Genomic DNA, 56,034 nt, shown 5'->3' on the forward strand with positions numbered 1-56,034 from the left:
TGAAGGCCTTGGGCACTGGGCTTTAGATATTTCAAAGTGAGTTTTCATTCACTTGCGGCTCAGATCACACTACAGTCCCCATTTCACAAACAAGGAAACTGCCCAGAGAAGGGCCCTAGGTCACACAGCAAAACACAGCTAAGTCCACTGGTCCCCTAACCTGTTCCAGAAAGGTGGTTTCTCATTTTGCATGACACATTCTGAGCTTGACAGCATGACCATCCTTAATAGCCCACAAGCAAGGCTGGCTTAGGAGTGGTAGCCCCCTCATGTTATCTGGCCATTCTTTCTCTGAGCCCTCTTCCCCACCCTGCTGTGTGTTTCTTCTTCCACAGATCTCTGTCACAGAGCCCTCCCTCCATCTACTCCTCAGCTGAAACAGACTTTCACAGAGCAGGGCCAGAACCTCTCGGGACCCAGCATCATTCTCTGTGGAGTTATTCCATGACTCCACTCCAACCTTGAATGGTTGATCCTGGGCTGGGTACTGAGCCAAACTGTACAAGTGGGCCCCTTCCTGGATCACTGGACTTGGAGCAAAACAGTAGTCCCTCCAGGGCTGAAGACTGGACACATAAAACTTGGGAACCGTCAGCTGCCCTGTCTTTTACCATGTGTGGAAAAAGCTGGATTGCAGTGAGAGCGAATGGAGCCAATTCCCAGAAACTGGTATTGTGATGGAGAGATTTTAGTTTAGCCCAGGGGGGTCTAACGCATGGAGAAGACATAAAGTTGACCTTTGGGGTGGTCTTCAGAGGGAGAGGAACACCTTCCATGGGCAGAGCTCCTACGCTCTGGGCCCTTCCTGGGGTCAGCACAAGGTACCAGGGATCCAAGAGTAAATCCCACTCCGCTCTGCTTACACTGGCCTCAGTGGCTTTGGTTACTTGCTCACAAAGAGCCCTTGCCAAGCAAACATCCCGGGTACTGCTCCAAACTAGACTCCTGTCCTCCCGGAGGCCCGGGCATCCACCCTCAGCCCCCTGCCCTGCTCCCAGCGCAGCTGTTTGCCTGGCACAGCCAGGCCCCATCCCGCGAGGAGAGCGCCACCGGCTGGCCAAGCCGCCCACCGCAGCGCCGCTTGGCCTTCTGGTCTGCCCCGTATCTGCCGGGTCTGCACCCACTCTCTCTACTCCGCAGCCCCCACCCCTCTTCCCATTCCCACTTGGTTCCTTCTCCCCTTCTCTCCAGCGGTGATTCCAAACTTCTCTTTCATAAGCCCCTCATCCACCACTTCCCCTTTCCTTCTCGGCGGTGACTTCCACTCCCGCTTCACAGGGGCCCACGTGCCCGCCTGCCCTGCGCGCTGAGGCGCAGCCTGTCTGGGGGTCTCTCCCTCTGCGCTTAGCCGTCGGTTCCTACATCCAGCCCCCTCGCCCCCATTGGCTCTGGGGAAGGCACGTGTCTCAATCCTGGCCAATGAGCGCGCGCGGGGGGGGGGGTCGGCTGCGTGTAGCCGGGAAAGCTGCTCTTTCGTCTGCCAGAGGCCGCCCAGGTGACCCCCGGCTGGGCGCACCACCGCAGAGCGAGATCCGAGGACTGACACCCTTTGATCCTCTGCCTCCCTTGGTCACCGCGCGGGCTCGCCCCTTCCCCTCCCTGATGGGAGAACATGGGGAAAGGATAAGGGCAGCTGCTCTGGAGTCCACTCCCAGCCATGCTATTCACTAGATATGTGACCTCGAGCACATTTCTGTTCTCCAGTTTCTTCGTCTGCAACAAAATAACCGCCTCATAGGCCTGTGGGTGGAGTATTTCATGAAATAATGTGTGTGGAGTGGTTAGCACACACTCTGGGCTCTGCAGCCACTGAACTAGAACTCTGGCTCCTCTGCTCACTAGCTGTGGGACCTCAGGCTAGTTGCTCAACCTCTCTGTCTCAGTCTCCTCATCTGCAAAAAGGGAGTAATAATAGTCGCATCTAATAAACATGTACAGGATTAAATGAATTAATTCGTGTAAAGAACTGAGAACAGCACCTAGCCCTCACCAGTTTCAATAATTGGTAGTTTCACAGCCAAGTTATTACCATCGTGCTGTGTGAATCTTTCTATCCATCTCCTGGAGCACAAATATTAGGAGTGAAATTACAGGGCCCTAGGGCAAGAGCACGTTCAGCTTTACTAGGAATGCCAAGGTGGCTTCCAAATTGGTTAGACCAATTTACAGTCACCCTGCAATGCTCTTCATCCTCACCAGGACCTGGTATTGTATGATTTAAAAGTTTGTGCCAATCTGATGGTGTAAAATGGCTTCTTGTGCTTTCCCTGATTACTAGTGAGGTCTAACCATTTGTATTTCCTTTTCTCCCAAACACCCGATATGACTTTGCCTCCTCCCCAATCCTTCTTTTCGCTTTTTGTCTTGAGTTAATAAGAATAAAAAATAAATCTGTTCTGGCTACCACTCCTTTGTTAGTATGTATTGCAAGTCTCTTCTCCCAGTTTGTCTTTTCTCCCAGTTTTTTTCTTTTTTTTTTTTGGCAGCTGGCTGGTATGGGGATCTGAACCTGCCAGTTTGTTTACTTTATGGTACCTTTTGATAAATATCCTTTTGGGGGGGAGGCAAGGGGTTTAGCTTGAGAAAGTCTTCCTTTTCTCAAAGTCAAGATTTTCTTCTGTCTTTTCTTTGTTGAATTGAAATGGAATGGAATTGCAGTCCTGGTGCCTTGTTCTTCCTGGATTCTCCATCTTGATCAGTTGCCTCACTGCCACTTCCCCTGGGCACCCCGGTGTCCTCCACCCTCCCGTCAGTGTGTCCTGTTTCCATCTCAAATGTCTCTGGCCCCTGGCTCTGCTTCTTATCTCTCAGCTCTCTCCTAAATAGGCCCATTTAATCTCGTGGCACAGGAAGTTGTGAGGTGGGATACCAACAATGGATACCAGTAACTGAAGTACTGAAGTGTTGGTCATTTCTTTCAAAAGATTAAAAATCAGCTAGAGATGCTCAAGACTGTCCGAATGTCACCCTCATTTTCTAGTACTTCAAAATGGCAGAGAAAGCAGTCCCTGCTAGCCTGCCTCAGAGGGTTTCAGGAATGGGTGCGGCGTATGTCATCACGGATGGAGGAGGTGACTAGCCATCCACCCAGGGCTTTGCCTCTCTGCGTTTCTTCAGGCTGTGCCCACAGGAGTGTGCATCATGGCAGAGGGAAAGGCTGAGCACTTGGTCTAGGCCTGAGCTCCACAGGCAGTGTCCCACCCAGCATGTCGCCCAGCTTCAAGTCACCCTTATAGAAAAACCTCTAAGCCTATGCCCTGGTTAAAACACATCCTCTGATGCTCAGAGGATGGCACCCAAATCCCTTAGCCTGGGACCCAGGCCCCAACCGTACTTTTTCCCAATTCCCCTCCCCTCAGCACTGGCCACAGTTTCCCAAGGCCTGGTCCTTTGATGCCACTAAATTTGCATGTGTATCAGTCCCTCTGCTGGAAATGCTCTTCCTTTACAGTCTCCAGTGAGCAAAATCTGACTCTTCCAGCTTTAGTGTCACCACCTTTGGGAAGCCCTCCAGAGATTCCTGAGTGAGCTGCTCCAGGTTCAATCAGCCCACCAGTAACCTACTGTTTAGAATCTCAGTCATGCTCTATCTAAAGAACCAGTATCTATCTACATAGCCTGTGTCTCCTCCCATAGCGTCTGACCCAGCAGGAACTCAACAAGGGCTTGCTAAACCAAGAAGGCAATCCCCTGGCCCTATGACTGCCAGAACACTGATGTGACACCACTGGACTCAGCTGTGCTGATCAGGCAATGCCAGAGTGCCCTGCTAATACAGAAGATAAGTGAAGCGTGAGTGCTTTGGGGAAAGGATGGGTAGGCAGTAAAGATGAGAAGGTTAAGGAGAAATCAGTGGATTAGAGGAGCAATTAACTCAGTCCCTTTTCATTTTTAAATTTTTTTTGGTGGCTGGCCAGTACAGGGATCTGAACCCTTGACCTTGGTGTTGCACGGTGGCATTGTAATCAACTGAGCTGGTTACAGCCAGCCCTAATTCAGTCTCTTTTTACTCTGAAGAATCTTGTCCAATCTGAAGGACTTTCCAATGGAAGAGTTACTCAAAGCAACTGAGAGAGACCTGCTTGTGTGAAGAGGTAGAGGTTTATTCAAATAGAAACATTCGAGAACATGTAAGATAGAAAATAACCACAACATATACAGACACTTGCTGCAAGAGGATGTCTGAGGTATTTATTCACTGCCTAGGCTACCCATGTGCTATCATATCACGTTTCTCCTGGTTAGAATACATATAAGATGGAAAGGGGAGAGGGGACAGAGTTGCCCTGGCCAACTGCTGACCACATGGCCTTCAGAACTGCACCTTCAGGAAAAGCTCTGCTTGGGGGCATCTGCTTGCACCCCCACTCTCAGGCTTTCTGGCTGAGACCCTGCTGTTTTCTTTGTGGGCAGTGAGGGTTCACTTAGCAGGTGAGGTCGGGCAAGCTACCTGGGAAAAGGGAAAGGATCCAGTGACCAGAAAGACACAGTACCTGTGTCCCCTGGGTGGGAAGAGTCCATCCTTCGTGACCAAACCCCTGAGAAAGACACACTGGCCAGATGTCTGAGACACCTTCAAGTGGGCCCAGCGCCAGCCAACTGGGCTCCTCACTGGCACGAAATCCCAGATCTCTGCCCACACCCTGCATTCACCTGGTGGGGACGGCGTCTGAGGCCAGAAGAGGGTAGGTGCGGCTGTGTGCACATGCATGAGCATGTGCACGTGAGTGTGAGCATGTGTGAGTGTGTGTGAAGGGCTGGGGGAGTGAGGGAGAAGATGCAGTCCAGGAGAGCTGCAGCTTACCAGGCTGAGGTATCTGTTTTGTGCTCAAGCTTCTGATTTCCCTTTCCTTTCCTAGACAGGACTGAATGTTAGCCATGCCGTGGTCTCCCACTGCCACAGCCCAATGATGTCACAGAGGGTGGCATCTACTAACACTTTGGGGCTTACGTGATTGAGAGGTGAGCCTTGTGCAAGAATCACCTTTGCTTTATAATGCAGGAGCAACCTGCTCTACCCCAAGGTCCAAGGGGAGAGACAGAGCTCTCTCAGCATCTCCTCATTCCCTGGGGCAGCTCTACCTCCAGCAAGGAACAGGCCTCCATGGCCTGCCCATGTCCTGAGCTGGAAATGTTGAGTGAAGAGAAGATGCATGTCCTGCCCCCACCCTGGTCAGTTGGGGTTAGGGGTGTCGCAGGAAATGGGTCAAGGACCGTCTTCAGAACTGGTACGGCTTCAGGACCCGACCGGCGATAGTGGGTCTCTCCAACCCATCTCCTCCCGCCACAGTGATCCCTGAGTCATCTCTCCTGCCTGCCTCCCCAGCCTCCTCGCTGGGGCCGTAGGGAAGGCGGGAGGGGCTGGGGTACCAAATCACTTGCTTGGCTTAGGGTGTGATCTGTTTTCATATCTTTGGTGCTACAACAACAACAACAATAAAAATTTTAAAATAAAAAAACAAAAGTCAGCAAAACACATATAAAAAAGATTTCAGAGATGCAAATACTTCCTGAAGAATCAAACATTGACAATTACAAATCTGAGGTATTTCAATGAACCTGACATGGGCACATTTAGGAATGGTGGGACAGAGATGGCCCCATGAGAAGAAGGGGGGGCAAGGGACAAGTGGGCTGTTCTTCGGAGAGCTGGCCAACAAGGGCGAGTGGGGAGCGTGAGGTCTGGGAGGGTTAGGGTGAAGTGGGTGCCAGGGCCTGGGCAGCCCCAAGGTTCTGCCTCCCCCCAGCAAATGCCCAGTGGGCCCTGGGACCTAAAGACTGCCCTCAGTGCTCTTTCTTGGGATCATTAAAATGGGATATGGGGCCCTGAGAATTGATCCCAGACTTGAATTTGAGGGACCCACATCCTTGGAACCAAACAGTAGGCAAGATGGGCTAGGAGGGCCCCATCCCACGCTCAGCAGAGAAGGGCCATGAAGGCATGCTCCTGGCTCCGAGTAGCCCCACATGGGAGTATAAGTTGAGGGACTGAGCAGTGGAAGAGACCCGTGACCCTGGGGTCGTGGCAGAAAGCAGGGGACGGGAAATAAATTAAAGGAGAAGGGAAATGGAGGGCCTCCAGCCCCGTGTCAGCTTACAGATTGTCGATACACTGTGCCCCAGGATGGGAGGTGGCCAGAGAACCCTGGAGGAAGCTGGATGCCCACAGACCCCGCCCAGTTCTCCAGGACACTCCCTGATTGGACAACGCTGCCCTGTCCTGTCCCTCCAGCCTCTCCCTGCCCCCAGAGTACAGCAGGACCTGAATGGAGCCTGGACAGACGGATATGGCCAACTCTCAACGTCTGGCCAAATGATGATTGACGTGGGCTCCGTGAGATGAGGTAAATTCTGTGCATCAACTTCCTTCGCTCTCGGCAGGAGAGTGGGGAGTGAGAAGCTGGATCCTGCCCATCAGAGGGACCAGCTGGTGGAGGGCTCTGCGCTAGGGGTGCCCCGGGATGAGGTAGGACTTGGGGAGCAGTGAGAGCTGCTGCTGCTGCTGCTGCCGGCGCTCTGTGGAGCTGACCCTGCCAGGAGGTGGACCACAGGCTTCTGGGCAAACAGCACACCTGGCGGGGGAGGGGAGGGGAGAAGGGCAGACTTGGTTGAGCAGGTGTTTACCACTGGCCTAACCCTGTGCATGGCTTTGCTCTAGACACTGTACTAGGTACTGACACCAGAAGTCCCAGACTCTGTCCTGCCTTTGGGTGCTAACAGGCTGATGAGGGGGACAGAGAGGTAAACAGAGTAATGGTGCTGAAATGTCATAAATGCTCTGAGACAGATGTCCCAGGAACACCAAGAGGGTCTAGAGGGCAGGGAGGGCTGGTCAGGACAGGCTCCAGGGGAAGAGTGTGCCTGGGCTGTGGTAAGAAGGAAAAGTGACCAGTGTGAGAGGTGTAAACCTGCTAGGGCTGGTGTGGGTTGTCTGGGCCAAGTAAGGGATGTTGACGGCAAGGGTCGCCACCGCAGCAGCAGATGGGGCTGGAGAGGTGGGAGGCAGGGCAGTGGGGCATTGGGTGCCTCTTAGGAAGCTCGGGTGTCACCTGCAGGGGTCGTAGAGGCCTTGAAAGTTTTGAGTGGGAGAGGGCCATCACGAGATCTGTGTTTTAGAACGCTCCCTGTGGGTTGGGAGGAATATGGGACAGGAGAGATATATACGAGAGAATAGAGAACAGATACAGACAACAGATGTAGATAAAATATAATATAAAGAATAGATATAGAGGAGAAAATAGAGGACAGGAGAGTTGGGTGGGAGAGATTAGCCCTGAAAGGGTGAATATGGGGTGAGGGAGCTCTCGGAACGACCTCCAGTTTCTTCACCTGGCAGCTGCATCCCCACTGGGAAAGAGCACGGGGTGGGGATGAAGGCAGGTGGGGCAGGTGACTGGCTCCCCTCTCTCTAGGGGCTGGGGAGCCTTCGACTTCAGACCCTTCCCCATTCTGAGAGGGAAGGAAGAATTATCTCCTCCTTTCTCCTGGACCAAGGTCAAGATGATACTGAGATCCAGGCCCTGAACTCCTATGTCCCTGCTCTCTCCATGGACCCAATCCAAACCCCCAAACCTCCCAACCCCCAGCACCAGCAGAAGGCAAAGGACACCAGGCTTGACCTCCTCCAGGGACCTCCTGTGTCAGACAGAGGCTTCTGCATGTGGTCTGCAGACACAGCATGACAACGGGGGGGGACTGGCTAGACAACCTGGCATTGCTGTTTCCCTGCAGGCTGCTTCCAAGGACTCTGTCCCTTCCCAGGCCCCACTCTTGACACCTGTGGCAGGTGTCCCAGCAATAATCCAGAAAATGAGGGGGGTCCCCATGAGTCCTGCAGGGTGGTACTCTGAGGGGGTGTAGCCCCCAGAACAGGAGCAAGCCTTGGGGAAACACCTCCCATTCTGATGGAAGGTGCAGGGCTTTAAACTCTCTCCACTGGACACCTGGCCAGGCTGGCCACCACCCTCCATGCCCTCAGTGAAACAGGTGGACGATGTCCTGGCCCGGGCCTGTGGTCCCCACTCATCAAGCTGTGCTCAACAAGAGTGGGCTGGATTTCTTCCCAATCTTGTCCCTAAACCAATGAAATGGGAGTGGGAAAGGATTGCTGTTTCTATGAATACCAAGTTGAACACATTGGAAAGACTTGGTTAAGTGCTAAACCAATGAACCGACAAAAAACTGTTACCAAATTAGGTTTAGGGAGAGACAACTGTAAAAGGCTGGGGAAAATCATAAAAATATAGGCTGGTTCTGCTACACTCAGACTCCTTTGCCTGTGTCTCAGTCCTTGATCCATTTTAAAGAATGAGGATGACACATAATGTACTAGGAGCGTGTTTTAAGAGAAGAAGAAAACAGCTGAACCACAGTCAGAGCAAGGAGGCTGGGGCATAGAAGACCGTGGTGGTAAGTGCTGGTTTAACTGACAATGCAAAGTTTAGGGCACAAGTGTGGCACTGATTATGCACCCTCACATTAAATGATTATTTCAATTTATGAACCAGCCCTTGGCCCAAAAGGGTTAGGTGAAGGGATTCTGTCACAGTGGAAGGGGACCTGTTATCCTGTTGACAATCTCCAGCCTCTCCTATTCCAGAAGGACCCTTTTACCTTTGGAACCCTGAAACTACATAAAAGGAGGCCATCCCTGGGAGGTGTTGGGACCTGAGGGTGACAGGCAGGACCGGGCAGGAAGCTGCACTGTGGCTGGCTGCTGCGCTGGGGCCTCACCTGCGTAGGTGGTGCCGTCGATGTCCACAGACATGTTAATGCTCCCGATGCTGCTCGTGGTCAGGTTCAGTGCTGCAGCTGAGGCCTCTGCTCTGTCTTCTGCAGAGGAAAGCAGGCCTGGTCAGGCCTTCCACAGCTCTCCTGTCATCATCTCTGCTGCCACCCCAGGTCACCCCAGGCCAAGGTCTCCCACCGTTAGAAAGCATCCATGTAACCACCTCCTGGGTGTGCGGTCTGGCAGGAGAACCCAGGCTCGCCAACTTCTTGTTGCTGGTTTTCTCCCCAAACCAGTCCATTTCCCCAACTCCCTCTGCTCTTGGAGAAAAGGGATCGCAGTTGGTGAGCAGGCTGACCCCAGCTCAACAGCTGCGCACTGCCACCGTCAACGTGATTCGGCAAACACTGACTGAGCACCAACTATACATCAGGCCCAAGAAATAAGAGGTCAACAAGACCCAGCCTCGACTTTGAGGACTCACCTTGCCCCTCATCCACTTGACTGTGAGGCCCTCAAGGAAGGGGTCTATGTTGTCAGCACCTAGCCCTCCATGCCCCCCTGGGCAGCTGGCATTTGTGGAAGGCTGCGGGTGCTGGCACACGGGGCCTAGGCCTGGCTCACCCTGGACTCTGCTCTTTCACCACAGAGCGAGCCAAGACTTCTTCCAGGTGAGATGCCTTTTATACTAGCCTCTGGCTTTGTGCAGCACCAGGGCGCCTGCCCTGAACAGCCTGGTACCTCCCAGCTTCCTTTCGCTCCTTACCCTGGGGATGTGGGGTGGGGAGGGGCTGCCTGGGAATACGCACCAGCTCCCTTCACACCCGACTCCTTCCCAACATGAGCTTATTCACATTCGCTTTGAGACAGAGTCAAGGGCAAGAATGGCACAGAGAATGGGAGTGAGGGGAGAGGGGAAAAGAGGAACAAGGGAAATGGAGGTGTGGCTCAGGAAGAGAGGGCGGAGCACTAAGAGACTTTGGCAGTTCTGCCCACCTTGTGCTCCCTCCTTCCTCTTCTTCCTGAGTGTCCCTGGCAGCCCTGCTCTATCTACCAGCCCAGGCCGAGGCAACCCTGCCCCCTCGCTGAGCCTCGGGAACGGGGTGTCTTCCTCCCAGACCTGACTGCAGTGCCCTGCTTTTGCCTATGTCCAGTGAGGCACTGGGGTGAAGGTTGAGCCCTTTAATTTAGAGAGATCAAAAGGCTGGTGGAAGAGAGAAACACAGCAGCTGTCTCTGGAGTTCTCTCGCTCCTCCTTAAATAGGGTACCACCTGAGGCAATTTCTGGTCCCCTAGAAAACCACCTCAGCTTGGTGAACTGAGAGCTCAGTGGCCACAGAAACCCCATGTAGCTCTCCTCTGGCTTCTAGACTCTCCAGGGGCCTGGAAGGCAGAACCTGGAGGAGCCCCTTCTAGGTCAGGAGTGTGTACCTTACCACCCCCACTCCCACCAGTACCAGGAGATGTGAATGGGCCTGGAGTGGAACTGGGGTTTGGCAGCATCAGGAAAGGAAGGACCTGCTCACCCCTGCCGTTGATCCTGATCTTCATGGGCAGCTGCCGCGCCATGCTGAACAAGTTGCGCTGGAAGGCCTGCTGCACCAGGCGCTGCTCCTCCTCGGACAGCCTGGACACCTTCTTCTCAGGAGGCTCACCCGACTCCAGCCGCTCCCGCAGCTGCTCCAGTGTGGCAGTCCGGGTACTGACCTGCTGGCCTGCCAAGGGCATGGGCACAGCCAGGCGATTTGGCACAGGCACTGTTGTCACTGGGACTCCATCACCTGTTAAGGAAGTGGAACTGGACCAATCCCCAAATAGATCCTCCCACCCAAGAACCCCAATCTTGAACATGGGGAAACTGGGCTCCTGCTCTCCCTTCTCGCCCTTCTTCCCCAAGGGCCCTGCTGACCTTTCCTGAGAGTGGTTGCTGGGGATATCCGAGGGCTACTGGTATTGGTGCCACTGCTGGAGCCAAGCCCGAGGATGGGGAAGCGGATCTTGGGCGGGGAGAGAAGGGCGGGGGCCCCAGCGGCAGCAGCAGTAGCAGCAGCGGGTGAATAGCCAAAGAGGGAAGAACTATAGCTGGGCCGCCGGCCCTCCCTCCGGTTGCCATCAATGGCTGCCTGGAGCTCGGCTGGGGAGCTTAAGGCTTTCTTCTCACACTCATAGGCATACAGATATTTCATGTACCTGGAGAAAAGGAAGGAAGCAAGGAGAATCATCCAAAATATAGTACCAGAGATGCCTGGTGTAAGTCGATGGGTCTTGGAAGCAGCTTCTGTTGGGCAGGCCCCTAGGGAAAAGGTTTGCAACCCTGGTGCGCTTGGCAGAAGAGACAAGTCAGGGATTGCTAGACACTGCCCCAGCCTCCTCCAACTGCTACTCAGTCCTAGTCATTGCTCAAATTTGAAGCATCCTTCATTAAGGGAAATGAATAACATCTTAGCTAATGTTTTCACATTTGTTTTGGTGCCTTTTCAGTGCCTGGGAGAATTAGGCCCATGTATTGCAATGTCTTTCTGGCTCCTTGATACCCTAACCATTGTCAGACAGTCAGAAACAGTTCTTCCCACTGTGCATGGGACCTAAAAGTGCTGTCCTTCTTTGTGTCATATGTCCCAAGAAGCAGTTCTCTACTCTGCTAGTCTGGTTACAACTCTGTCCCCAACTTCTGCTGTAATAGCTCCGACAGACAAAACCCTTCTACTTTTCAACAAGGCCACAACATGCTCCCTAACTGAGTCAGTTGTTCATTCCATATTCTTCACAGAGCAACTTCCAGAGTGGTAGGAAAGAACAGATTGCCCTCTGGCCCTTGTTCTCTAGTGCTACTCTTGGTTTCACTGCTTCCATCCCCCCTGTAATTAACTCAAATGGTGACAAAAATAGGTCACCAAGTCAATTGCCTTCTTCCAGGCCGCCTGTTGCTGGGCAAGCTGAAGGTCAGGTAAAAAGGGCCACGTGGGGTGGAGGTGTTGTTTGGGAGACAATGTCCTGGAAAGAGTGGATTTTAGAGACAGAAGCCCAGGTTTGAATCTCAGCTCTACCACTTACTGGCTGGTATGGACTTGGCCAAATTATTTAACCTTGGAGACTTTTTTTGTAATTTGGAAGACGAAGACACATCTACTTTACAGGAATGACAGTGGGGTTTAAACGAAACAGAATGACAAAGTACCAGCACAGGAGACACGCGGTAAATGGGGGCTCTTGTGATTACTTGATTCAGTAAGGGATTTATCTCAGATAGCTCCCCACTGTTTCAGGATTTCCACTCATCTTGCTAACTATACAGTGGAATTTCCTTCCTTCCTCTCTTTTCTCCAGCCTCAGCTTCATTCCCCTGGCTCTGGCCACTCACTGGGTCCTGAGGGTGAAGGCGGCACTGGTGATGGATGTGGGTAGGTTCAGGCCTTTGGTGATCTCCCTCCAGATCTTCTTGTTGATGATCTCCACCAGGCCCCCCTTCTCCGTCACCAGCTTATACAGCATGTACAGGTCCAGGATCTGCTTGGCCATGATAGGAATTCGGTTGATGGGGGTCCCTGTGATTGTCCAATGAGAGAAACAGAGGGTTGTGTCAGCATCAAGCTGAGAAAGAAGCATCTGCGTATGCTCACCTTTAGCTGAGTTTGAAACAACACTCACGAATCTGCTTAGATGTGTAATTTGACTCAAACTCCCTAAACCTAAAAGCTATGATTAGTTGTCAATTTTCTTTGAGATGAGCAAGACAGGTCCAACTCACAGGCTGTGTGGCCTTGGGCAAAACACTTAACCTCTCTGTTTCTGATTTTTCATTTAGGGCTGGACTAGATAATTTCAAAGGTGGCTCTCTTTTTTTTTTGCTAGCAGTACAATTCCAGATTATCTCCTAATGATTTGGCAACTTACAGTCCTCTGGTGCTATCAGAATCCATTCTCTCTGGTGACTCTCAGTGCAGTTTGTAGTAGTGTGCTCACCTGTACACTGCCTGCTTTCTACTCTCCTGCTGCAGGATGGAGAAACCGTTTCTTTCTCTCCTGTGTGCCCTGCCATGTCAAAGGAGCTGCTGGACACACAGGTCTCCAGGGGAATAAAAAGCCACTCAACAATTCTCCCCACACTAATCACTCCACCCCCTCCCTGGCTTCTAAAAGAGGGAGCGTCAGAGCAGCTTCCTCCCACTGGCCTCAAGGGGAAATGAGAGGAGTCAGGGACTTGATTAGGAAACCTGGCACCGAGCAGGAAGGTCTACTAATGAGCACCAGGGGATGTTAAAGGGGGGCGGGGCCAGGGTCCTTCACAGCCGGCTGGGATACTCGTCAGGAGGCGTGATGGATGACTGTCATTTGGCAGCCTCAGGATTAATGATCTGGAGGTCAGAGGGGAGAATTCCACAGGGAAGGGTCACCGTCCGGGGCAGGGTATGAGACTTGTTGCCTTTTGATGGCAAACTCCTTCTACTGTATGCAGGCTGCTGCTCCTCTGCCTTGCCCCCTCCTGCTATCCCAATCTCACTGAGCTGCCTGGTGGACATCAGGCCAGCTTGAGACAAGAACTGTTAGCTTCTGCTCCTCCCGCTTCTTTCCCTAAATCCCTAAAGGAACAGCAGTTTTCTTCTCAGCCCTGAATGTCAGCCTCACAATTGAAGCCAGAGAATGGAGTGAAGGGCCCCACATTTATCAAAGGGAAACACCATGAACAAGGACATGTGGGACTACTGTGGCAGGACCAGGCCTTTTCTCTAATAAAGGGAGGGAGGTGCCAACCTTGGAGACCTTTGTCCTGAGCAGCTGGTCCTTGGAGGGTCAAGGACAGAGGGGTCATGGAGTTAGATTCAAAACTTCATAAGTAAAAATATCAGGACTATTGGTCGATTCCCATGACACAGAGCTCATATGTTGGTTAACTTCTCCCTGTGCTGTTCTGGACAGTAGACCTTATTCTCACCATAAAGACAAAAGCAGCAGAACTGGTCCGCTGGCAGGACAGGGCTAATGTCGACTTCCTCTGGGAGGGCCGTCTGCCTGAGCACACTCCTGGCCTTGGCAAGTTCACACTTTCCACGGCATCACCCAGAGAGTCTGGAAGGACTGCTCCCAAGGTACCCTCGCATAGGCCCCCTAAGTTCACATTTCCAGACATTCCCAGGGCACCTTCACATATGTGACCTGTTCACTTCCAAGTCAGAATGTTCACCCTGAGCTCACCACCATCCTACAGACTAGCTTCCTTTCCCCATCACTTCCATTTTTCCAGGAACACCATCAACAGAGTCAGTCCTGGCTCCTCTTCTCTTCTTATCACCCACGTTTAGGTTGTTAGGATGTCCCGTGACTCTTCCTTTGAGGTAGAAGGCATGTTCCTTTCCGGCCTGTCGCCACCACCCTGGACCAGGCCCTCGTGGGCTCACAATCAAATGGCTGCGACCTGCATACCGCTGCCAGACAGTCTCAGTAAGATATTACTTTCACCACAGTACTCACCTCCTTGTTTAGAAACCCACAAAGACTCTTAATGCTTTCCTATCCCATTCCATGCGTCCAATCACACGACCCATGTCCCTCAACACTCCCTTGAAAGATCACATATGAAGTGTCCCGAGCACATCCCTACAACTCACTCTCACCCCAGTGAGTTGGGCCTTCTCACTACCCAGCTTATTTCTGCCTCTGCTGTACTTTCCCTCCTCCAGCCTAAAATGACCTGCCTCCACTCAAATTCTCCACTGTCCTTCAATGTCCACCCCCTCCAGGAAGAATTTTCTAACTACCCAAGTTCATATGGATTTCCTCCCTCTCAGAATTTCTATTATACCCCTACAAGTTCAGCAAATAATTATACTGTAATTGTTCCATGTATGTTCATCGGTTTTCCCAGGAGGACTGATGGCTCTATGAAGTTGGGGATTGTCTTTCCTTCATAGTGCCTTGAAGAGTATAGTGCTTAATACATTAACCTACCATCCAGATTAAACAAAAATGCCTCTCAGAGTCAAAGCAACCAGCTCGTGATAACTTGACTGGGAATCTTAAACACATTTCCTTCATGCTTGTGGTGTGCCCACTGAGTGCCATCAATAGCTTTAAGTGTCTAGTGCTGACAGCCCTGAAGAGAAGTCACCTCCTCTCCAGTCCTAGCATGGGTCATTACGGTCATGACCCTTGTTAAATAGATGGAGGAAACTGAGGCCTAGAGTGGCTTAGCTCTTTGCTCCTGGGTCCCACAGTAACAGGACTAGAAACAGGAGGTAAATGAATGGAGAGTTGGCGATTTTGAGAAGTTAAAGAAACCACTACTCATACAGTAGGGCCAAAGGGAAGGAGGTAGAAACAGGTGCTAAAGAGCAGAAGGTGGCCGGGTGTGTGGTGTACACAGAGCAGATGTGACTGAGTGTATAACCAGCCGGGTGGAGCTTGTCCAGCTGAGGAAGTGCTGCCTTCCAGGTCACCTTGGAGAGCCATATACCACATGGCTTTGGAACTCCATTTTTTTTTTTTTCTTTTTGTCTTTTTCGTGACCGGTACTCAGTCAGTGAGTGCACCGGCCACTCCTATATAGGATCTGAACCTGCGGTGGGAGCGTTGCCGCGCCGCACTCTCCCAAGTGCGCCACGGGCTCGGCCCTGGAACTCCATTTTGTAAACAGCATTTAGAGCCTGCACTATTTCTTCTAAATCTCTTCAATGGTGGTAAGTCTTCAAACATAGAGAATGCATTTTACTTTTAGAAATAATCATCAAGGTCTGGCTGGTTAGATCACAGTTGGTGTTATAACACCAGGTCAAGGGTCTGGATTCCTGTACCAGCCAGCTACCAAAAAAAAAAAAGAAAGAAAAAAAAAATGGTCATCATTCATTTGGCGGCAAGCCAAATGAAGAGGATGAAGGGACTAGGCTGTTTATACTGTTTCTGATTGAATATGAGGTATGGACATAAATCATGACAGATTTGCAAGTGTGGCTCACACTGCCTCTGAAAGCAACTCCCACGAGAGGAATTACAAATTCATTCTGAGTAGTCATTGGACTAAATGCCAAGCCATTTGAGATGGCTTCTTTGAAGGACAACATTACTACAGATGTAGAAACTTCATTAAAAAATTAGCCTTTGTATAGACGCAGTGTGTGACTGTGTTTGAGAACTGCCTAGGGCAAGAGAAACAGTGGTACGTACAGGACCTGAGAAGGCGAGGATGGGCAAGAGCGGTGTCTGAAGTCAAGGCTATAACCTAACCAATAAGTGACCTCTTCCCAGCACCTCCAGAGGGCAGAACAGTTGCCCTCACACCACAGAGCAACTGCAGGCAAGAGGTGCACTGGCAACCCTGCTGGTGGCCCCTGCTCTGTGGCCAGCCCCATCGTGGGCATCCCAGGGATCCTGCTTTCCCTCACCCCAGAGTGGGCTCTCCTCATACAGACCCACGTGGCCTGGCCAGGCACCCTGGTTCCACAGATCAGGTCGATATGGAGATCAGGTGCTTTCTTCCCTGTGGTTGGTTCTCTGTGAAACCGTTAAAGGTGGCTCTTGTGTAGGCTGATCCCTCAGTCCTGTTAGAAACACACCTGAGGCTATTCTTAGGGCTAGCTCTACATAATGGTGTGGTTTTCTCACGTTATCCAGATAATCTGGACACAAAAACCTGCCCTGGCTTCAATTCCTCTGACAAGTAAGAGAGGCAGAATCCTCAAGTTGGTCTGTCTTGGCAGTTTGCTTTATGCTGCTTAATGGGCCTCGTAGCCGTTTCCCTTGTCCAAAGGAGAATCTCTGTGGAAGAAAAGCTGGGAGGGGCCGGCCAGCTAGCTCAGTTGGTTAGAGTGTGGTGTTGTAACACCTAGGTCAAGGATTCAGGTCCCAGAACAGGCCAGCCGCCAAAAAAAATTTTAAAAAGAAAGAGATGTGGGGAGAAGGCTTTTTAGCTGCATTTACCTGCCTGAATGAGAAGCAATAGAAAATACTGGGGAGTGGGCATGGGGGATGGACAATTCAGGCCTCGGTTTCCCTATCTGTAAAATAATTAGACTAAATGGCTTTCAGTTCTAAAGTCTATGAGTCTACGAATAAAAAAATTAATACAAAAATTGGTAGTTGTGACTGTTACCAAAGGGAAGGTGACCTGATTTTAAGAGCTTGCCTGAATTATGAAATAAGGTTGCCAAGCGGCCTTCAAACAAATGGTTTGGGATCTTCTCCTGTGAAGGGCCCCTGTGTGGCTTAAGACCAGGTCTATGAAGTTCAAGTCCACAAGCAATGGCTCCTTCTCCAGCCTTTCAGGGAAGGGGGCTAGGGGTCTCTGGCCTGCTCTCTAGGCTGTATTATTTCTTCCTCTAAGGAGGCTCTTCACCTAAGAGGGGCAGACCTCTGTCCACAATGAATGCAAAAGCAACCACAGAGGAAGGAGGCAAACACCCTCTGAAGAGTGCTCTTTGTGGGTCACTGGTGGAGGCCCTGCAGGAGACTGAATCTCTGCCACTATCATGCCTCCCTAAGTCGGGGGAGAACCTGATGGGGAAGCCTGTGGACTGTCAGTCACTGCTATCAAAGCAGGAGCCACGATTGAGAGTAATTAATCATTCTCTCCCTGACAGGAATCCAGGGCCTTATCTGTACCCCAAGAAATGCCACTGGTCTCTAGTTCCCTTCTCAATAAAGGAGACTGACAGTTGCAACAAAGAGGCCCCTTATCAGATTTCAGCCAGAGAGCCTGAAGCAGCCCTAGGGGGACAGATGTAAAAGGCTTTTATGAGGGCCAAGGACCCAGGGAAGCAGCCAGGACTCGACTCGTGGGGTTTAACCCTTGTTGGTGGGAATGCCAGTGGGCACCAGCACTAACAGGTTGAAGGTGTGATTGGAGCTCCCAGTGTAGACACAGCTGACAAAAGCTGCTCCCTGGACTCTGCTTTCCTTCCCACCACTCAGACAACAGAAAAGTACCTGAGGGTAGGAGTGAGGGCAGAGGACAAGAAATGGCCTCCTCTGGCTGTACAAAGAAGAGAGATGGCATGAATGGTGGAGGGTTAGCCACTTCCTCCCCAGCACGGAGAACGGGCATGTTTCAGTAAAGACCAGAAGCAATCAGGGGCAGGGACCCCAGACAGACTCACGTGGCTGCCTTCCTGCCTACTGGTGAGGGGTGAGGGCCTAGGACCCAGGGCGTGGCCCTGCCGGGGACCCTCGCTGCTTTTTCCTGGCTTTAAAAAAGATCATTAATCATTTCCAGAGCCTGACTGTCAAGAAAGCTAACCAGGGAGCCGAGAAGAGTTCAGACCCATGGTAAGCAAGGAATATGCACAGGCAGGCAGGCCTCCTGACCATTCCTCTGCATATTAACTCCTGCCCTGCTCTAGTCCTGCTCCCCAGGAACAAGCAGAGAAATGACTGGTGATTCCCCCCCAACTTCTTTATGCAGCAAATACCTCCCCACTGGGAAACTGGGTAGCAGTGTCTGGCAGTCTGCAGTGAAGTTTGTGGTCAGACTGTTCCACAAGACAGGGTAGACTTAGGTATCCTCAGCCCTCTTCCTCCAATTGCCCACTGAGGAGGTCTAACATACAGTACGGTACACTAGTCTTGAGTACACAGCTCACTGGATTTGTACTCCTATACGCACCACGTAACCATCCCTCAGATCAAGATACAGAACATTTCCAGCGCCCCAAAAGACTCCCTCATGCCCCTTCCCAATCAATATCCATCCCCCACCCCACCTGCCCTGGAGGTAACTATTATTCTGACATGTATTTTCTTGAACTTTATATAAATGGAATCATATTGTAAATATTCTTGTGTGTCTGGCTTCTTTTGCTCAACATTAGGTCTGTGAGAGTCATCCCAGTTGTGTATAACAGTACTTCATTCTTTTTCACTGCTGTGTATTCCGTTATGTGACTGTACCACATTTATTTATCCATTGTACTACTGATGGACAATTTGAGTACTTTGAAGTTTTGGGCTATAATAAATGGTGCTGCTATAAATATTTTTGCATGTGTCTTTCATTTAGCATAAGCACTCATTTCTGCTGGGTTTATACGCAGGAGAAGAATTGATGGGTAACAGGGTCAGCATATTTAGTAAATACTAACAGATTTCCAAAGTGGTTGTATCCATTTATATTCCCATCAGCAATGTATTGGAGTTCTTGTTGCTCTATATCCTGGAAGGCTAATTTTAAACTCATCACCTTTTTTGATGTTCCAGCTTGGACTAACAGCTTTAGTTGAAGTTCAACAGTATGTTTGATGCTGTATTCCACTATGGTTAATAATAAAATTATGGCTATGAATGAGCCATCTCTCTTCTTTAAAAACTGCATTCAGAAGAGTTGGCCAAGGAGTAAGGTGAACTGTTGGGTCTTCTCTGCTTTGCCTACTATAGGATCAACACACCCGGCTGTCTCTCCAGGAAAGGGGGTGGAAGGCTGGCCAGGGAGGGGCACACCTCAAGGGCCTGCTGGCCTGGGCAGTGCATGGCTGTCTGAGCTTCCACTGCCATCCATGCCACAGGATTCTTAAGATCCAGCAGAGCTTCCCCACAGCATAAGAGCCAAACCCTCACTTCAAACTTTCTCTATATTGCCCTTAGACAATTTATTGAATATTGGTTCATCTTGGAACAAAAAAGGCAAAACTATCAATAACTCCATTTTACCATGTGCTAGAAATAGCAAGAAAAGATTCTGAAGCGGAAAAGGCTTAATATAATGACAAAAGTGGACTATTCAAATTAATCATACCTTTCAGAAACCGGGTTCCCTTCCCATTATCGTAAATAACCAAGTATTTGTAGGGTATTAAATAACTATTAAAAATGGAAAAACTGAAAAGCAGTATATTTATCAATGGCAGCTGGATCACCTGGAGAGAGAAAAAGATCTGGCCTCAGACAAAGGGCTAATCCTGAGAGAAAGATTTGCATTTTTAGACTTTCATTTGGGGATAAAGTTAGAAAATGAAGCCCCAAAGCCTATTTTGTCTGACAAAGATGACATATTTTAGTCTATCAGGAAGAGTGTCCACAGCACAGACCATTTATTCCAAGATACAAAGAATATATGAGAAACTGCCTCCACCAAAAGGCAAAGCAATATATGTCATGAAAATTTCCTTGCCTGAGATGGATAGATAAGCACACAACAGAAGGAAAAACACTCAAATTGCACTTTGAGACAGACCAAGCCCTTTTCCCACAGTAAATTCTTTGTATATACACATCAAAAACAGATCCAACAATCCAATTGGGAAAAGCAAGGTCAGTTTGTAGCCTTGAACAGAACGTGGAGGGGGGTGGGGAGGGCAGCCCTATGAGTACGATCTTGACCAAACTTGTCTTCCACACAACTAAGCAGTTCCTCAGCCTGGTGTGCCCAGATGCGGCTGGGACAGGAAAGGAAGGCCTTGCTGTGGTCATTCTGGGGGTGTCTCCTGTGACCCCCAACCTGCCCTTCCTGCCTTGACAGATGCAGCCTCTGTGCCACTGACAGCTGTCACATCTGCCCTTCTCTGAGATGAAGACACTTCTTGCACACAGAGGTGTGCCCTCTGTTAATAAGCAAGATGTGGTTGGGCCCTCTATTGGGCAGTGGCTTGTGGAGGCAGGCCAGCACTCTCTGTGGGGTCAGAATGCTACAGGAGAGACAAGACCTGTCCATTGCTCCAAAGGGAAGTGATGAGGCTACTGGCGCTAGGGAATGAGTTTCTCAAAGACAGTGCAGGAGAAGGAAAGGACACTGGCTGGGACTTAGGAGACTAAGTACTAAGTCTGCTCTGTGGCCCAAGGTTCCTGATTCTCCATGGCTACAGGTGACCACGCTTGCTCTCTCTATCCCACAGAGCTGGAGCTGTGGGGAGCAGCAGATCAGATAATGGGCTGAAAGGGTTCTGTAAAGTACACAGTACAGTAACAATAAAAATAACAGCAAAACCATCATCATCATCATCCTGACTCTTTAATAAGATCACACTCCTATTTCACCTCCTAGGGAACAAGGGAGCAAGTTTTTCTTCCTCACTGATGAAGGAAAAGTGGAATTGTTTATACATAGCCTTTGCTTATCAGACTTATAAATTAGTCCCTCGTCTCGGGCACTGAAACACTAAACGGAAAATCTATGAGGGGATGATATCTCAGAAACCACCCACACTGAGTTAAATTAGCCAGACAATTTTATTTAGAATTGTTCAGCTTTATTTTTGGCAAAGAAATGTGTGCATTTTTTTGGGGGGGGGGGAAGATGGGGGCGCAGTTGGCCAGAACAGGTATCGAACCCTGGGTCTTCGTGTTATCAGCACCATGCTCTAACCAACTGAGCTAACTCATCAGCCCTGTGTATTTTTGTGCACGCATGCAAATAATATGGCAAAAGGTGGGCAAAAAGGAGCATTGGAGTTGTAAAACTAACCAGTCTTTTCTAGAGAAATATTCTGGGCAACTTGTTTAATTCAATTTAGCAAAAGTCAGCAAAAGAGGAAATACATAATTTAGCAAGGAAAGGGGAGAAGCATTTGGTCTTGAAGATTCTTGGTATAATTTTCATAAATTATTTTGATAAAAAACTGCTAAAGGGGCTTTTCTTTTTTTATTTTTTGTTCATCAAGGGTTGCTCATCATCTATGGGTAGCTCAACAGACACAATCGCGGACAAGTTCCAGAACAAAGAATTTTGTGGGCTGCCTCTAACTGAACCCTCTCATTCTACAGCTAAGGAAACTGTGGCCACGGGAGGGGAAGGATTTGCTCAAGATTATGAGAAGGTTGGGATGTTAGCTCTTTCTACCTCCGCAGGCCTCCTGACACAGCTGCAGCAGCGCTGCTTCCCGAGGCTGGCAGGAGACAGCGAGCCTGCCTGGGCACTGCCTCAACCCTCTCCACTCTTCTCAGGCTTCTCTACTGGCAGGTTGCTCTGCTGGTCAGGGAGGAGGCCAGCAGGGTGCAAGTCACCTGGTCTGGCCTAGAAACCAAGGTGCCAAGGGCAGAAAGGCCCAACTGTTGCAGTCAATTCACCAAAACATGTTAACAAGCAAGAGACACAGCACAAAGCCACAGTTACAGCCTGTCCCCTGCTCCCACTGGACAGCTGTTTTATCACCTGCAGCTGCAGTCATTTGGGGCAGCCTGCTGCGTGCTGCCTCCCTTGGAGCCCTGTCCACTTCCTCTGCAGGGGCAGCATGCTGTGTCAAAGATGCCCAGCCCACTCACAGCCCTGGAGGGCGTCACCAGGCCTTTCGGACTTGGGCTGTTCTCTGTGGCTCCTGTGAAATCTGTCACTTATCCTTTAGTTCTGGAGGCCGAGTCGCTGACTTGCTGCTGAGGTCTAAGAGGGTTTTTCTTGGTCCCAGCTAACAAGAGCTGCCTGTTGAGTGTGCCAGACACTCCACTTCAGGAGTGATAAATAAGTCACAAATATCCAGGGGCCCTTGGTCTCACCATTCTGTGAAGAGTGAAGACAGCAAGCTTCACATGATTAAAAGTACAATCTGCTCCCAACCCTCCGGAACCACCCACTCTAATTAAGACTACAGAGCTTTCCAGAAAGGAGACCACTGTGAATTTAAAGTGAACAACCTCCACACTGTCTCTCTGTCTCAGCCTCTCCTCTCCAGCCCAACTACACACTGCTGCCACAGCAAGGTTCCGGAAAGCTCACATTCTGCCTTTAATAACTTAGCTATGTCTATAGACTTAAGTGCTAACTTCTTGGCCCAACACAGCTCTTCATAGTCTGGTGCCGACTGATACATTCGGGACAGCCCTGACTCCAGGCCACCAACCAGGATTCTTCCAGCTGTGCCAGGGCCACACACATGTCACAGTATCTCAACGTCCACCCATGCGATGCCTTCACTCCCAGGCCGCCAAAACATTGGAGCCACAGCTTAGGGGTCTTCTCTGTACTCTAGTCTAGAATAGGGACCCCAGCTCCTACTTCTCTGGCACTCAGTCACAGGAGGGGAGGTTGAGATACTGCTCAACACAGGCCCGCCCTGGGGTACCTGAGCGAAGGTACGATGATTTCCATAGAGTTTTTTCCTGCAGAAGAAACTGTATATCTTTACTCTCTTTCCTATCCTTCTACAGCAATGGTTCTCAACAGAGGGCAATTTTGCCCCTCAGGGAACATTTATAATATCTAGAGACATTTTTGGTTGTCATGACTGGGGGGTTGCTATTGGCATCTAGTGCATAGAAGCCACAGATACTGCTAAATATCCTTCAGGATGGCCTCACAACAAAGGACTGTCCAGTCCCAAAAGTCAACAGTGCTGAGACTGAGAAACCTTGTATTAGAGTAACTAACAAATAGCAGACTAAAGTGTTTCCCTTCTATTGGTGATGCCAGCAAACAGTGAAATACCTGACATAAGTGCTGAAGACAGGACAAAGATGTCTTCAAAACCTGAATGACCATAAACTGACATTATCAAAGGAGTCACTTATACTACCTGTTTTGGGTTCCTCAGAAATATACTAGATGGCTGGCAGTCTCAGTTGCTGTGGAATAGCAGGATACACAGTAAAGACCACTCTCTGCTGCTGACTCTCAATTACAGGGCAGTTGTCTAAAGGAGGCAGATGCACCCAAAATCTGCACCCTGTGTGTGGCAAACCAAGGAAGGAAAACTAACAAGACTGCTCACACAGCAAACACGTCCTGAGCATCTCTCTGCCTAGCCCTGTGATAGCACAGGGGACACAATGGAATGACAAAGTGGCTGTCCTTGAGGAGCTCCTAGTCAAGTGAGGATATATAGTAGTAAACAAACAATTACTGATCTTCACTCTTGGCTAGGTTGATCTAACTTCCATTTTCCTTTAAAAATCCTTCTGGGAAGGGAGAAAAACAATAAAGTGGAAAATAAAGCAGTGGAGCTACACTGCTGATTAAAATCTATATTGCTATGGCAGCCCCTCTGAGACAGGACCGGCTCCTGGGTTTGCACCAGCTGGGCTTGTGGAGCTTGTAAATAATTAAAAGGTAATTGGAATGGGAGACCAAAGTATTAAGTGGATTTCTCTCTCTCAGGGCAACCAGGGAGTTTCACTGCTGCCAGTCACATTATCTTTCAGGATTATATTCTTGTTTTTTACTGACACATGCAGCTCCAGATAACAGCTGCAGGAGTAAACTAATTAGGGCTGCTTAGACTGCTTTGATAGGCTTGGAGATTGGGGGAAACTGAGACTCAAAACTTTCTTGCCTTTCTAAGAAAACCAGCAGCAATAAGCATGCTATCAAGAAGCCAATAAAGCTTTGGAAGGTAAGAGGGGAGGGAAGGAAGGAGAGGGAGAGAAAGAGGGAGAGAGGTAGGGAGGGGGAGGGAGAGAAGGGGAGAAAGGGAAGGAGGGAGGAAGAGAGAGGTAGAGAGGGAAAGAGAGAGAGACAGAAAGAGGAGCGAGGTGGGGAGAGAGGGAGGGACGGAGGGAGGGAGGGAGGGAGGGAGAGTTAATTCAGAATATTCAGCTGATGGGGGCTGCCATTATAGCTCAGCCTAGGATAAAGGGAGGATTTCACTCCCAGGTCTCAATAAAGTTGCTGACACAGACACCAAGGGATGCATGATCAGTATAAGCAGGATCCTGGGGAAGAGGCTGGTGGGAGCAGCTCTCTCCTATGGCTTTGTCCTGAGAGTGATGAAGCTGGGGCCACACAGGTTGCTGAGGACCTCTTCTTAGAGAGGCTGGGGTTCTGGCCATGTTTCCTGAAGGTTGACCCAACTGATGAACTCATTGCTATGACAGGATATAAAGTCAGGAAGTTGAGTCACTGTGCTCAAGACTCGGTCACGCCATGGTCCAGAGTGGATATGGCTATTGGTGGCTGGTGGGGGTGGGGGAGGCAGACGAAGAAAGTGAGGACAGATAACTGGGAGGGTGCATTATAAAGCAGATGTCCATGAACCCTACAGTTAAACTGCAGAAATGTTCCAGCCAAGCCAGTGGATGCAAAAATCGAAGAGCCAATGGAAAAGAAAGAGCTGGGCTTTCCTTTCCATGAATCATTTCAGACTCGTCAAAAAGTCCTGAAGGGTGTTTCTAGTCTTTCACTTACCTTTCTCAGTCTCTGTAAGACTAGATACACCAACAGGAAGCCCCACATGCTAGTTTAAGTAAATCCTAGGGCAGCTATAAGGCTAAGATAAAAGTATATTTGAATTTGAAGTGACCCCAGAGACCAGTTAATTAGAAGAGAGAAAAAAATAAGGCAGGGCCAAATGCGAAGGATCATTCCATTCATTTTTTGCCAAGGCCCTCCTGCCCTCTTCAATCTGGTTGTCAAATTATTCATCTAAATCCAGAACCAATCAGCAGTAAATATATCTCCTCCTGGACAAGGATAGGTGGGGGAAGACAGTTAATAGTGACTAGCACACAGTAGGCACTCCATAAAGTTTCACTGCATTGAAATGATGAGTAGACTGCACACTCACCCCTCTTCTGCATAAAGATGAAGAGGTCATCCAGGAACTCTTTCCTTTCAGGATCACCATCCAGCTCATACAGCTGCAATCCCAATCCCCCCCAAAAAAACACAATGAAAAACTCCATCTTGTTGCAGGAAGTCTTACAGCAGAGATACCACAACCATCTGAGTAACTACAAATGTGACTCAGTGGCCACTCTTGTCCTTATTTCTTGGGGATCAGATACAACCACCCACTGCAGAACTGTTCCTATCTTTATCACAAAAGAAATATTACAGACCTTGGCAAAATCTCGAGAGATCTCTCTTCCCCGGCCTCCATCTGGATCATCACTCCAGGCCAAACCACCATTCTAAAGGGGAACAAAACACAAAGTTGAGAGGGGAACAAGAAAAGAAAGAGTGATAAAGGGCAAGGCAATCATTTGGGGAAGAAAAAGACCTTTGCAATTGTGCTATTCTGGCTCACACTACAAAAGATTGTTCATATGACCACCTCTGTCACACTGACAGGGACATCTTTTTTTGCTTTCCATTATGACTCCAAAATAAAAGGGAGTCAGGTGGAAGAATCATCTCCATTTGTTGGAAAAGTGTGTCACTTATACTTGATAATCCTGAAAGAGAGGGACACGAGGGCCCAATTTTCTGAGAAGCTGCTCAAACCCAGCTGATCTTCCAGAAGCCATCATTCTGAGATATACCACTTTTCTGCAGGTTGTGAAGACACCGAGCCTGGTTTCCCACACAATACTTTAAGTGGGGGATAAAGAGCCAAAGACAGCAGGACACAGATCCTGAAGTTGTGATCTCACCATTAGAAGCTCTAAGCACAGTGACAAGAACTCCCTGTGACATGAGGGCTACCACAGCCTGAGACAGTTCCTAAGGTACAGACACTGTGCCACTAGGGTGAGAGTTCATTTTCATTAGAGAAATAGTGAAAACGTAAGCCTAATTTACCTGATTAGGTTTAACCTAACCAACACCCTTCAGTGGAAGAGGAGTAGATGGAAATATGCCTTTGTTTACATTCTTAAACTTGCTTCCTACTTTACTCAATTGAGCAACTCTTATTCCTTAAATGAGGCATCTCTTCTTCACCCACGGCTGTGCTGAGTACTCTAGAAAGAAATTTCTGTCCATTTCTAGCTTAGAAACACATTACTTTGGAAGTAACTGTCATCCCCAACATATGGTAAAGCTCCGTGAGAGCAAAGATGTTTATGTATCTTTGGACCCCCAGCACATACACTGCCTGACATATAATTAACTGGTTATTTGAACCAATGAAGCACGTCTTCAAGAAACATGCAAACACACATACCATATAGGAGAGTTAAAAAGTCTGTGCTAGTGGGGAGTAGGAAATGTCATAGTATGGCTTTGCTGTTCACCCCGGATCCACAGGTCAGTGGATTACTCAGTGGAAGGGACTGGACACACCAAGCCTGTCACATTTTCTCTCCCAAGGTCACAGGCGCACGCACATGCAAGCCACCTAGCTGGCTGGAGTGTGTAGGTGGTGGGGAAGGACCATGTGGGGTTGGGCAGCGCAGGTTTCTTGGGAGAACATTCTTTGGACTATGGACTACATAGGGATCTCATTCTAAAATCATGGCAATAAAAGGAAAGCCTGGTCGAATTCCATCCTCTCCCACCTCCCCCTTTAATAATGCTTTCCTGAAAGCAGTAGGCATTATTCAACTATATTTTGGGGCCATAATTTGCTTCCCCTACTCAAAGTGGGCTCAGAGATGCAGACCCAATTTCTGATAGCAGCAACTCAGCATATGGTGAGGTAAGAAAAACCAAGTAGAAGTAACACACTGTCAGTTGAAATGAAACAGGCTACCCCAAATTGTTTTCCTGCTTATCTAGTAAAAGATGTGTGTAAGGAAGTGCTCAGTAAAGCCATCTGACTGTGTGCTCATCGTCTGCCGGGGTGGATATTGTTGGAACCCTTCCTCCAGCACCTTCAGCTCAAGGAAGTAAAGAACCAAGCAGGAAGAACACTGTCTAAAAAAAAATAAAATAAAAGCTAAAACTCACCCCCGCATTATAATTACAGTCACCAGAAATCTGGTGTCATCTGGTGGCAACTAAAACAATGAATAATCAAGATGAATTATGCCTGTCAAGTCAGCAAAACCAGACAGAGTTACATACCCCTTTCAATGGATGTAGTAGGCTGCCCTAATGCCCACTGATTTTGTTTGAGCCAGTAATTCCTGCTGGAAAGTCAATTATCCCAGGAGCCCCTATCGGCTGAAAGACATTTAATGGGGGATCATTGCCGCTTCTGTTATGTCAGCTGTTTACTGTGGCAGCTCAATTCCCAATTCTCTCTGGCCAGAGATCTGAAGCTGATCTCCTTCAAAGGAGGATTCTTTCTCTATAGGTCACCAAGACACAAAAACACCATTTTTTTTGCTAATTACCGTAACTCCCAGGCACTCTGCATGCTCACTCAGAAACTATTTCACACTCAGTTGGGTGGAGAGGACGGAATCCACAGCCCAGAATCTCAGACAGGGCTTTCCATAGCAGGAGAGGAGTGTGAAAACAAGCATGCCAGTGTGACCACTGTGTGACTATGTGTGAAAACAAACACCCAAGTGTGAGAGCCCAGCTCCAGGAACACAGAAGAATGTCCTAGCAGGATGGGGGCTGGGGCCCACCAGGCCCTCTCGGCTTTCTCCAGCTCCGCCCAGATAGCAAGAGATTGAGAGCAGTGGGATGGTGAGAGCTTGCACTAGCTACAGCCCACCAAGTGTGAACCACTTAGCTGAAAAGTTTGCTTTGTGACAGGATTTTAGCCCGAAACGCCTCCAGCTTAGTGACCACAGAGGACAGGGAGACTTGCTAGAGTAGGAAAGAAATGAGACACTCAAATCTTTGAGCAATCCCACTATTTGACTGCTCCCACAGACAGGAACTGTCAGTTACTACTGAAAGAAAATGTGGGCAAAATAGTTGCCGAGAAGTGGGAGTGTTTTCTTCTGTCCAATTCCAAAGCAAGGATGGTCCATTACTTAATTAAAGATATTCAGTTGGGGCTGATGGAGAAATGGCCAACGTGCATGACTTCCTTCATCCTGAGGCAGTTAAACTTTGATCCTGCTTCCCAGGCTTTTCTGACTGAGGTGAGAGTAATTCCTGAACCCTGCCCACCCCCCACAGTCCGGCTGGAATTCTCTTTCCCCAACAAAGCCTCCCTGCCTCTGCCTTTCTACTCTGGGCTCTGGAACCTTGTGTTCTGGTTACTTGTACCCCTATGTCCCCAGTCTGCAAGCATCCCCAGGCCCCAGCACATAGAAAGCACTGACACATCTGCTGAGAGCCAGGGATGGGCTCCCCTGTGGGACCTCCAACCCCACAACTCCTCTGTCTCTCCTCCCCCCTTCACTGGGAGGGTTACAGGCTTAGGCAGTTATTTTCTTGGTTCTTAACTCTCATCAGCTGCTGTAAAACATGGCTCGCTTATGCAATCCAAGTTAATGTGCAGGAGGTTTCCTGGCCTATCAACAGGGTATGGATGTGACTACTAGAAAGTTCCTAGCCCAGAAATAATGTTTCCTTGGATGCTAAGTGTGGCTTACTGAGACTGGAGTGGTAGAGGGAAGCAGGGAACAGCAGAGGCAGATGGAGTGTGGGAAAATACACCGAAAGAGAGACAGCTCAACATTTTAGGGATCACAAGGAGTCCCCAAGGAAACCATTTCATTTGAAGCATTGCTGCATGCAAGTCTAAGCTGCCTGGGGAACAGGCTTTGTTACCCGTTGGCAGCAGTATTAAATAGCCCAGAAACGTGTGCGGGAAGTCAACAGTAGCTGGAGAGGTCACTTAGTGCCATTTACAGCTTTCTCAGCCTCTCCTACTTGAGAACTCTCTTTTAACATCTTTGATCTCACCAGGAGTTCACAGGAAACTGACAGTTTGTTCCTAAATACTCAACCCCAAACTAGCTGGCTACTATACCCACATTCAGTTCATTTTCCCCAGGGAAGCCACAGAGTGTTTTGCCTTTAAATCCCTCAAAAAAGGTAGTGAAAGAAGGTTGAGGGAATGAGAGAGGGGAGCAGGAAGCTGGTGCTTGTGTGCCTTTTAGGATGACCGGTAAGGGGATCTCAACCCTTGGCTTGTTGTTGTCAGCACCACGCTCAGCCAGTGAGCAAACCGGCCATCCCTATATAGGATCCGAACCCGTGGCCTTGGTGTTATCAGCACCGCACTCTACCGAGTGAGCCACAGGCCGGCCTATGTGTGCCTTCTGCATATCACAGATTGGACCAGAAGCCTCACAAGCATTTTCTCTGTAACACAGAGGTGGTTATTTCAGAGATGGGAAAACAATGGCTCACAGAGCTCAGGCAACCCACCCAGGTTCTCAGAGCTTCCAAGCAGCAGAGCCAGGATTTAAAAATAGCCCTGTCTGGCTCTCTTTATTACACCATGCTGCCTTGTGGCTGAAAGAACAGTAGAAAGTGTTCTGGGTGGTGAGGTCAGGAAGAAAGAGAGGGAGAAAAAGAAGTGAGAATAAAATCCTCTGTCTGCAGAATGCCTAGAACACCCAAGTCATGGCCCTGGGGGGGGCTCTACTAATGGGAGATTCTTTTATTCCTTGATTCATCCCCCTGGCCTCATCTGGATACTTCAGCCAAGCGAAAACTAGCCCTCACACAACACTGCCCAGGAGAGTTAATTGGGGGTGGTGGGGTACTGAACTAAGAATTGCTAACCTTTTACCTCCAAAACAGCCATCCATGGTAGGATGAGCCCACATCTTCCCCCGGGGGACACGTGTTACACCTCTGAGGGGACCAGAGGAATATGGCACTGAGCGCTGTGACATGTACATATAAGACCTTCAAAAAACAATGAACCAAAGTCTAACCTGACTGCTTCTTGGAATGAAAAAAAGTGCTCCCCCAACATCTCAACCCTGGAAGATCAACAAGATAGAGGGGTACTGAACAGATTTACTACCACTGAAAATCTAAAAGGCTGCCTTGGAAGAGGAACCAGGCTTCCCCTCCACCTCTCTAAAGCCCCAGGGGGCAAAACTAGGGTGACTGGGCAGAAGGTGCCAGGAATAAGATCTCAGGTCTACAGAATTACCTTTTTTTTGTTTGTTTTTGTATTTTTAACAATTAGAACTGCCCAGTAGTGAAGTGAGCCTTCCCAGGAGGTGGGCAGCTTCCCGTCTCTAGATGACCGTCTATCTGGTATGTCATGGTGCAGAATCCAACACGAAACAGTGTTGGACGAGATGGTGTCTAGGAGCCCTTTCTGTCCTGAGAAACAAAGATCTGATAACAAATTCATTCAGCACAGATTTTCTAAGAACGCATCCCAGGTAAAGCGCTGTGCAAGCTGCTGATGAGAAGGCCAAAAAGGAAAAAAAAAGTGGTCCTACCACTGGGAATTCTACCATGCAGTTGGGAAAACAAGTTGAACACACACAGCATTTAACAGTGCAAGGCAACAAATACCACAAAGGCCCAGGAGGTGGAAAAAAAGGCTGGGAGGCTCAGGGGTGGAGGTTAAGCTGGCCTTGGAGAATGGGTTGAAGGGAGATTTACAGTTTAAATGAGCATGGAGTGGGGGATAAACAAGGCATGTTTTGGCAGGGAGGATGTAAGGACGGCAATCTAAATAGTTATGGTGAAAACAGGCTGTGAGATGCCTTGAATACCAGGAGGAAATTTAAACTCTGAACTGTGAACGGTGGGGAGGGAGGCAGTGGATGTTTTCTGAACACAAAGACGAATGATTAAATCAATGTCTTGGACTGTTTTAACGACCCATTTTTGTTGGAAAAATATAATATGCACATACAATTGTACATGGATAAGTAATCAGATTGGGCTATTCACTTTTCAACTTTTTTCATTATATTCATTCATGTACAAACATTTGATCACCTAGGATATAACAGATACTGTGAAAGGATCTGAGGGAAAAAGAACAAAACAGATAAGACCTCTGACCTCATGGAGCTTACGGTTTGGTCTAAAGAGAGAGACAATCAAAAAACCTATTATGTTTGTTATTTTTTCTAGATTAACTTTTGAATCATTTTTCAAGACCTATCACTTAATCTCCACCCCCACCCCCAAAAAGATGATTTGGATTGCACTGAAATTATAGAATTTATTGTAGAATTGACACCTTTACAATATTTAGTCTTTAAAGTGAGAGTAGTATGATTCTTCATTTAATAAAACATATTTTTAATGCTCCTCATCAGTGATGATTTACAATGCCAATATACTACTTTTGTGAACAATATTGAGGCTCTGAGAGGGAAAGTCAGCACTGGGGCTGGGTGGCTGTGCAGTTGCCTATGCTGAGAATCTGGGATTCGGGTGGGGAAGGTGAAGAACCAGGGAGAAATGATTTTCATAAGATGCAGCCAAGTCAGAGAATCAACTGGATCTGGACTAAGGGGATGAAGGAGAAAGAGAAGGATGAATCTGAATTCTTATAGTGAGAAAGATATGTTCTGACACAAATAGAGAGAACTCAGGCAGGGGATCACTCAGGAAACCTTCGGGCAGTAATGAGAATAGACCACTGTATAGGACGGTGGGTGACAACCAATCCCACATTGCCAGATTATGGCAGCTGGCAGCAGCAGAAGCCAAAGGCTTACTGCCAACCTTCCAGTGAGGAGAAAGGGGGAAATTTAATGAATGTCTTCTGACTCAAGGAGGCTACCTTGGGCCTTTCTTTTTACTGGGATTTGGGGGAAAAAAAAAAAAATCCAGACCACGCCTCTAAGATCTTAGGAGCCAGCACTGCATTCCTTAGAGCTGTACCTCCCCAGAGACAGTAGTGCCTGACTTTAAAAGCAATTAAGTATCTAGGCTATTTCAGGATTATTCCTTGACCACCTGGAATATCTTATTAAAGCACAGCTCAGATGTCCAAAGCAATTTTAGTTCCCATTCCTCACTCCTCCCCAAGGCAAGAATTAACCCTTTCCTTGGAGTTTAAAGTACAAGGGCTAAGCTAACTCTTCAATTGGGTTCCCCATATTCTGAAACCTCTAAGAAACTGTCCTGTCCTTAAAACACCAATGTGATACTGAAAACTTCTAGAGAGTCTTCAGTGTTCTTCGAAGACAAAGAATAGTAACGTGCTTCCTTTCTGTCTACCTTTTATAATCTAATAGATTATGAATCTCAAGGTCAAGGATCTAGGCAAATTCCTAGGACCCGAACTACAAAGTAGTCATTAGCAAAATCACTAGATTTCAAAGGGGCTGATCTCAAGTTCATGATACCAATTAACTGCTCTGAAATACAAAATGTAACTGAAGTATTTGGGCTGAGTATGGCTGTTGCTGGTGGGATTTTTTTGTTTTTGTTTTTAAATAAGCAACATGTAGACTATCTTATCTGTGGCCCACTCCATGGTTCTGTATTACATGTGCCACCCTTGTGACTGCTCTACCGCTGGCCTGGTTGATGATGCTGTAATTTTAAAAGTTCAATCCCCAGATCTTGGTATGAAGAAAAAAAAACACTCTTTGCCCTCTAACCAGTTTTAACTGATTCCAGGAGGTAAAGACATGCACACGGGGGTAATGGGTAGGATTACAGGAGAATCCTAAGAGGACAGGGGAGCCCCAGGAAGTAAAACAGATACTGTTATAAGCAGGACTGTTGGACTACAAAACCCTCCTGATAAGATCAGGATTACTGCTCTTAACTAAATCGCTCAGGCCTTGGAAGCACTAGAGTTATAATTATCAGATGCACACCTTCCGCTGTCAGGTAACTTTAGCAGAAACCAGAAAGACCCTGCCCACTTCCTACTAGCAACAGAGATCAATTCAAGCTTGGTGGCTTGGAAAAAGAGCTAAGGGAGACTTTTCTGATTAAGTAGTAGAAAAGGGGAAGGGAGGTGGAGGGGAGACAGGGCAGTGTCCTACCTTACCTTTCTGTCTGGGCACAGCATCACTCCATGCAATAATCAAGAAGACTGCCCAGAAATGGGGTGTTCCTTCAAAAGGAGGGAGAAAAACTAAAATGCAATGCTGGTGGGCGAATGTCAAGAGGTGAACTGGCCTAGTAGCCACATCCAAGTCTGAGAGTCACAGAGGAAAATCCCAGCTCCTTTCTCTGTGGAATCCGAGTTGGCAGCACCACTGCCTACTCCAAACCTTGACCTACCAAATGAACTTCCATAATGGTTGTTGAAATCCTCCCACTCAGAGGTGCAGAAAGTCAGAGCTGAAGAGCTTAGTAGGAGAAAACCAAATCGGACCTTCATGTGACAGAAGGGAAAACAGACCTGAAGAGGTTAGGAAACTTGCCCAAATTTAATGCTTCACAAATGTTTCACAGAACTTTTTTCTTTCAAACTACATATTTTAAATGTATAGGAAGAACACAGCATTTTCTTTTAAAAATGCTATCATGAGGGCTGGCCTGTGGCTCACTTCGGAGAGTGTGGTGCTGATACCACCAAGGCTACAGGTTCGGATCCCTCTATAGGGGATAGCCGGTTAGCTCACTTGGGAGAGCGTGGTGCTGACAACACCAAGTCAAGGGTTAAGAGCCTGTTAACGGTCATCTTTTTAGAAAAAAATAAAATATAAAAAATAAATAAATAAAAATGCTATCATGGATTATGTTATAAATTAAAAAAGAAATCCCTCCTCTATTTTCAAGTTTGGAATTCCACAGAGCAGGTTTCCTCAGGCAAACACAGTGACACTTTGTGTTTAAAGTCAGCCCCATTCACAGATTTTCAGAGCTTCTCCCAGGTCTTCTCCTATGGCTTCTCCCAAGCCCACACCCCAATCCCGGGGGTGGCACTATAGTGTACACGTTCTTACCCTGATGGCAGCTGTCCCTGTGCTGCCTGCTTCCTCTACCAGGCTGTGAGTCTCTCTCACACAGGGACAGTGACTGACCCCTCTGTGAGGCTTGTGCACCTGGAACAGGGCCTGGCAAGTAGTAGGGGTGCAAATAAAATGTTGGTGACTGAAGAACAAGCCAATAGGAATAAACTTAGGAGAATGGTCACAAGTTAAGTGATGAATTTGATGCAGGTGGATCAGAACATACTTAAGAGAAGGTGGGTTTCAAGTTCTAAACTATAACCCTACAAAAGGGACCTGGAAGGCAATATAAACATTTCCTAAAGATAGCAGTTTACTTTTAAGGCCCAAGAGGTAAACATAAGAGTGTGCATCAAAAAAAGCCCATCATTCATGTGTAAAATTAGCAAAGCTTCAAAAAATGGTAATATTCAAAAGTAAAAAATTAAACAACAAAAAAAGACAAAAATGATAACATTCAGTGATACGGGTTGGTACAATGAGATCTCCCATAATCCCACACTGGAAATACAAAATGGCATGACCCTTATGGAAAGTCACTTGCCTTAAAATGCCCATCATGATAACAATAGCAGTGGCAGCAGCTAATAATAATTGAGTACTTACTATGTGTCAGGCACTGTTCCAGTATTTATGTGTATTAAACATTTAATCCTCAGCATAATGCTCTGATGTGGGTACTATTATTACTCCCATTTTTAGACAAGAAAACCGAGGTACAAGGAAGTTGAATGACTTGCAGAAGGTTACAGAGTAACCACGTGGTTGAGTTCAGAATCAACTGCAGGCAGTGCAGCTTAAGTCCCCGCTTCTAATTACCTCACTTAGTCTCCTCCTGATCTTGGAATTCTGTTCTATGAAACTATCCTAAGGAAGAAACTAGAATTATAGCTTATAAGAGCAAAAAACTAGAAATAGCTTAAATGTCTGACATTAAGGGAAAGGGCAACACATGAAGGCGCCATCCATGGGACAGAACGTCATGTAGGCATCAAAAATAGCATTGCTTTTTTAGAATATCTGATTCCTACTCATTCTATTCATCCTTGTCATTAATTCCAGATGGAGTAAAGATCTATGCATGAAACTACAACCATAAAATAATAAGGAAAATAGAGAAGAATATTTTTTATAATCCTGGAGAAGAAAAGGCTTTCTTAAATATAACAGAGTCCACAAAGAGAAAGATCAATAAATTTAGCTACCTCAACATTTTAAACTACCTGACGAAAGAATCACACATAAAGTTGAAAGAAAGCTATGAAAAGTATTTGAAACATACACAAAGACAAGGACCTATGCAGAGAGCTACTATAGATCAATAAGATAAATATTATAGAAAATGGGCAAAGACTACAAGCAGACAATTCATAGAACAGTACAAAAGGCAAATGAACATATGAAAAGAGTAAAAATAAAAGGACTGATAATGACTTATGTTGGCAAGGGTTTGGGAAATTTGGTAGCAAAGTAAATTACTATTTTTTGAGGGCGATTTAGCAGTATATATTAAAAAGTTAATATATACATATGCCCTCTGATACACTTAATTCAACCTCTAGAAGAATTTGTCCTACCACAGAAATGCATACACCAGGGATTACACAGCATATACAAAAATAGTCTGTATTTATGCTAAACACACACACGCGCGCGCGCACAAGTACACTTAATGCTCACACGTTCTGTGACTACACACTTAAGTAGGTAAATACACAGAAACAGTCCTAGAAGCTGATTCATTCTTAATTGTAGTCTCCTCCAAGGGGGTGGGGTGGGAGGATGCAGGATAGGCAATAGGACACTATAATACCTTTTCAACTATAAATTTTTACCTGCATTTTTCTCTACTTAATTTTTCATGAGCTCCTATTCATATTACTTATGTAACTTTTAGATAATTATAAAACATAAATAAATAGATCTTTATGAACACACATAAAGGAAAGTCTTAGTATTGAGTAAAATAGCAAGCTATAGAATATGTCAAGTTCTTTTTTTGTTAAAAACAGAAAATCATATACCTGTGATGAGAAAAAGCTCTGAAAAAGTACAGACCAAACTGTTAACAACAATTATCCCTAAAGAGTCAGGCTGACTTTTAACTTTACACGTTTCTATATTTCTAAAATTATTTGATTTCCTTGATACTTTAAATTTTAATGATAAAAATTGCTCATGGTCTGTTAGGGGATAAAAGTTGGGCACAAAACTATATAAAATTTTAAAAATACCTATAATAAACATTTTCCTTCAAAACACAAAGGAAATACAATATTTACAATTACATCTAAGTTATGTGGTTGTGATTATATTTTCTTCTTTACATTTTTCCATGTTTTCTAAAATGAACCTGAATTACTCTGACAATCAGAAAAAAAGTAAGTAAAAGTTACTCTTATAATAATGCAACCACTGAGGAAAGATGATCTTTCCCCTGCTCTATCTGGGACAGAACAAGATGGAGTGTGGGACTGAAAGGCAGACAGCCTAGGTTCACGGCCCAGCTTCCCAAACTGGGAGCCCACACATAGTCCACTTTACCTCTCTTTACTCACCTGTAAATAAAACAAACAGGTCAAGGGGAAAATATTGGGGCCTGCCTCACACAATTCAGTGAAATAAAGCAAGTACTTGGCATGTAGAGGTCACAAAGTCTTTGCCATTAAAAAACAAAATCAAGAAAACAAAGGAGCAAATAAAACCATGAATGAGGACAGTATGATGTGGAGGAACTCTACTGCCTCCCTCCCCAAAGAAAACCTCACATAGAAATGCTCGATAAAAGTTAACACTCTGCACCCCCTACACATATACTAAGCTTGAAACCAAGAAAGACAGCAGAGTCCACTGTGCCAGAAACAAAAAGGAAGGAATGAGTGAGCAGTGAGCAAGTGCTGAAGCTGAAGGGCTTAAGGGAGAATGAGACCCGGATACAGATCTTAACAACTGAGAACTGGGGATTTAATTGCACCCAAAGAAGAAGAGTCCAGACTGCAGGTCCCCTGCATGCCAGGAACCAGAACTGAAATAAAGCCAGAGGCCATACTACATGCACTACCTCTCATGATCTGGGCCTGGAAAAACTGCCCACCAGCCTGGAGAAGCAGCAAGGAACTTTGCCATCTGCCAGGGGCCTCATGGAAAAAAAGTGTCCCTAGAAACTTGGGCTCTCACTAGGCACAGATGTAGGCTCTAAATTCACCCTACCCAAACCAATGCAACCAGCTAAACTTACAGAGCCCCGGCAGATGGGAAAACAAAACTTCCCTTAGGAATGCATCCAAGACCCAAGGCACATGGGACTCCCACAGAAACAAATCCCCACTCAAAATGAGCTTACATTGGAAAAAACAAAAACAAACCACCATAAAAGGAAATAAACCATCATGAAAGAGAATATCACTACACAGGGAGAATTTGCATCCCTAAGAATTAGAGATAATAATAGAATAATTTAAAAGCATCTTTAAAATAACCATGGTTAGAAGAAGCAGCAGAATGTTGAGACTTGCTGAAAGCTGGGTAAAGGACACAGATGGTTCATTATCGTTCTCTCTTCTTTTGTATGTACGAAATTTCCATAACAAAAAGTTTTAGCAATTCCATAACAAAAAGTTTTAAAAAGTTAAAGATATTCAAAGAGCTAAAGAAAATAGAAATGATAAGGTAAGAACAGGCAAATTTTTAAACACCAAAGAAATTATAAACAATTAGGGATGGCCAGTTAGTTCAGTTGGTTAGAGCACAGTCTTTGTAACATCAAGTTCTAAGGGTTTGGTTCCCCGTACTGGCCAGGTGCCAAAAAAAAAAAAAAAAAAAAAAAAGAAAGGATTAAACACAATAATTAAGACAAATAATTTTTTAAAAGAGCTATCAAGTAGAATAGACAGAGCTGTAGAAAGAATTAGAAATTGGAAAACTGAATGTGAAAATATTCCAGAATGCAGGAGAATGACATAAAGAGATAAGGTTATAAAAGAAAAGATACCTAGAAGACTGAATGAGAAGATTCACCTACTCCTATTAGAACATGGGTCAAGAAAAAATAGTGGCCAAGGAGGGGAATAAAAAAGACACAAATCAGGCTGTAGGAGCAAAGCAAGTTCCAAGTGAGATAAATAAAAATAAAGCGCCAAAAAAAAAAAAAAAAAAAAAAAGGTAAACCCAAACATAGAACACTGTAGCGACACTGCAAAATAGAGCCAAAAAGAAAAATCTTCATACTGGCCAGCTGCAAAGTAAATAAATAAATAAATTAATTAATTAATTTAGAAAATCTTAAAAGCTACAAGAGAGAAAAAGATTCACAAAGGGAATAATTAGACTGACTGACAATAGACTTAAAAGCAAAAACTGTTGCTGGGAAATGAAATTCTATCATCAATACGGTCAATTTAGAATCTAAAGCTATGAACAACTGCACAAAAGTAAGGACAAAATAAAGATACTTATAAACTTAAAAAAAAAAAAATTTCACGGCTGGCCGGTTAGCTCAGTTGGTTAGACATGGTGCTGATAACTTGAAGGTCCAGGGTTCAAGCCTTATACCCACCAGCCTTCACAGAAGTAAGTTTCAGTCATATTGACTGAGTTTATTACATATAAGTCTCTGCTAAAAATGTTAGTCAAGAAGGTAAAAGGAAAGTGAGCCCAGAGGGAGAGTAGGATACAAGTAATGGTGAGAAAAGAAATGGACAAATGTGGTAAGTCTAAATAAATAATGACTGTTAGGGACAAAAGACTCCTTGGGGAAGGGGTTAAAACAAATTGGAACTAAAATACTGGCCACTATAAACTGGAAGATAGAATTGAAGAAGTAGGAGTTAAAACTAGAATTTCTAAGGTAGTAATATTTGAAAGTAGTGTAAAAAGTAATGAATGCAAATTACAATCTAAAAATAACCATTAAAAGATGAGAAACAGAAAGTATAACTTCTAAAGCAGTAGAAGAGATAAAGACTGAGTAAAGAATACTCAAATGAATGAAAGACAGGAAAGGAAAAAACAATAAGAATGGTTAAACTGAAAATCCAAAATAAGAGGGCAGAAATAGATCCAAATGTATCAATCCTAATAACTTTATGGATTAAATTAACCTAAAAATTATTAATCAAAAGAAAGTCTGTCTTACACTGCAATATTTTAACTGACCTCTCTCTGAAACTGACCACACAAAGAAAACTCAGTAAGGGGAAGGAGGATTTGAATAACACAATTAATAAACTTGATCCAGTAGACAGACATAGAACCCCCTGTATCTACCAAATAAAGAATATACATTCTTCCCGAGCATACATGGAACACTTATAGAAACTAGTCATACACAAGACCAACACCAAGGATATCTTAAAATTCCAGAGAATTGATACCATGCCAGTTCTCTAACCACAATGTAATTAGCTATAAATTAATACTGCAAAAAAATTAAAACCCACATATTTGAAAACCAAAAAACTTAAAGAAGCAATCAACTGAAATTATAAAAAAACGAGACCCAGAGAAAAATCTACAGCCTCAAATACATTTATTACTTAACAAGAATTTCAGAAAATGTGTTAAACATACAACTAAAATGGCTTAAAAACAGAACAGATATACATAAATGAGTACAAGCAAAACTGAGGAAGAAATCTAAATATCAGTGGATGGTATCAACATCAATATCCAGGTTGTGACAGTATACTATAGTTTTACACAATGTTACCATGGGGAAACTGGACAACGTGTACAGAGGATCATTCCTGTATTATTTCTTACAACTCCATGCAAATCTACAATTATCCCAATAAAAATTTCAGTTAAAAAAAAAAAAAAGAGCATGGCCAAAATCCACAACAATAACAATACCACATATTGCCAAGGGTGCAGAGCAATGGGAACTCTCATTTATTGCTGATGAGAATGCAAAATGGTACTGTCATTCTGAAAGACGGTTTGGCAGTTTCTTAAAAACTAAAAATACTCTTACCATACAATCAAGCAATTGCACTCCTTACCCAAATGAATTAAAACTTATGTCCAGACAAAAACTTGCACGCTAAATTTACAGCAGCTTTATGCATAATTGCCAAAACTTGGAAACAATCAAGATGTCCTTGGGTAGGGGGAATGGATAAATAAACTGTGGTACATCCAGACAACAGAATATTATTCAGCACTAAAAAGACATGAGTTATCCAGCCATAAAAAGACACAGAGGAATGTTAAATGCATCTCAATGAAAGAAGCCAATCTGAAAAACTACATACTAAATAATTCCAACCATATGACACTCTAGAAAAGGCATGGAGACAGTAAAAGTGAAAAAACCATGGAAACGGTAAAAGAATTAGAAGTTGCCAGGGGTAGTGGGGAGGGATGGATGAACAGGCTATTTTTAGAGGATTTTTAGGGCAGTGAAACTGCTTTGTATGATACTATAATAGTGGATACATGTCATTACACATTTGCCAAAACCCACAGAATGTACAACACCAAGAGTGGATCCTGATATAAACTATGGACTTTGGGTGACAACGACATGTCAATGTAAGTTCATCAATTATAACAAACATACCACTCTGGTGCAGGATTTTTTTTTTTTTTTTTTTTTTGGTGCAGATTTTGATACTGGAGGGGGCTGTGTGTGGGAGGTAGGGGGCAGGAGGTTTATGGGAAATTACTGTACCTTCTGCTAACTTTTGCTGTAAACCCAAAACTGCTCTAAAAAAATAAAATCTATTTAAAAAAATGAAATGAAACCATTCACATTAAAAAACAAACAAAAACCCCAGTAAATTAAAAAAAGTGTGGAAGAAACAAATATTTATTGAGTATCTACTATATGCCATACTGTGTTGGGTGCTGGGGTACAATGATAAGCAAAACAGACATGGTTCCTGTCCTGCTGGAGCTTACCATCTATTGTTGAAATCAGATATCAAACAAACACCCACACAAATATAAACATATAATATTCAATGATAGCATATAATGGGAGACCCTGATCTATAGTGAGAGTGAAGACAGTGTCCCTGAGGAAGTGATGGTTAAGGTGAGAACTGAAGGCTGGATAAGAGTGCGCCTGGACAAGAGTGCAACAGGCAGAGGGAGCATAAGCAAAGGCCAGGATCGTTGGAGCACAGTGATAGGTCAGGAAACTGTCAAAGATAAGGCTGAAGAAGTAGGTAGAGGTCAGATCATGCAGATTTTGGATCTTATAATCAAAGCAACTGATGACTTACTTGGAGGGCATTAATAGAGTGACATAATCTGATTTGTTTTTTAGAAGATCACTCTAACAGCTGTGTAGAGAATGGATTAGAATGGGGGAGGGACACAGAAGCCTGGTGAGAGCTATAGCAGTAGGTAGGTAGCTTGGACTAGGTAGGTGGCTTGGACTAGGTCAGTGACAATGAAGGGGAGAAGTGGCAGGATTCTAGATATGTAGACGGGAGAACCAGTAAGACTTGGTGATGGACTAGATATTAGGAGTGACAGAGTAGGAGGTATGAAAGATAGTCAACCTAAGGTTTCTGACACGAATGACTTAGTGGATAGAAATGCCTTTCACTCAGAAGGAAAATAAAGGAGGCCAGACAGCAGAGAAAGATTAAAGAGATAAAGGAAAATAAGCAAAATGAGGGGTTATAGAAAGCAAAAGAAGAGAATGTTTCAAGGAAGGAGTGGTCTACCGTACTCAACAGTACTGAAAAATCAAATGAGATCAGGGCAGGTGGGGCTTATAGCAACATGGTGGTGATGGAGACCTTAGCAAGACGAACTTCAGGGACATGGAAGGGACAGAGTCCAGACTGGGGTGTGTTGAGGAGTGAGTAGGAGGGAAGTAGAGGGAAGGAGTACAAGGAATTCCTTTGAGAAGTTTTGCTGAAGGGAAGTGGGGGACACTTGGGATACAGAAAAAGCTGGAGCGTAGATTTTTAAAAAGTGATCTCTCATTTCCTTGTTAACAACTGAATGAGGTAGATTTTAAGATTAATGGAGCTTTTTTTGTTTCCTTTTTTAGTTTGGGAGATAGATGTGTGAAAGAGGACAAGGCTTCAGAAGAGAGTGAGTCCAAAGATTCAAGAAATGGAGGAGCAAGTCCCTGAAAATCTAGGAGGGGATGGGATCTGGGACCCAGATAAAGAGATTAGTCTCTGGTAAGAGCGATAAGGATCCAAGCTAAGTCAGTGATCATGTATTTATAAGGATTTAATATCAATCAAGCTTATTTCTTCCTAAAGAAAAAATATGTACATATCTCTATGCTAATATGGAAAGAAGCAGCTTCAAAAGTGCAATGGTTTAAGTTCCTGAAAGGTTTCAGAGAACTCCAGAACACCAGAGTTTGGTCACAGTGCTAGAAAACTTGGAAAAGAGTTGCTTGAGAGTAGAGTCTAGAATTTTATGGAGCATCTTACCTACACAGGTAGTAAAGACTGAAAAATTATAGCTTCAAAAAATATTTAGGTGTTAATGATAATTCGACCTAACCTTTGTAAAGCGGTGTACATTTTATAAAGATCTTTCACACTCATTTTTCTTCCGTTTGTAATATCGTTAAAATAGCTTCCTGCAGATGGTGGATGAGGATTATCACCTTCTGGAATAGATGTATGATGGGTTCAGAGAAGTAAGTTAGAACACCTGTCCAAAGTATTACAGCGAGCAAGTGGTGAAGCTAAGATCTAAATCCACATCCTTTGGCTCCAAAACTGATGTTGATTTAATAATTAAATCTGTTACTAAGTAATAAGGTTGCCAAGTATTTATGCCTTATTCTTTTAGGGTTAATGTCTAGAAGGATAACCAAGTTTTTTCTCACAAATCACCACAGATATCGCAGAGTGCTGGGCTGGAAGAGAACCACTGGTAGAGCCAAGTAAGAGACCTCAAGTTCTAGGTCCCAATCCTCTCCCAAGTGAATCTGTTCACTCAGATGATTATAGAGGAAAGATGTGAACTCAACACAGATGTTGAAAATAGAAGTGAAGAAAACTGAAGGTTGTCAAACTCCTCAGTTACTGCGACTGAAACACAGAAACAAGGTCTAGGGCACTGTCTGATGAAAGCACAGCGTATGTTCTCTTTCTAGTTATATAATCAGAGCAGGGTTTTTTAACCTTGGCACTATTGCCATTTTGGACCAGATAATTCTTTGTTGTGGTGAACTGTCCTGTGCACTGTAGGATGTCTAGCAGCATCTCTGGTCTCTACCCACTAGATGCTAGTAGCACATCTGCTTCCTGCCCCAGTCAGGACAACCAAAAATGTCTCCTGACAATGCCAAATGTCCCTTAGGTGGGGACTGCCTCCAACTATAGCCACTGATATAGACAGATTCCACTGTAATTACAGAAGCCAAGGGCATGCAAGAAAGCCCTACAAAGAAAGAGGGAAAACCTATAACCATTTTTCCCCAGGCAATAGATTTTCAAAATTTTTACAAAAAGCTCAAATGTTCCATAGTCATGAAGTATGTATCAAGAAAAGTAGGCCTAGCCCAAGGGACCACATCTTACGTAGATAGATTTCAGAGATCTGTAAGTCAGTCACAGCATTATAAGAAAGGGTCAGTAGCCTCTCTGTCTGCTAACTGCCCAGCAGGAAGTCATCCCTCACAGGAAGATGAGATTGATTTTGTACGTAGTTAATAAGAACAGGCAAAAAAAACCACCCAAATTCCCTCTTCTCACGTCATGATCCCTTCGTATAGCAGTACCCATCTAACATGACAATTCTTTCTGTTTGCCATGGAGCTCCCTTTGCTTCTGTACTGCAAAGGCGCTATTCACACGAATTCAGAGGGAACCCATACAGCTGTCAAGATCTGAGGATGCCCCCAAGCAGCTTCTAGGTGTTCAGAAACAGCAATAATAATGCATGTGATGAGTAAGCTTTAGGAAGTGTTAGGAATTCTTTAATTGCAAGTTTTCTGAAATTAGACTCTTCCATCCTAGAAGACAAGCCTGAAACAAAACCTTGTAAAACACACTGGAAGGGGAGGGGCTGAAGACGGAGGCCAACGTTTTCTAAGCAATGACTCCAGTGCTTTGCACTGAAGTGACTGTGACCCAAACACAAGCTTATTTTGTGACCCAAACACAAGCTTATTTTAAGTGTGTTTAACCGCATTTGGGTCACAGTCACATGCAGTAACTAAAGTAACTGCCAAAATATGCAGAAAATCAGACATAGAAACTCTGGCCGCCACATGCCTATCAACCATTGCTCATCTTTCTATTCTACGGAAGGGGGGGTCTATGCCCTTCTGGAAACCTAGCTCTACTAACAGGCTCAAGACAAAGCCTGTACTGCCTGAACCACTCTAAACCCAGGAGGACAGAAGACCAGCCCTAAAAGGCCAGCAACATCCTCCATTGGCTCTCTGATCTCCTTTGAGAGAAGGAACACTCAGTTCTTTGTCTGTTGTCTTGTTTTATAATTATTTACTGTGCCCATTGAAATCTCATGTGTTTCAGAATGCTTTGTTCAATGGCATTATCCATCTTCTCATCACTCGGGTTTCAGAGAATACTACATTCTAATGATACAGGCCTCGAGAAGCAAATATTTAAGAGTTTCTTTAAAAAAAGAATCCATGAAATAATTTTGACTTTATATGTTCTAAGAAAGAGATTTCAGAAACAAAGGGTAATCTGTGGAATCCTTATGCTCTTCTAGTTTTGTTTTTCAGTTGGCAGATGCCTGCCCTCCCACCCCCAAAATCTTGGAAAATACTTTTCAGTATTCCTGTTGGTTTGACAAGCTATGCTATGCTGAAGACAAAATTAACTTTTTTACTTTGGTATGTGAATGTTTGAAACAAAACTCTGTCTTAAAATATCTATACCATAGCACAGACTGGGTGGGTGGGCTTGAGCAGACTCAGGACAGAGTCAAATTATTGCAATCCAAGTTCCAGTTCCCCTTAAGGTTCCCACACTGCCATCCCTAGATCATGAACTCCTTGTGGGAGAAACACGTCTTATTTCACGGAGCACAGACACAGCAAAAGTTTGCTGTTTAAAAGAACAAAATGGACAACATAACATTAACAAGAGCTTGTGTCAACTGTAAGAAGATCTTTGTAATTGTTGCTAGAGTAAAGGGTGCTCATTTCTGCTCTCCAAAAGTTAATTACATAAACAAAAGACTTTGAACAATTAAAAAAAACTAGTCTCATGATCTGTAATGGCTTCTATAGGCTATCCTCAAGTATTTTTTTTTTTTAGTCTTCCTTCCAAAACACAACCAAAATTTTTTTTAAATCCCCAAGCACATTATTTACTCCTTTAAAAGCAGGATTTAGGCAAAGAAGGAGCACAGACCAAATCGATTTTGAAAAATTAAATTCAAAAGGGAGAAAGAAGATGTATATTTCAGGTTTTAAGTGATCATTACCCCATACCTCTCTAATCCAGTTCTTGATCTCCAAATCCAGGGGGAAGGTAAATTTAGGGTGAGGGCTTTGGTCTCAGCTACACTGGCATTTATAAAACATTTGGCAGGTGTTCTGTAAGGCAGTCTATCATTAGTAAGGATGGCTTAGAAACTTAAAATGAACTCAAAGGGTTTCAGATGCCAACAGGCAGCCCCTGAGCACTGAACTATGTTGCCATGGGGCTGCTGCCATCCAGAACTCAGTGCTGGGTGTCCTGCCATGGTCCACAAGTGTGTACATGCACACACCAGTTCTGAAGAGTCTCCTTTTTCAAAGCTCTAATGCCTTGACCTCAACACCTGCTGCATTTCCTGAAGACAGGCTCTGGAGCTCCACTTGTTCCTCGCACGCGGCTGCACTTTCTAGGAACGACCGCACACACGCAGTGGCTGGCCAGCTGCCAAGGCGGGGGCAGCCCAGCCGCCTCGGGCCTGAACTTTCCCAGCGCTGTCAGGGCGGGATCCCAATATGAGCTGACTCAGCGGCCGGCATGGAACTCTGCCAACCACACAGCAGTGCGGGGGCTGCCGGCAACTCACAGATGTTTTGCTAAACCAAAGCAATCAGCCGAGAGGTGGGTCTGGGCTGGCGGCCAGGGTGCTGCTGTCGTGGAAGTTGGGATTCTCTGACTCTAGTCCTAACTCTGCCACTATCTCCCTGAGTGATGTGAGAAAAAAAAACCTCTGTGCATCTTAGCACCTCCCCTGCTTCAGAGGCATGTCTGTGTGGATGCAGGAGAAAACAACACTGTTTGCATAAAAGAGCTCCTGCAGTACTACACTATTACCTACCATGTGCCTGGCACTGAACAGACTTTTACATGTGCTAGCTCAGTTAATCCCATGACTTCCTTGGGAGGCACCTTCATTACTTTTTATTTCACAGATGAGAAGACACAGGCTCAGAGCAACTTAGAGACCAACCAAAAGATCACAAGATAATCCATAGAAGAGATGGGATTTGAACTTTACATCTCACTCTAGAATCTACTGCACTGTAAAAACCTGTGTTATAAAAACCACAAAGGGCTCCTTGATCCAAAGACGCTGGATTTTTCAGGTTCCAAAGGACCTTTCTTATATGACTTTTCAGTTGCCCTGTGTAAACCCACAGCTCTTCACAAATGACTTCTAAACAGCACGACTGGACCACATGAAGAGTGTATGCTTATGTGGAGTACCCAGGTACTACCGGCTTTAACATGAGCTTTCTGCCTAAGCACCAACAAGTCACCTAACCTGGAACAACTTACCATCATTCCCATTCTTTGGCTAAGGAAAAACTGCATTGTGGATCACAAAGAGAAGAGGAATTAGAAAACAAAGGCTTGGTTGAGAACACAGATTCCCTAGGCTCCACCTTCTGAGATAATTCATTAGGACTCTGCAATCTGTATTTTTTAAAAGCTCCCTAACTGACTCAAATGATCAGTCATGTTTGAAAGTCACTTCAGCTTTCCTGGGCTAAAAAGGGAATTTTGAGGTCTACCCCTGCCTGTTTCAAACCGAATGATGTAACGGTGAAATGAAATCACGTCTACAAGGTTCTTTGTTGGAAAATATACACAATGCAAGTGCTTCTTGTCAGCTATGTTTAGCTGCAAAACAACCAACAGTCCTTAAAGAGCACGATCCTGGGTTACCCTGGAGCTAAGAAACTGTCTTAGGCAAGATTGTTCTTTTACATTATTATTAGAAAAACTGTAATTAGAGTCACATGTCTTATTTTTAGATATTCTTCATAACATTGCAGCAACGTCATCCTTCCTTTTAAAAAAAATTGTACTGACATTTTCTCACATTAAACTCGGAACAATCTATATTGAGAGTAACTTATAGGTTCCATTGCTTTAATCAAGACAACAAATGTTAAGTGAGAAAAAAATTCAAAGTCTAGTCACGGTTAGGCTGTTGGTCACTGAAGTAGTGTGAGAAGGCACAGACTGGCACAGACCCTCCCTGTCAGTCCAGTACCTCTCTCTAGCCAGCCTTTAGGAAGAACAAATGACCTCCCATACCAGAAAGACTGACCTGCTTAAGCTGCTCATCCAGATTCCAGCTTGGCTGCCCTGCCGTGGAGATGGAAGGTGGGGCCTTGGAAGCATCTTTGGTATGGTCTTCTCTAGCTTGTGGTCCGTGTGGTGGGAGCCCTGGTGTCGGAGGTAGACTTGACATGGGTGTCGCTCTGGGGTCTTGGCGAGCCACTTTCTGCACATGGAAATATTTCGAAGCAGCTTGGGCCTCTTTCTCAGCTACCTCTGCAACTTCATCATCCCCTTCCTCATCTTCCAAACTGCCTTCCTCTTTCTCAGGCTCTGAGTTCACATTGCTCCGTTCAAAACCTCGGGCTGCTGCTGTGGCTGGTGGAACTCTGGCTAAGGGACCCAGGGCAGGGCTGCCAGAAGGCCTCCCAGGTGTGGCAGGAAGGAGAGTTGGCTGTGTGACCAGCTTCTGGGCATACAAGAACTGGGCTTCTCTCATCTGCTGTCCCTGCTTCTCTCTGGCATCCATCTGCAGGGGAGCCAGGTGTGGCTGCTTCTGTTGCTGTTGTTGCTGCTGCTGCTGCTGCAGTGGCTCCATTACTGCCTCAATCTTCATCCACCGATTGACATGGCTCTGAACTTGGGCACAGCCCAGCAGGCACACTGGGTCTAAATCTTAAGTGATTAACAGAAACCACAGAGGAGGAGGAGAGCGAAAAAAACACTATGTAAAACAGGTATAAAAAGGCTTTCTTTTCTCCAGTAAATGGCCATGTGGTCGGAACACTAAACATAAGCTTCTAAACCTGAGTTTTAAGATGAGTGAGTAGTGGGGGTTTTGGGGGTAGGTAAAGAAAAGTGTAAAGAAGAGGAACAGGTTCTAAGAGAGGAAATAGGGGATGAATATCAGGAGTGATAGAACACTGAGGGTTTTAAAAGAAGCAAATCTAGATGATGTCTAGTCTGCTAACATCTGTGTTGTGACCTCTCTCTATGTTATCAAACATTAACCTGTTTATTACTGAAAAGGCAACTGGGTTTATACCATACTGGAGTTGTTACTATGAAAACCACAATAATAAAGGGAAAGAAGGTCCTGCCTGCAAAAGAGAGAATATTGCTTATGTTCCCAGGCCCACTGGAGAAAGATACTACCATCCAAGCTTGACACAGTGCTATCAGACAGACAGAATTACTCCTCTCATAGAAAAAACAAGACCAAGCAAACTGCTCTTGGGCTTAAACTGTTCACATTTCCCAGATCAAATTGCCAGCCTGCTTGTTGAATGGACTGAGCCATGCTAACTGGACATTACAGCCTCAAAAAGAATCCAATTTCAACAACATGAAAGAAAGAAACACTCAAAGAGGCAAGAGTCTCAAATTGCAATCGTCACTCAAAAACAAACGGGGAATTTCTCTAGAGATTTTAAAGTTAATTAATTTGAAACAGATATCAATATTGTCTAAACAAAAGTTAATGCTGCTTCTTTTTTATAAACGGCCAAGTAAATCTCCTCACATCCCCTTTCTTTCTGATTCACTTCTACTATGATATTCTATGAGGAATACAAAAAGAAAAGGCTTTCAGGCCAAAAGCATTCTGGGGGCAGGTTTATCTGCATTCTTACCAATTAGTCTCCAAACACACACCCCTTTCACACCCTTTCCTCCTCTAACTGCCCCACTCGTCTCCACTCCCTCACCCCCACAAACCTCACTTGAGTTGTGTTTCCTCAGCAAATCTCCATAACTGAATGGATTACTGTGCAAGGGCAAATTTTAGGTAAACAGGACTTGCAACATGGCATATAATTTTGTCATCACACGAGAAAAGAAGCTACACTGCACAGGTTAGGACTTGATATTTGCATTGTTCCATTAGGATTGGGTTGAAAGACAAAAAAAAATTTAAATGTCTTTAGCGTCTTCAAAAATTTATGGGGAAGTAATCATAAAATAAAAATTAAAAAATAATCAAAAATAAAAATTGCTTGGATTTATGAATTTTTTAATAGGTTAGAGTAAAAAAGGTACCATTTTAAAAGTTAGGCAAATAAGTAGAGATGTTTAAAATCTCATTTTCTGTTTACATTAGAATCACTGCTGTGCCTTTTGTATTCTGTGAAAGATCCAATTTCCAAATTGCCTCTTACTGCCTTTATTTCCTCTCTTGGCACTTTAGAAAGTGTGAATTATGCCTGCAGCAATACTTTCATTCTGCTTTAGCTCTTACACTGTAACAAACCATGAAAAGATTTACACCCACATTAAATCCAGTTGGCAAAATTGTTCATTTAAAATAAAACCAAACTGGATCAAAGAAAATTAAATAAAAGAATAAAGCAAATAATTCGATGGCCATTTTAAATATTCTTGTAATCATTACAGTCAATCAATCACAATCGGAATAATTTTTTATCCAAGTCCTGCCAGTCACTGAACAACTGCTTCTTGTATTGTGGCACTATCTTCTCTATGCTGTCCCCAGCAGAGGGGGAGATGTCCCACAGCCTCTTCAGTAAAACCGAAATGACTCAGTTCCACAACTTAATACACACACCCTCCCCCGAAGAGCCCTTCTTCCCCCAGTCCCTAAGCAGCCGGTGATCCAAACAATACCACCTGGCTACATTTACAGAACTTGAATCTCAGAAATCTAAACCACTTCATCCCTTTACACGGCCCCCTCCCCCATTTGCCCTGAAGGTCCCGGCCCACCAAGTCGGGCACAACAGACTGCTTGCAGCTTTGAACCCGGCCTTGCTGACCATTCCCCCTACTTTAGCTGCCGGATCTCTCTGGCCCCGGACCCCTTCCACGCCCCACACGTCCCCGCCCTGGTCATCCAGCACCCCTTTCATTCTTTATACACATCTCCCCCATCCAGCCCTATCACTTTTACCTCTCACCAAGCCCTCCCAGCCAATCCGCTGGCTCTTCTCAGATCGCCCCAACCCCACCTATCCTCGCCCTCTCAGTTCCTGGGGGGCCCCTTACCCTTTCCATCCCTTTATCTCAAATCACCCAAATGGGCAGCGGGCGCCTCGGGGCTCCTCCCAGCGCTCTCACTTTTCCTTCGCGGCCCCGCGCTCCGCCGGCCCGCACCATCCCGTCTCCCCCTACACACCTGCCTCTCCTCCTACCCCTCCGTCCCTTCCACCTGCCACCGCTCCCGCACCCGCCGCAGCTGAAGGGGCCAGGGCTCGCGCGGCTACCTGTGCGGGGCGCTCCGGGTCTGCGAACAGTGGAGGCGGCGGCCGCTCGGGCCCCGGCGCGGTTGCAGCGTCTCAGACTCCTCTGCAGCCGGGGGCCACAGCCGGGGCGGGGCCCGCACCGGAAGCGGCGCCGCGGGGCCGGGCTGCTAGCCTGGGGCGGGGAGGAGGCGGGGTCACATCGGATGGGGCGGGGCCTGGGGCCGGAAGGGCTAAAAAGGGAACAAGGGGTGGGGCGAGGCGGAAGTGACTCCTAGCTGTAGTCCCGCCTGACTGAGTCGCGGGCGGAAGCGGCTGGAAGCGGGCGGAAGCCTCAGGCAATGGGAAGGCACAGGCACGGAGGCGTTCCGGTGTAAGCACTTCCGCGGAGAGTTGAAAAGAGCAAGGCAGCATGTAGTGTCCTCTGAGTGTTTTCTGATGTGGAAGGTTGGTGTAGCGCGAACTCTAGGGTGGAAGGAAGGTAAATAAAGGACAAAGGGGTGTTAGGATTTTCCTCTGCTTCAGTCCACTCCCCAATCTGCTACTTTCGAACTGGTCTTCCTCAGGGACTCCCGCTTCTAGATGAGCTTTTCTCTGAACTTCTCCACTCCTTCTTGGACAGAGGCCTGGCTTGTCTATTGCGGATGCTGCATCCCCTGGAACCGCTTTCCATGGGTTAGTATTCTCATTTCCCAGCTTCCAAAGGTGGGGGCTATGTGCTGCATACTGTCCCCGTTTGCAAAAACTCTTGCTTCTGCGACGCTTTCTCTTACACCCTGCCACCCATTTAACTACCTCTGTAGAGACATCTAGCTCTTTGTTTTACTTTCTCTGCTCTGACCATCTTCCTTGATAATTTCACTGTGAACAACTCATTCAACATCGGCCTAATCTCCAGCGACCCTTATTTACATCAGCCTCGCAATCCCAGTGAAAACCAGGACCTTGTCACCAGAAAGAAAGCTGTCGAGTTATGAACCAATAATTCGAACATCCCTCTGTCCAACTACAGCCTGCTATCCTCTCGGTTTGACTACTCAGGAATTTCATTATAATTGTTCTTTCACTTTATCAGAACCTCCAATCTGTTGAAAGCCTCTGCTTTATCTCTTATCCATTAACCCCTTCACTCTTCACTTCCCACATTATCCATCTTGGATTCAATGGTACATCATTACAATCCCACTCTTACTCTTAATCCCACCACAACACTCCCTTTTCCCCGACTAAGTCCTCCACGCTGAATGAACCTACATGTTTCTCCATGCTTGTGCTTTGTCATAAAAAATTGTAAATGCTGAGCAGATTGGCATCACTAAATGAATAATTATCAAATGTACTCTGAACTAGAAATTTCGTTATATTTTTCTGACCAACTTGCCCTCTACTAATCTCTGCAAATCTCTAACCCTGCACTTCAATACCACTTCCCCAATTACCTTATCATATAAGTAAAGAAAAATATAGAATGTCCTGAAACCTAGAAATCTACTTACATGTGTTCCCAACCTGTCCTTCCTTCCTATAATTCATTCAATCAAGAATATTCATTGAACGCGCACTACATGCCAGGCCAGGCACTCACCTAGGTTATTGAGCAGTGGACAAAACAAATTACCTGCCCTCAGGGATCTTTACTAGTTCGGGGAGACAGAAAAACAAATATATAGTCTCAGGATATGTGCTGTGAAGAAGAACATAGCAGGGTAAGGATTAGACTGTGGTGTCAGGTAACCACTATTTTAGATGTTACTGAAGGACTCGTTGATAAGGAGCACTTAAGCGGAAACTGGAATGGACTTGGTGGAGGTGAGCCATGTGGATATCTAGGGGAAAAGTGTTCCAGGCAGAGGAGACAGTAAATTCAAATGCTCTGAGGCAGGAGCCTGCTTGATGTGCTAGAAATAGCAAGGAGGCCACTATGACTGCAGAGTGAGTGAAGGGGTAGTGGTAGGAGATGAGATCAGAGAGGTAGCCAGGGGCCTAATCACGCAGAACCTTGCAGCCCATAGCAACAACTTTGGCCAGTCACCATTGAAACCACTGGAGGGTTTTGAGCAGAAGAGTGACTTGATCAGATTTAAGTCTGTAAAAGGATCATTCTAGCTGTTGTGTGAATAGACTAGAGGGTAGAGTGGAAGCAGTAATCTTGGCAGAAGATGATGGTGGCCTGAACTAGATAACAGTGGAGACAGTGAGAAGTGGTCAGATTCCAGGTGTGTTTTGAAAGTAGAGCCACCAAGGTTTGCTGATGAATTGGTTGTACAGGTTAGAGAAGAAAGTCAAGGATAATGCCACTCTTTTTGGCCCAAGTAATTAGTAGAGTAGTGGTATCATTTACTGACTTGAGGGATACTACAAGAAGCCAACCTCAATGGAATATTAGTCAGCAATAAAAAAGAATGAAGTATTGATAATGCCAACAACTTGGCATTATAAAAACATAATAACAAAGGTATTATGCTGAATGAAGCAAGTCAGTCTCAAAATGACACATGAGGGGCCGGCCTGTGGCTCACTCGGGAGAGTGTGGTGCTGATAACACCAGGGCCATGGGTTCGGATCCCATATAGGGATGGCTGGTTAGCTCAATGGGTGAGCATGGTGCTGACAACACCAAATCAAGGGTTAAGATCCCCTTACTGGTCATCTTTTAGGAAAAAAAAAAAAAAAATTACACATGAAAATATTAAAACTATAGTGAGAGGGCTGGCTGGTTAGCTCAGTTGGTTAGAGCATGGTGTTGATAATACCAAGTCAAGGGTTCATATCCCCATATTGACCAGCTGCCAAAAGCAAAAAAAAAACAACAAAAAAAACAACTATGTATACGATGGAGAATAAGTCAGTGATTCCCAGGAGGTAGGAGGGGTTACTGTAAAGGGATAATAAAAAGGAGGGTTTGGGGATGATGGAACTCTTTTGAATCCTGATTGTGGTGGTAGTTACATGAGTCAGTACATGTGTTAAAATCCATAGAACTGTATATAACAAAAATAAAGTCAACTTAATGAAATTTTTTTCTTACAAGGCAAACTTTCTATGCTTGCTCAAGTTTCTCTTCCCAATTTTCAGGGATCTCTCTTTAATCTCTTGTGATATTGAATTCTTGCTTCAGTATTCAAGCAAACTCTAGTTTCACCCATCTTTAAAACAACAACAAAAAAGCCTTCCCATGAGTACCCATTCTGTAACTAAAACCTTATCTCACTATTCCCCTTCCTGGCAAAACTTCTAAAGTTACTGTCCTCACCGCAGCCCAAGTAATCTGATCTTTCTCCATAATATGCTGTGTGGCTTCCTATTGCTCTTGAGATCAAGGCCTAAATTCCTTCATTTGGTCTACAGGGCCCTAGGAAGATCTAGCTTCTCGCCTACCTTTTTGGTTTTATTTCTTTGCCTCAAGGTACAGTAGAGGACCCAGGACAGTGGTCCTAGTAGATGACCTCAGTAGCTGAAACAGAAAAGCATCCTTCCTCCCCATCACAGAATGTAATGTAACAGAAAATGTAGAATGCCCTGAAATGTAGATGGTTAAACCTTGAGCTACACCCATTCATGTTACAAGGAAGATTATTTAATCTCTACATTGGCTTCCAAGGTGTGGTAGATTGAACAGGATAACCACAGTGTTTTTCATCTTCTCCCATCAAGAGGTGGACTTTGTTTCTCCACTCTCTGAATCTAGGCATGGCCATGTGACTTGCTTTGGCCTATATGACATTAGCAAATGTGATGCAAGGTGAGTCTTGAAAAGTGGTTACAATTGGAACTTGCTCTTTCTTGCTTCTGGGAACTTTTCCACCACCATGTGAGTAACCCCTGGCTAACCTGATAGGTGATGAGAGACACATGATCATTACCCCATCTGGCATCTAACCAACTGCCAGACGTATGAGTGTGCCCCCTTAGACCAACTAGCCTGCCAACCATGAGACATGTTAAGTGTCTTCTTGGACCTGATAAGTGTCTGAAGAAGAGAGCCACCATGTATCATCTTCATACAGTTGGCATAAGTTACCTTAAGTTACCTGAAGTCTCCCATTAGATTTCTCATAGTTTTGCTTGCTTATAGCAAAATGTGTAAGGGATAATGTTACACAACATGTCTCTTGATATTTCAGCTTGTTCAGTAAAGGTAATATAATTTACATGGTTTTCATTGACTTTACTACACCTTTTTTAAAAATAAAGGTTAAATTGTATAAATATTGGTATCATTTTTTATGTGTGTTTTGTTGTACATGTGCACTTAAATATACAGTGTATAAAAGCTAAGAAACAACAAATAAATGGCCTTATATTGAATAATAATGCAATTAGTCATAGCTAACAAAGGGAAAATGTCTGTAGTTTGTGTTTATGATAGCCAGTGTTAATTATTGAGGTAATTGTGCCTGTTTTAATGAGATTTGGTGTTTTAGCATGAGTGGCTGTCAACTTTGTGATTCTGAGAACATGTAAAATGTTTTCCTATATGAAATTAATAGTGATTACATTTTCAACCTGAATTGGCCGCACAAGAGGTTTCTCAGGATTAACTATCCTAGGAAGGCAGGAAAGGAATGTCCTGCAGTTAGTGTACCTTTTCCTGTCATGGAAAATTAAAATGTAACCAAATGATTAAGGTTTCTTCTTGTCCTAAGATCAAGATACAGCCTCAGGAGTCTCTATTAGCATGCGTAAAGCCTCTGCTGAGTAAATAGTACTAATGTGTATAAAGAAAGAATGTAACAGAGGGGGGCCCTGAAAGGAGGTGTGTCAAGTCAGCACATTCCTGAGGGGACCTCTCTAGTTGTGGAGGTGGATGCACCAGTAATGTTATCTGCAGCCTGATGGGGTTTCCAGTGCCCACTCCCGTTTTCCTACAGGGAGGGAATATGCTCATCACACTGACTCCTGGATCACCTCTTTCACAGAATTGTTTGTATTTTAAATCAGATAATTGGTACTTGGTGTCTGGTGACCTGGGTTATATGATGTGGTAGCCTCCGCTAGCCACTCAATCCCAGGGACATGCCAGCACCTAGTTGCTGAGGCTCAAGCTAAACTTTGAGAACTTCAAAGTAATGAGGCCTCCTGGCCGTGAGCAGACTAACATTCCCCTGGAGGTAGCCGCTCTCTTGCGGCATTCCCTTGCAATTTGCTCTTACTGCAAAGGTCCTTTCCAAGCTTGTGACTCTGTGATTTGCCAATATTCTGATGAATTGACTTGACTATATTGTTGTTTTTCTCACCTGGGAATAGAAGAGGTCTGACCTTTAAGGCAAGCAAAAAGACCAAACCCAAAGTGACTCTTCTTTTTTTTTTTAAAAGATGACTGGTAAGGGGATCTTAACCCTTGACTTGGTGTTGTCAGCACCACGCTCACCCAGTGAGCTAACCGGCCATCCCTATATGGGATCCGAACTCGTGGCCTTGGTGTTATCAGCACCACACTCTC

General features: G+C 45.5%; 1 protein-coding gene across 2 annotated transcripts; it reads right to left on the minus strand.

Annotated features, from left to right (window-relative positions):
- Positions 1–5,473: 5,473 nt before the first annotated feature.
- On the minus strand, positions 5,474–50,696 carry ARID3B (AT-rich interaction domain 3B). Of its 2 annotated transcripts, none has more exons than XM_063089880.1 (9): positions 50,616–50,696; positions 47,447–48,072; positions 25,412–25,483; positions 25,138–25,210; positions 12,090–12,273; positions 10,638–10,918; positions 10,255–10,509; positions 8,734–8,832; positions 5,474–6,572 (listed from the first exon to the last, which is right to left on the minus strand). In XM_063089880.1, exons 2-9 carry the CDS (start codon positions 48,011–48,013, stop codon positions 6,415–6,417), a joined length of 1,689 nt encoding a protein of 562 aa, XP_062945950.1. In that variant the 5' UTR covers positions 48,014–48,072; positions 50,616–50,696; the 3' UTR covers positions 5,474–6,414. The 2 variants fall into 2 exon arrangements, with proteins under 2 accessions (XP_062945950.1, XP_062945951.1); XM_063089881.1 differs by lacking the exon at positions 5,474–6,572 and adding an exon at positions 7,249–8,074.
- Positions 50,697–56,034: the final 5,338 nt, after the last annotated feature.

This window comes from Cynocephalus volans, chromosome 3, assembly GCF_027409185.1.
Source record: "Cynocephalus volans isolate mCynVol1 chromosome 3, mCynVol1.pri, whole genome shotgun sequence".
Taxonomy (NCBI): Eukaryota; Metazoa; Chordata; class Mammalia; order Dermoptera; family Cynocephalidae; genus Cynocephalus; species Cynocephalus volans.

What these genes read in the sequence shown, in the direction of transcription:
- ARID3B (XM_063089880.1), bottom strand. Translation starts at nt 48,013, where the DNA reads ATGAAGATTGAGGCAGTAATGGAGCCACTGCAGCAGCAGCAGCAGCAA. An exon ending in TGGATGAGCAGCTTAAGCAG is followed by an intron (nt 25,484 to 47,446) that starts GTCAGTCTTTCT and finishes GTTCCCCTTTAG; the next exon opens with AATGGTGGTTTGGCCTGGAG. An exon ending in GATCAGGATCAACGGCAGGG is followed by an intron (nt 8,833 to 10,254) that starts GTGAGCAGGTCC and finishes TTTCCTCTGCAG; the next exon opens with AAGACAGAGCAGAGGCCTCA.